This window comes from Equus quagga, chromosome 17, assembly GCF_021613505.1.
Source record: "Equus quagga isolate Etosha38 chromosome 17, UCLA_HA_Equagga_1.0, whole genome shotgun sequence".
Taxonomy (NCBI): domain Eukaryota; kingdom Metazoa; phylum Chordata; class Mammalia; order Perissodactyla; family Equidae; genus Equus; species Equus quagga.
The window spans coordinates 15625758-15690065 of NC_060283.1; the positions used below are offsets into that span (position 1 = coordinate 15625758).

A 64308-nucleotide genomic window follows, 5' to 3' on the forward strand; every position below is an offset into this window, starting at 1 on the left:
AAAAGGCTCAGAGAGGAGGAATGGCTCAGTGCTAACAAGAAAAAACTAACAGAACATCTGAGACTGGATGTTCATCTTCATGATCGTGAGATGAGGGATCTGTCCACTACATCATATTTTGCTCCATTGATACAATTGAAATTATCAGTCTTTCAGTCAAAAAAATGTGATTTTTCTGTGGAGAATATTCTGTCCTTGGTTATGGGTAAGAGGTGATAACTTCAAAATATTCACTCTCTATTCCTAGGTATACTTCATCAAAATGGCAGCACTGTTCTAAATATGAGTTAAAATAAGCAGGTAATTCTTCAATCACACTGAGTTCTTCAACATGTTAACAGAAAACAACTAACTCTCTAAAATGTTTCTGGCATTTCAATAGTGACCTCTAACATGTGTCTTTAGAATAATTAGCAAAAAAGTGATGCTTTTCTTTAACAACCTCTGTTCCTATATTCAGATGCCTAGCTTTGTGCCTCCAGTTCCCTATTTCCAGCCTCTCCATGTTCTGAATCTTGGACAAACATGTCGAGGAGAGTCACTGAAACAATTTTCAATTAATTCAGCTATGTTTTTCTATGTTTGAGAAACTTTATTATTATTTCAAGGTAAATTATTTAGTTTAGGATATGGATTGTTTGCGTGTGATTAAAACTTTGTACATAAATTCCATGTAGCATAGAGAAGAAGAGGAACTTGCTTATATTTATACAGGTAGTTAATAGCAAGGATAAATATATCTTTTATAGAGGTGGACAAGAGCTGGAATCTTATTTGGTCAGCAGATAATATTACATAGCTCCCAAGAGCGTGGAATCTGGCATCAGACAGTTTCCTCTTAGGTTGCTACTTGATATATTAATGAATTTGTGTAGTTAACTGAACCTTCCGATTTTTTGTTTCCCTATATCTGAAATAAGTATCAAATGTTATGAGTTAAATTCATTCAAAATGTTTACAAAAGTTCTACACATACTATGTATTTTCATTTAATATCATTTGATATATAATGATGCCCTTAATCTAAAAAATATTGAAAAGATTGTCTGTAGTAAATCCTGTATGACCTACATCTTTTTTAATGTATAAATCTCCCCCAAAACTTAAAAAGTCATACTAAAGATGTATTATATTCTGTCCATTTCAGATGAATTGAGTTTGTTCTGTGTCCTGTGAATTCAACTCCACCTCATGGAAAATCAGAACAATGTCACAGAATTTGTTTTCATGGGGTTGTGGGGAAATAAGCAAATAGAACTGCTGTTCTTTTTCTTGTTCCTGCTCTGTTACCTGACAGTCTTAATGGGGAACTTCATTATCTTACTCACAATCACCTGCAGCCATCTAATCCAACAACCAATGTACTACTTTCTCTGCCACCTTTCCCTCATGGACCTCTGCTACACCTCCACTGTGGTCCCCCGGCTAATCAGGGACTTAGCTGCAGCAAAAAAAAATATTTCCTATAACAACTGTATGACCCAGCTCTTCACTGCCCACTTACTGGCAGGTGTGGAAATATTTATCTTGGTATCCATGGCCTTTGACCGTTATGTTGCCATTGTCAAGCCTCTGCACTATATGGTCATAATGAACCGGCAGAGGTGTAACATGCTGATTGTTATGGCCTGGGTGGTGGGTTTTTGGCACTCTGTTGCTCTACTGCTCATGGTACTCAATTTACCTTTCTGTGGTCCTAATCAGATAGAGCACTACATATGTGATGTGAAGCCTCTTTTGAAACTTGTGTGCAAAGATATTCATGTTGTTAGTATCTTAGTGATTGCTAATTCAGGGATGGTGGTGGTTGCCATTTTTTTTGTCCTAGTAGCTTCTTATATACTCATATTATATAATCTTAGGACACACTCCTCTGCAGGACGACGCAAAGCTCTCTCAACCTGTAGCTCTCACATAACGGTTGTAGTTTTATTCTTTGTGCCCTGTATCTATACTTATGTTCTACCTGCAGGGAGTGAGAACAAGGATAAGGAAATCTCTGTGTTTTACACTGTGATTGCCCCCATGCTGAATCCTCTCATCTATACCCTGAGAAATGTGGAGATGAAAATCACCATGTGGAAGGTATGGTCTCAAATGGCACATTCAAATTTAAAGTTCCTAAGGTGATATTCATTGTAATTTCAGTCCTGTGTCCCAAGATAATTTATTCTTTGAGATGTTATAGAAAGCGTATAAACTTTCTTCGTGGAGTTGAACTAAATGACATCTGGCGTTATATGAACCAAATAAGCAAGCTACTGTGATTCAGAATGGAATCTGCACTTTAAAGGGTCTGACTAGTTCCAGGTGTGACTACTTCAATTTAAGGAATGCAAGACATGTCCTTCAAAAGCACATCTCTGGTAATATCACCAGCTTCTCCAAAAATTGATATTGAACCCTGGTTTCCTTGATATAAAATCCAACTTTCTCAGTTGTCTATCAGAATTTTTCAAAATTGGTCTGAGTATAACTAGTTAGTCTCAGAAATCACTAAACTGGAAGAAAGTATGGTGTTATGATGATAGGCTTTGGGGTCAGGGACAAATTGGTGAACTGACTCTGTAAGTTTGTATCTCTGTACCTTTGCAATTTGCTTTAATTATTTGAAATTTTTTTAACAATTTTTTAAATTTTTTAAAAATTTTTTAAAATTTTTAAATTTTTAAAAATATTTTTAAAATATCTATTATATAGGGTAAAAGTATACTTCATAAAGTTGTAATATTACTTTGGCTAATGCGTGTGAAGTTTTAGCATGGTACATGGCATACAGGAAACTCATCTTGGTCATTTTCCTCTTTCCTTACCCTTCATCCTATGTTTCCCTTTTCTTGGGTGCTTTCACTGGACCCCTCTACATTCTCCACATGTTCTCTAAAATATCTCACCGCTATGGTTTTATTTCTGCTATCCCTTCTGCTTACGACACCTCCACCTTTATGCTTTAGGGTCCATGTCTTACATACAATTTGTACTCCTGATGTTTTCTTCTTTGGGAAGATTTTACAGATCCATCAACAGACCCAAAATATTTCTGATACCTACCCTGTTTTTTCATTGGCATTCAACTGTACATTTACTTTATTTCAAATAATCCTTTGCTCTATAGTAGTGTTTATTCTTATGAACTGCGTTTTACCAGTTTGACTGAGCCAGGTGATTATGTGCTGCAGCTTTACTTTTCTTTGTATCTTTTTTCCAGCAATAAAGCTGGTACAAATTAAGATGTAAATAAACAGTTAATGAATTACATTGAAAAATATTATCTTCTCTTATTTGACTGTATACATTGTTCTCACGCATGTAGAACTTTTCCTTTTGTCTTTGACAATCATGCACTAATAATAAAATATGAAATGTTAGATAGGCTAAAAATTTAACATAAAGCTCATCTGTCTATCAGGGAGAGAATGAAATTCAGCAGACTCCTACCACCTGTAATGTCTTTTAACTTATTTATTTTCTGAACTAAGGAGGTACTAGTCTTCTAATTTTTGTTTATTCCCTTGTCCATTGAGAGACATAACCCAATCTCAGCACTGTGCTTTGGTTCCCATTTGTCTCAGCATTTCTCTCTGCCCAGGCACTTGTCTTATCAGCAGAATGATTTCATTGCTTCTACATCACTTGTTAATAAAGACAGTTTATGTCTCCTTTTCCAATCTTGATGACTCTTTTTTTTGTTAACATGTGTTCAGCAAAATTTCAGTATAATATCAATGTATAAAAAATTGTTTCTATTAGAACCAAACAATCAGAAGATACTGTTTATAATGTCATATGTAGTAGCATCAAAAATATGACACAAGAATAAATATCACAAAATATGTGTAAAAAATGTACATGAAAATTATCGAACTTAGTGGAGAGAAATTAAAGTAGACAATGATAGAGAATGATAGACAGCAATCCATGCTCATAGATCAGATGACATGACCACATTGAGGTCTATTCTATACCCCTTAAATTAATCTCAAATAAACCCACCACAAAAATTAAAGCAGGCATTGTTTTGCAATATAAACAATTACTTTAGTGTTGAAAATGAAAGGATATACATTAGCCCACACAACTTTGTAAAAGAAGAAAACTTGTAGAACTTACACTACCTGATTTAAAAGTATATTATAAAGTTATGGTAATCAAAGTAGTTTCTTATTTTCAAAAGGTAGACAAGTAGATCAGTGGAACAGCCTAGAGAGTCCAGATGTATACTTGCACATTTATGGTCAACTAATTGTCAACAGAGATCTGTAGGCAATTCAGTGAAGAAAAGAGTCTTTCCAACAAATACTGATGGAATAATTGGACATCTATAGGCAGAAAAAGTAAACCTCTACCTATATATCACAACTTGTATAAAATTTAGTTCAGAATAGATCCAGATCTAAATGTAAAATACAAGTGTATAAATTTGTTACAATGAAATATGGGAGGGAATCATCATGATTTTGAATTAGACAGAGTTCTTAGACAGGATGCTAAAAGTATGTCCTATGAAGGAAAAGAGTGATAAACTGGACTTCATCTAAATGAAAACTTTTGCCATAAGAATGAGACAGCTAATAGGGTGAGCAAGCAAGTTACATGCTGGAAAAAATATTTTAAAATTATATAATTACTAAAGAACTACTATTCAGAATATATAGAAGTCTTTCAAAACTCAGTAAGATGAAAATGAACAACCCAATAAAAGTATGGGTTAAAATGTTGAACAGATATTTCATCAAGGAAAACATACCCATTGCATAAGTACAAGAAAATACACTAAACATCATTAATCATTTGGTAAATGTAAATTAAAAAACTAAATGATATGGCTACATACCCATTTGAACGGCTAATTACTGAGTGTTTGCAAGTATGTGGAACAAGCAGGACTTACAACCCCCACAACTGGGCATATAAAATTGTACAACTACACTGGGAAACAGTTTGGAAATTTCTTTACAAATTACATACAAACTTCCTATATGACCAGACTTTCTAGTCCTTCACATTTTCCCAAGAGAAAAAAAATCTTTTGTACATAAAAAAAATTGTACATGAATTACTATAGCAGCTAATTAATGGTAGCCCAAATTTGGATGCAACTAAGATGCCTAAAATTGAGGAAAGAGATAAACAAATTGTGGAATTTTCATACAGTGGAATGACCTTAGAAGTAAAAAGGAATGTACATTGATATATAAAAAAACACAAGTGAATCTCAGAATATATAAGTTGAGTGAAATAAACCAGATACTCCCCTCCAAAAAGCAACCCATACAATATGCTTCCATTTTTATAAAATTCTAGAAAATGCAAATTAATCTACTGTTGCAGAAACAGATCAGTGTTTTGTTGGGCATGAGAATGGAGTGGGAGGATAGAATTACAAAGGGGCATGAGAAAACTTTGGGGAACTATTGATATGTTCATTATCTTGGTTTAAGCAATGGTTTTATAGGTATACACATAGGTCAACATTTTCATATCATATATGTTAATTCTGTATTGTATTTCAATTACACTTCAATATATACTTGAAAAATATATATTCTTGTAATTGATCCTGTTACTTCTCCTCTGGCCATTCTGGGACTTCTAGATTTAGAAGGGAATTCAATGACACTTCTCAAATTATCTGTTCAAAAATGCATGTAAACCTTGTAGATCCTTCATGTGCTTAATACTTAGGTGCAATTTTACCACTTTTCATTATTTGGAAAATTATAAAGAAATATAAATTTTGGAAATAAGTCAATATAACCCTTGAAACCAAAGGTATTGACAGGGGATTCTAAAAAAGAAGGGTGAAAAGAACAAAATCAACTCTTAGCAGAGAAAGTTAAGATCATCTGAAATGCATTCAGGAATTGGGATCGTAAATGAGGTATTTCTACACATCTCTAAGGAGTATCGTGGTATGTTTGTGTGTGTTATTGGTAGAGATATGACCAGTTATCTTCTCCTTCATATTGACACAGGCCAAGTTGAAGAAATTTTGCCAACATCAGACATTCTGTTGAAAGAGAAAACCAGTAAAACACAAGATTCTGATATCTTTCATTCAGAAGTTCTAGAATCTCTCATTTCCTCAGGGTTGCTACACTTTCAAAGCCTAGAGGTAGGTCATAAACATAGAAAAACCTGTTTCTTTCACTCACAGAAAGAAGTGTCTTTTTTTTGTTTTCTTTAGTAGCTGTTTGAGCTAGTCATTTAACCTCTAGAGGCTTGTGTTGTTATCTGCACAGTAGAGGTAACACTACTTATGTCAAAATATGCATTATTGTGAAGAAGAAATGATGTAATGAACTTAAAGCAAGAAATAACTTCTCAATACATTATTGTTATTATTAATGTTTTGTATCAGATAAGATACTATAAAAATTGATTTCCTGAAGTTTTAGTGTCTGAAGGAAACTTTTAATATATGGATTTGTGTCTGAGAGAGGGGAATTGGTTAACTGAACTTGAGTGTGTGCGACCTGCAGAAATGACATGGCATAGGAGAGAGGAGACAAATGGTAAATAGAATATATATTTTGTGTGTGTGTGTGTGAAGGGAGATCGGCCTTGACCTAACATCTGTTCCCAACTTCCTCTTTTTGCTTCAGGAAGATTGCCCCTAAGCTAACATCTGTGCAAATCTTCCCCTATTTTGTATGTGGGATGCCGCCACAGCATGGCTTGATGAGGTGTGTAGGTTTGTACCCAGGATCCCAACCCATAAACCCTGGGCTGCTGAAACAAAGCACATGAACTTAACCAATACGTCACTCGGCTGGCCCCAGAATAAAAGTTTTGCTGTATATTGAGTGCTGACTTCCTCTGATATTTTCATTATATCCTCACTTAATGATACACCATTTGTATCCTGATATGTGTATGGGGAGTAGAATGTCTATTCTTTTATCTTTTCTTTCCTCCCGTCTTCCATTCTCTAGCCAACTATTCCATCCGTGTTAGGCCCTGGAAACAAATAACCTGGTTCCAGTCCTGATCTTTCAGGTCACTGATTTTATTGATCTATCTAATCTGTGCATGTAGGTTACTCTTGATAATGATCCACATTTGAATGACAGCTGTCTGTCTTTGGTTTTCTTTGTCCTTTCTTAATTCATACTTTCTGGAAGCTAACTTAATACTATTCTATGCTACATTATTTGTCCTCTTTTTCATCAGAAAGTGAGATCCGCAAAAGCCAGGCAGAGTTTCTCTGACTAGAATATTTTAGTGTCTCCAGAGAAACAGTGCCTGAGCCAGGCTAACACAAATAATTAAAGTTATTCCAGAAAATGCCAGAGACACCAGGGTCATTATCATGGACAGTGGCTCAGAGGCATTTGGTGAAGATCTGTTTAGAAATGCCTCTGGGATTATAATTTCTTAGAGGTTTCAAAGGCCTATTAATTTTGTGTTGTCATATCACTTTATATTCTGCATTCTGAACCAAACTTATTTTAAGCATAAACATAAAATAAATTACTCCTAGGACGTAAAATAGATGTTTGGTTTTGTAAGAATTTTGAAATACTTGTTTTTAAGTCTGACGATCCATTCTTGCATTCCTGATGGTTAGTGTATATTTAACTTCCACTTCTCTTACAAATGTATACAATATTCCAAGACACGTTGAGATTTTAAAAATAATTTTACACAATTCACCTAAATCTGTTTAAATAATTGTTTGTAAATCTCTGCATTCAGATTTAGATACTGGAAAAAAAAACTAGAGTGAATATCTTAAGAGGAAGTTCTTTACTCAATCTAAAACTCATTTTACAGATCAGATAAGTCAATGAATTAATTATGCCACTCTTCTTGGAGAATGTTCCACTGTGCTTTAGGATGATTATACACTAGTTAAATGTATTCTATTTAATTTCATTCTTAAGACCATACTTTCTCTGTAGCATAAGATAATTTTCTTACTATAAAGATATTTTAAGTGTTCACCAACCTGCTTATCTAACAGTTAACTTTAAAAAAATTTGTTTTAGGTAAATAAATTTATCTGTGAAATAAAGAATAGTCTATCTCCTAAACAAAGAATCAGCATTAACTATAATAAAGATAAAATTGATCAAAGACCCAAAAATTTATTACACTCTATTTAAGTACTGTTAACTGTTGAAAACTATGAGTATTTTTGCTTTGTTAAAAAATATATATATAGTTAGGAACCCTTAAAGCAATATTAAATTCATAGTAGGGACAAATTGAGTTTTTCTCCTTGATAACATTAGAATTTAATAATAATTTAAAGTAGAATCGGTTTCTCATAGTATGGATCATTTTTTAATGCTATATCAGTTACCTATTCACCATTTAAAATGATCTTAAAGACACAGGTTTTATATTTGTGAATCACTGTGTTTGATGGCTTCTAAATTAGGTGTGAGTTAATTCATCAACACTGGATAAAACAGTTCCCATAGAGCATTCTTTGCATTCCACCCACTCTATTTCCATTTGTATAAATAATATCACATTATAAGTAACTGTACAAAATATGCAAATGTGTTAATCTTTCATCCATTGATTAATGAAACAAGTAGTCACTGAGTGCTGACAACAAATCTCTCTTAGAGCTACATCCTGTATCATCTTCTTTTATTGACTCTAATTGCCTAGATTACATGTAAAAACATGAAATTTCTAGTAAAAGTCATAAGAAATAAACAATTCAAAATGGGCAATTACATTTTTTGACTCTATGGACAAGGCAAGTATATTTTAAAATGTGCAAAAATTTTTATTTTGTTAATTATGTAAATTAAACTTTTATTGTTATCTAAATAATGTAATTAACAGTAATAACATGGTTTCTTTAAAATCAATCTAACATTTAAAATAATCTTTAATTACATTGATGGTAATGTTGAAAAATGATATCATTATACTCTTTTCACATTAGATTTCACAACTGATTTATAAAATAAGACACAGGGGCCGGCCCCAGGGCCTAGTGGTTAAGTTTGCGCACTCAGCTTCCATGGCCTAGGATTTTAGTAGTTGGGATCCGGGGTGTGGACATGGCACTGCTCATCAAGCCATGTTGAGGCTGCGTCCCACCATAGCACTCACAACTGGAATATACTACTATGTACTGGGGGGCTTTGAGGAGAAGAGAAAAAAAGAAAAATATTGGCAACAGATTTTAGCCCAAGTGCCAATCTTAAAAAAAAAAAAAAGACAGAGCCGGCCCGGTGGCACAGCGGTTAAGTGCACACCTTCTGCTTCTCGGCAGCCCAGAATTCGCTGGTTCGGGTCCCGGGTGCGGACGTGGCACTGCTTGGCAAAAGCCATGCTGTGGTAGGCGTCCCATGTATAAAGTAGAGGAGATGGGCGTGGAATTAGCTCAGGGCCGGTCTTCCTCAGCAAAAAGAGGGTTGGCAGTAGTTAGCTCAGGGATAATCTTCCTAAAATAAACCCCCCAAAAGACAAAAAATATACTGAATTCTATACATCAGGAATAACTAATATTAACATTCGATGCATGTCAATCCATTTGTGGCAAATCCTATATTGTTATTATCATGCTACTAATTTTTATACAGATTAATGTTTTCTTTCTTTTCAGATATTCACAAACTAAAATATATAGAGAGACAGAGAAATGTTTCAGAATTCATCCTTTTGGGATTTTCTTAAAATAAGAACATACAAATATTTTTCTTTGTGCTCCTTTTTTTTTGTGTGAGGAAAATTAGCTCTGAGCCAACACCCATAACAATCTTCCTCTACTTTTTGTGTGGGACACCTCCACAGCATGGCTGATGGGCAGAGTGGAGCTGGCCACATCTGGGACCCAAACCATGAACCCTGGGCCACCAAAGCAGCATACAGAACCTTACGCACTCGGCCACAGGACTGGCCCCTTGCTTTGTACTCTTCTTATTCTGTTATGTTGCCCTGTTTATAGGAAACCTCCTGATCGTTTTCTCCATTTGATGCAGCCCACTTTTTAATCAACCAGGTTATTTCCTCAACCAGGTATCCCTTATGAACATCTGCTGTACCTCCTGTGTGACACCCAAACTCATTGGTGACCTACTACTGAGAAGAAATACCATTTCTTATAGTAATTTCATATTACAGGTCTAAGTGTTAATGTCTTCATCATTATAGTCATGGCCTTTGATCGTTGCTTTGCCATCTGCAAACCTCTCCATTCCATGACTATCATGAACAAGACAAGATACAGTCTCCTAGTCTTGGCTGCTTGGGCTAGTGGGGCTGTCCATTCCTTTCCTCAATTTTCAATGGCAATCAAGTCGCCCTTCTGTGATCCTAATGAAATTGATCACTAATTTTGTGATATATTTTCCTTTGCTGAAAGTTGCCTGTACTGATAGCTACATCACTGGTACCCTTGTAGCTGCCAATTCAGGAATGGTCACCTCAGTGATGTGGGGGACTGGAATTGGCCTCTCCAAGATATGTCTCTTTGTTATGAGGAAGCCTTTTGCTCTAAGAAAAGGATTAATTGGAGAAAGGGTTTCCTACATCTGGGAATAGAGTAGATGATTGGCTGGCAAGGGAATAAACTAGTTTTAAAGGAGAAAAAGAAGAAGAGAAGGTTATAAGAAGATAAAATTTTTGTGATAATGAAGCAAGCTATCCATTAAAGCCAGTACCAAGTATAGAGGGAAGATTTCCAAGAAGAGAAACTCCATGTTTCTCAGTGACCAATCCCTGCAAAAATGTATAGAGTTAAGCTGTTGTAAAATATATAGTGCAAAAAAGCAATTGCTTTGGCTGGCGAAAAGTGAATGAAAGTTATGATCATCAGTGTTGAGGAAAGTTGATAAATATGTCACTGTAAACATCCCCTTTGTAAAAGAATACTTTTATTTTTTGAGGAAGATTAGCCCTGAGCTAACATGCCTGCCACAGCTGGATTGATAAGCCTGCGGATCTGCTCCTGGGATCTGAACCTGTGAACCCTAGGCCACCAAAGAGGAGTGCGTGATCTTAACTGCTATGGCCCCAGGCCAGGCCCAAGAATACCTTTTTAATAATTAAGCCTCAATTTCCTCTCTGTTGAAGGATATTGGCAAATATTATTTTAAAACTTGAATTTAAAAAGTCAAAAAACCATTTATTTTGAGAGATTTATATTTTCTTCCTTTTTTTTAGCAAAACCAGTTGTGGTTTACTCCTTGATCATGTATAGGTAATGTCAAACCAGTTAAACTATAATGAATCCAGCCTCCATGACTTATCAAGCAGGACGATATAGTCATCTCAGAGGCATACTGAACTTTGAGGCATCAAATATATATCTTCTGAAAAATAGTGGATAAAGTAGATAAAGGGGAAAATAATTTAAAGAGTAAGGGAGGTTCTGCTCTGCCCAATATTGCAACCAACGTTAGAGTGTGCATAGGATGTGAGATGCTATTCTGATCCTTTTTTTGGTGGGTTTCAGCTGTTACGTACCTCTAATAGTAAATGTATCTTGCAGAGATGAATGATTGGATCCCACTTTTACCATTTACTAGCTGTGTGACATTGGATAATTGTAACCACACTCAATATACACCTCATATCTTGACTTTTCAACCCAATGTGTATAAGATGAGACGTTATACTTTTATTACTATTAATAATGGCAATATATGAAAGATGCGCACACACATATAAAAATAAATATCTGAAAATTACTGGATTTTCTGTATACTAACTGTAACTAGTGAGAATGAGAAGATCTAATGGAAAAATATATTGCCTTCTCAATAACAACAAAAGAGATGAAATATCTAGGAATAACTTAATAAGAAATATGAGATTTATTTGAGTAAATGGCAAGATTTTATTGCAAGTTATAAAAGAAGATTTCAATAAATAGAGCTATAACATGCTTTTGGATGAGAGAACTGAATATTATAAAGATATCAATTCCTATCAAATTAATTTATAGTTATTACTCTAACCCAAATCCCAATAGTGTCATTTTTGGAATATGACAAACCATTCTAAAGTGCATTTGGAAGACAAACAAGCAATCATAACTAATATATCTTGAGGGGGATAAAAGGAGTGATTAGCTTTCCCAGAAAGTAAAACACAACAGAAAATAACAATAATATTATCAATTTGTTTCTACTGCTAGTGTAGTTTAGTAGAAAAAAATAGATATGCCAGAAATAACCTAGGGAATATATAATATGATGCTGATAAAGATGGCATGACAAAGAAGGAAGGAAGGGGAGAATTTTTCCATAAATTGTGCTAGATATTAGTGTGGGGTAGGAGAGGGTTGAAAGAGAGAATGGAGAGAAATTGTTTTCCTGAGTGTTTTTTTCTATGTACAGGGGTTTCAGCTTGAGTCACATTACAGACTTCTCTCTCAAGCCCTCACTTTCTCCCTCCCAGAGTAGGAGGAAGGAAATTTCTAATAAATGAGTTTAGAAGAAAGTGCATGTGGCTCAGGACCCGCCTCTCCCTTTTGGATGTGCCTGCCTGTGGAGAGGCTGGGTGCTGTTCTGCTCTATGCTCTGTGATCCTGTAAAGAGGCAGTTCTTGCCCCCACCCCTCCCCTTAGGGGATTCAGTAAGGATCTAGCATGCCTTGCAATTGGGGGTGTGAGACAGCTAAATCTAGGGGTGAAGTGTTACCAAAAAACTTAGCAAAAAACTTAGCTGTTTATCTAAAATTACGTGTTCTAATTGGCTTTAATTAGTAATAAAGAAGACAATGCTCTCCCCTCAGAATAGAGTGACTTTACTATATATATATAAAACAATGTAGAGATTTATGTTATGGAATCATTATAAAATGGTTGACATAGGAGGTTTTAAAATAAAAATTTAAAAGTACAAAGGCATATGCACTGTCAGTGTCTTTTGCCTCCATACAACCTTTTTCAGCACTACCAAAAGACTAATGGAAAAAAGAGAATTTTGGTAAGAAGTGTTAATTTACAGTGCATGTTTGTGTGTGTGATTTGAGTATTTTTATACAAATCAGCTATTTTTGTTATAAGAACAGACTTTATGAGTAAGAAATTTATCACATACTCAAACTTTGTTGGAAAATTGGAAAATAGATATGAATAAGCCTAAAATAATTGACCCAATACTGTACTATGTTTCCTAATTTCTAGGTGTCTCAGCTGGCTAACTGGACCCAGAGTGGAATCTTTCCTTGTCTACAGATATAGCAATATGAAGACAAAATATATTAAAGTAGAGAAATAACTGAAGGGAGTATATATTAGCAAAACTGTGGCATTTAATGTTTAAATGGGTCACTCAACCAAGAAAATGCCTCCTATAAGGGATAAGAAGCAAAGCTGTATGACAAGATATTCGTATATTCCTTCATTAAATATTTATTGGGCTCCTAATATGTGCTATACACTTTGCCTATTACTAGGAAATTTGCAGTGAAATAAATATGACAAAACACCTACTTTCATGGAACTTAGAGTTTACTGAAGAATGAAAACAAGGGAAGCACATCAGGGAAGGAATATGAAAGAGAACCACTGATGGAAGCTGTTAAGACTTGGCTTTTACACGTTCAGACTGATTTTCCCATCAACAGGAGGGAATTAAAGAAAGGGAGTGTAATGTAAAGATGTCAATTCACATCAAAAGATGAATAGCCTTCAACTCATTGGCTTTCCTTTCACTGCACCAAACTTTCCTTATGGCATTTTTCATCTCCACATTTCTAGGTGTGTAGATAAGAGGGTTGAGCATGGGGACAATAATTGTGTAGAAGAGTGTAAACACTTTATCTTCTGGTAAAGTTGTAGCAGGTCTAATATAAACAAAGATGACAGGTGCAAAAAACAGGATTACAACTGTGATGTGGGAACTGCAAGTAGAAAGTGCTTTGTGGCGGCTTTCTGCAGAATATGCTTTCACATTATATAAGATCATAAAGTAGGAGGCCATCAAAACCAAGAAGATCACCAGTCCCATCAGACCAGAATTGGCAATGACTAAGAAACCAATTTTGTGTGTATCAGTGCAGGCCAGTTTCAACAAAGGATATATGTCACAGAAATAGTGATCTATTTCATTGTGGCCACAGAAAGATAAAAAAATTGTAAGCAGAAACAGTCCAAGGGAATGCAGAAGCCCCCCAACACATGATGCTATGAGAATTGAGTTACACCTTTGCCTATTCATGATGATGGCATAGTGAAGGGGTTTGCAGATGGCCACAAAGCGGTCATAGGCCATTCCTGTGATGATGAAGACCTCAATCCCCCCAAAGAAGTGTGTGGTAAAAAGCTGAGTCATGCAATTTTTATAGGAAATGACATTCCTTTCTGTCAGTAAGTTAGTCATAAGTTTGGGTGTCACAGCGGAGGTGTAGAAGAGGTCTGAGACTGCAAGATAATTAAGAAAGAAGTACATGGGCTGGTTAATTAGCTGACTGCATGTGATAGAAATCATGATGATCAAATTCCCCAACCAAATTGCTAGATAACAGAGTAAGAAAAATAAAAAGCAGAGGATTTGTACTTTCTTGTTCTTAGAAAGTCCCAAGAGAATAAATTCAGTAAGATTATTGCTATTTTCCATGGTCTGATGCTCAAGAAAGTTATCTGAAATAACAAAAGTAAAAAAAAAAATCACTCATGAGAAAATGAAGATGTAATATGTAATTAAAGAGGCACTAATGCATTTTTCAAAACCTCAGCCATTTTGAGATCCATTGAATCACTGATTCATTTAAAAAAAGACTTTTGAATATCTAGAGCCAATATCCTTCTAAGAACTGAGGATACAATGGTGAATTAAAGTTCCAGCTTTTGTGTAATTTAAATTCTTTTGTGAGAAATCAAGAAGGTATACTCATCAAGAATAAAAAAAGAGGTAATCCGAAGAGTGTTAAGTAGGGTGAACACATTAATGTATCACTGTAGGATATAAAATGGAGGCTACCATAGAACTTACCTGATTAGACAGCTTCTAATGAGAGCACAAAAGTGGTGGAGGGTGTGTGGATGATTTATACAGTGCTTGGCATATAGTCAATGATAAATAAATATTAACTAAAGAAAAATTTGGGAAGTAAACAATGTTCTATAATCTTTAAGGAATAATATGTCATTAGAAATAAGCTATCATCCATTAGTCAGGTAGTTCATGATGAAACTGAAGAACAAATTATTTTTCTGAATTGACTTGTAGTCCATTTTGGACTTATAAGAGGAAATAACGTAGAAATTACTGCATGAAACTTTTATATTTCTTAAAAGTTATTTGTAGCTTCTATGGGATAATGGAGCCACAACTCTGCTTTTCCTGTTTATTTCTCTTGCAGGATTATAGTAAAAACAAAATTAGTTTTAAAAAGTCATTCTTGGTTCAACCATTTTTAAACGAATTACAACACATGTTTGGGGGTTGGCTCAGTGGCAGAGTGGTTAAGTTTGTGTGCTCCACTTCAGTGGCCCGGGGTTCAAGGCTTTGGATCCTGGGTGCGGACCTACACACTACTCATCAATCCTTGCTGGAGTCACATCCTACATAAAAAATAGAGGAATATTGGCACAGATGTTAGCTTGGGCCAATATTCCTCATCAAAAACAAACAAACAAAAACACATATGTTTACGCATCATTGATGCCTTCTGCTTTTTATATCAAATTGAATGCATTCTACTCTAAGCAAGTTAAACTTAATGCTAATGAAGAGATAAGTAGTTGAAAAATATTTTTTTAACTTTAGAATTACTTAAGAATGAGTGATGATTCTTTATGAGAAATATATATCCAAATTTCAAAAATTTTTCTGTTTATGTTTAGTTACATTATATCCAAGAGAAATCAATTTAAGTAAATTGTTAACAATGGCTATCTGATGATGGTTAGACTATAGAGATTTTAATTTCCCAATTTATCTTTTCTTTATTTTCCAAAATTTTTACCATAAATGTATTTACTTTTAGAAAAAAATGAATATTTTATAAACAAAAGTGTATTTTACATCACTAATGATTATGACCTCAATTAATTTGAAAATATCTTTATAAATATGATTGTACATTTATGGTTCAAATGTAGTTTAAAATATTTAAGAAATGTGTTCACTGCAGTCTGGAAGTCCACTTAGATTTTTACATAAAACTAGGACCAGGAATTCACACTGATAGCCATTTATCCCTAAGTGATAATTTCATGAGAAACAAAAATGCCTGGATTTTTGTCATGTTTCTTTTATTTGAATGATTGATGAGACATGCGACTTCTGTTCAAATTTGCCAAATAAATAGGAATATTTCAATTCTCTGTGTCAATAATACCAAAGGTTTTGAAATGTCAGACAAATGAATTAGGACTCACAAAATTCCAAATCATAAACTAATTTTGAATACTGTTGTCACAAGACTGTGACTCTGGGTGTGGAGTGAAGAAATTATTTGAAGATCAACATGCATTTATTTTTTAAACTTTTTTCCTTTTTAGCTCGTCATCTACTCTTTCAAAATAAGTAAATTTTCAGAACTTACTTGATGACATCATATAAGGTAACCAATTATGGTTGCCTAGGTTTGAAATATAATACAGAGAAGTAGATTTCTTTAATTTCAAAATAGTTCCCTCAAACACAATACAATAAAAATGATGCAGCCTGCTTTTCTCGATCATGTTCTCCCTTTGCTTCTTAGAGAATACACCCACACAAGCAGCACAATTCCATAAAATAATCTCTTCATAGTCTCTCAAATAGAAGCAGTTATATTTGCATTCCAAGTAATCATCTGGTAAATGTACTCTATCATTAGACAAAATTCCTAGTTTCTCTCCCATCCTTCTGTTTAATTGTTCGTTCCCTAGGATTTCAGGCTCTCATCCATACAATAAAGGAGTTGGATTAGATAATCTCTGAAGATCTCCCCAGATTCTGATAGTGTGTGACTGCTGATTCTCCATTAGTCTGGGGAAAACACCTGTCTGCTTCCTTCTTGCCTCCCTTACTCCCCTGGATGTATTGAGACTATGGAAAATATAATATCAATGAGTGACAATTTTATTACCATTTCTGTGCCTCAGTTTCCTTCTCTGTAAACTGAGATAATGATAATAACTCCACGCGGGGTGATTTTTTTTTTTTTAGTTAAAAAAGTTAAATGAGAAATTTCTTAGAACAGCGCTTGGAAATTATTACACATTCAATAATTATTAGCCACCTTCTACAATTACAAAATGTAAGATCAAGGCACTAGGGAATTGTAAGCATACCAGGTTGAGTTATATCTTGTAGTATCCCTCTCTTCACAATATTGGAAATATCAGAAACTTTGGAGATAGACACTAGTTTGGAACACAGCTCTGAAATTTAAATGTAAGATTCTTCAACTCCTTGAGTATTTTTTCCCTTCATCCATAAAATGAGCATCACAGTGCCTAACTTACAGGATTGCTGTGGAAATCAAATTAAACTATACATATGAAGCTCAATGCTGCAAAACATACTAATGCCCCCTATTTCCTCTTTGGAGCCCCCATACTGTCACAAATTTAGGAGGTACTCAAGATATTCAAGTAGCAGCAGATGCTAGCAATTATGAAGATACATTCTTGAGCTATATAAAATCAGGTGGAGTCCTGGCTTTAAAATTCACCTGGAGCATGATCTTAGGCAAAATACATAACCTCAACTTCCTCATTTATAAAATGAGTAGTCCTATAATTGACTTTGAGTCTGTTGTAAGGACTTGATGAATTAATTTATGTAAAAGCTTAGGACAGAATCTGGTATATATTAAGATTAAAGATTTAATAAATATTTTATCATTGATATTACACACTTTTGTCATATTGGAGAGCATAAGCTTAAATTTAGAATAGTATGTCATCTTGTTATTATTCTTGCACATTTTGAAGAGCTTATTAAGAATATATTATATTTCAACATGGATAAATGAAGGTAGGTAGAGAAGACATAGCATAGTTCCCCCGCCATGAGCAATCTATTATTTCTCATCTGAAGGCTGGGGTTCTCACACTGGTTGAATGTTCTCTCATTAAACCAAATTTTTACCTTCTGTTCACAGTTGAGCTAACCTTACCCCCACAAACCCGAAGTTAAACTTCTTGCTTGTTCTAACCATTTAATGCTTTTTTTCCCCTTTCCTTTGGATTCATTAACCTTACCCAAATTAGGTGGATGTTTATAAGCCTCTTTGACAATTTTTCTTCATCTCAAAAAAAAGTCTCTGTTAAACTTTGAAAAAAGAAACATACCCTATAGATATTATGCATTGAAGTAGGTGACTGAAAAATTTGCCATACATTTTTGCTTCTGCATAGTCTTAGAATTGTACCGGTATTTTGCCTTTTAATCATTTTTTATTGATTTCCTTCACTGACATTCTGTCCACTGACCAGCTGGGCTGGTACATCTTTCTTTATATTCAACTTTCTCCCATTATGGAATATGGAGGGCTAATGATGTGATTAAATTTTAAAATAAAACAAGTAAATCTAGTAATATTTTGACAGCTGCTGTGGGATGTGGCACCAATACCTCAAAGAGCTGACGCACTAATCTAAATTCATTACAGCTTGGTTTGTTACAGTTGGAAAGTAAAGCAGAACTTTTCCAAAAATAGTAAAAATAGCATTTTTTAACGATTATGGCTTTTTTCCATCCAAAGGTTTATTAGAGGGATTAAATACTAAATACAATCAGAATGATTCAAATATTCTTTTAAGGAAAATTACCAGTACATATATGCACTGAATTTAACTTACCAGCTGCTCAATTCACCAGACAGATTTCATGTAAGCTGAGGTTTCCACCTAAGCTAAATTCAGAGTTAAAAAAAAAATTGCTGTACAATAAATAATAAATCTAAATTATATAAAGTCTTATTAGAGAACTCTTGTGAATTCCATCAAAAGAGACACATTTGGGAAATTGAACCAAATTTGAGATTTTTTTCAGCAAACTATTTTTCCATTTCTAAAAAAAGAAAGTAGTGTCTCTCTGATATTTACCTTTGCCTCTGTGGAAAATTTATATATACAAAATTCTTCCTATATATATAAAATTGAATATATATGTTCATTTTGATATCAAGTTGGCATCTAAATTGAATTCTGAGAAAACACACTATGTAAAACAGCTCTCAATATCTCTGAGGGTTTAGAAATTTCCTATTAGTATACTTTGCCAAAGTTTAAACTGTAGCTTAAATTTCTCCCTAGTAAGTAGTTATGCCAAAGTCAATAATTATATTTGCCTATTGCATCAAGATCCAAAGCACCAAGATTAGACATGAGACACGGGAATTATAAGAATATGTTACACAGTGCTCATATGTCAGGACAGGTGGACCACCAGGTGGCTAAAAGAGGCTGAGGGGAGCTGAAATGGGAAATACCAGAGAACTATACAGTCATGATTAAAAATACAAAGCAAACCAAGAATTTAAGATTTAACTTTTCCTAGAAAAGCAAGATTGCTAGAATGCTGGAATTTCTAATTGATGCCTGGAAAACACTCCTTTTCTTTACAACTGTTCTTTCCGGAAGCCCATCTGCTCCCATGGCTTCTCCTGCCAGCTCTTCAGATAGCTTACAAATTTCTCTCTCTCTGGCAAACTCCTTTCCAAAAATATATTATTTGTTCTGATTAAAATCACACAGGCGTATATTTTAGAAAATATAGAAAACTATAACAAAATAAAAGGGTCTCATTAATGTATTCATTGAAAAGTATTTACTGTTACCTAAATCTAAAAAAAGTCTGAGTTGGATAAAACTCAGTGTAGAGCATGCATATACTGGTGGATAAAACAGACATAATCTTTGCCCTCAATGAGGATAGACAATAAACAAGAAAACAAAGAAATGTACAACTACAAATAGTATATTCAAAAGAAAAGAGCACAGTGCTGTTAATCTTTTTCTTTTTAATTTATTGAAGTTTTATTAAATAGAAAATCTTTGACTCTTTTATGTCATACAAATATTTGTTACTTGATTGTCTCTTGAATTTGTCTTTAAGTAATCCTACAAGATAATTGTATTTTCTCATCCTTTTTTATACCTAAAAAAATATTGTCTTTATATTTGATCTAAAGTTGGATCATGTGATTGAATTAACATTTTAAAAATTTACTTTGTCTTTGTTGTCGGCCTGACAGTTTGTCTGATCTTTTCATTTATCATGGAAATTGTTTTAAACAGCTGTTGTCTATGAATAGATCTATTTTTATGTTTATTTTTAATTCAGCAATGTTTTAAGGCTAATATCTGCATGCTTAAATTTTTAATTTTTAAGTTTTAGTTCCTATTTCAAGAAAGTTACCTTTAATGGGAATTTCTTTTGATCAATCTGTTTTCAGAATGTAATGATAGGAAGACTTACAATTCTTATAGTATATCAATTTATTTCTCTGAAATATCAACTGTAATGTCCTTTACTGATTTTATCTATTTTTTTATGTTCTTCACCATATCAAGAAATCTTCTCAAGTCTTCACTATTTGATTGTAGCACTTTATATTTTGTTTCTTAATACCTTCAGATTTGATTTTAGTTTTTCTGTTTAGCTTTATTTTCCCCTGTAATTCTTCCTAGTCTAAATATTTCTCTTTTCACATCCATTTCCTTTTTAATATCAATTTTTTCTCCTTAAAACATTTTACTTTAGTTTTTTAGACATCCTCTTGCAACCTATTGAAGATAGCAAAATTTTTTTCTTTCTTGTTCTCACAGGAAATAATTTTAAGAGTTATGTTCTTTCTCTAAGCTTTCTGGTAATATTTCCCTTTTCGTTTTTTCTGCAATATTCTTTCACTATCTTTTATGGGGTTTTTTTTCTATTCTTGGTGAGATAAAATATCTTCAGAACAAGTGTTTGCCAACTGACATGTTATTTGCATTATCCTCCATTAATTCTGTATCCTCCTGGGTAAAGCTGAAGTCTATCCTTTGATCTACAGCAGTAACAAGTGGATATGCCTAACTCCTTGACCATGTTACTTTATCAACCTGGTTTTGATGATGAAATTTTGGTCCAGATGTTTGTCTGCCTCTGTACTCTTAAGTCCAAGCATGCTTGGTATAGTCTAATTGTTCACATCTTTTTATTCCATGTAATTTAGATTAAAAAAACTCACTCAGGTTCTTCGTTGCATCAAAAGAATCCACAAGATGTGTCTGGAAATGCATTAATAGCTAACATCCAACGTCAATCATAATTGAATGATTACTGTGCCAAGTAGTGTTCTAATTTGTTGCTCATTTCATACTTGCTAATCCTATGGTTAGCTACCATTATTATTCCCCCTTTACAGCTGAGAAGACTGAGATACAAAGTTGAGAAGCTCTCCCTAGGCAATAGATGTGTGTGTGATTGAGGGGGCTCTAAACCCAGACAGCTTGGTTTCAGAGTCCGCATGGTCTACTGGTTCCAGGAGACTCTACTATAGGCTTAAAGCAATAACAGGGTTTTACATCATAGTAAAATATTTTTAAACTCTATAGTATTTAGGTGTTTCTTACAAGTACCTAATCTTTACCATTTTGCTGTATTTTCCTCAGTATCTACTTCCTTCAATTAACATTTTGCCCTCTACTCTTCCCTGAGTCTACCTTTAATCACTAAATTAAGTTTCATCAATTCTAGCCTCTCTATTCTGAATATAAAGCAATTTGGAAAGCTTTGAATTTCAATCGCCTAACTCTTGGAAGAGAGAATTGAATATCATTTATTCATTTTAAATAACATTTTTTTTTCATTTTTTGTCTATGTTTTTGAAATAGTGGATATTTAGGAGACCTGATTCAGAGACTGCTAAACATAGACTATATTTATATTATCTCAGACCCTATTTTCTAAGTTTCTTGACTATAGCATTAAATTCTCAGTTTCTTCAAGTTTAGCTCAATACTCTAACACTACCACTTACTACATTGTTAAAACTCCTTCCCTATTTCCCAATTTAGCATGTGCTCTTTTCTTTTAAGCTAAAATTCCCCTTCCTATATTAGATGGATCATTTATTTATGAAGCGTGAAAGCATATGTAAAATGTTCTATGCTTCATAAATAAATAATGCAGGCAATATAATCAGAATATTATGCTTTTAGCCTAGAAACAGCTTGTCTCAGATGTCTCTCTCTTTAAATCAACCATTGGCTGCAATGGTTTAGTGGAGCATGCCCTGAGCTAGGAGTTAGAGACACATTTTTTGGTATCAATTACATGAGAAAGACACTAAAATTCTGTGATATTTTATTCATCTGTAAAATGGGCTAGATTCTAAACATATGAAAACAAAAAACAATAGGCAAAATATCTAGAATTAATAAGAAAGTTGGTAAGGTAGCTTGATCTAAGATATATATCAACAAAATTAATAGTTTGCATCTAATCTAGGAATAAAACTTAGAAAAGGAGAAAAGAAGTTCTACTTACAATAGTAAGAAACCAATCAGTTATTTGCAAATAAATTTTAATAACAGAAAATCTGGATCAATAGGAAGAAAACCATATGAGCTTATTTAAAGCCATAAAATCACTGACAGAATTATAAATTAAAGTTTAGGTGAGGAGATAATATCATAAAGACAATAATTTCCAGAATTAATATATAAATTAAATTTCTTTAAAAATCGGGATACTTTTTGTTTTTCTTTTTAATAAAATGATCCTAAAGTTTATGCAGAAGAATGTGCTCAAGAAGAAGCAAAAGAAAAAAATGTATCTATTAGTTGGGTTTGCTGTTAGTTACATTTATTTGAAAACAATTTAGGAACGTCAACAAGTAATTTTTTTAATATCACAATAAATCTGTAAGAACACAGTCGATATGCACATAGGGTTTATTTACAACCATGACATTGTTAACTGAATCACATAGTTGCTGATGTGGTTGCTTGAATAATTCATCCAGAACAAAATCCTTCTAGATTCTTGCTCCATCACATTTATCATGAAGTATTTTCCCTTATGGCTGCAAAATGCTATTCTACCTAAAGTCTTATGTTCATGTCTCAGGAAGGAATAAAGAACAGCAAAAGGAAAGAAAAAACATTTATCAGGAAACAAAACTGTCCCAGAATTCCAGAGTAAACTCCCAGCTAAGTTTCATTGGTGTCAGCTGTGTAAATAACTAACCTAGTTACAAAAGAGGACTGAAGAATTGCTAGCAAAAGCCATCTCAGAGGTTTGATAGTAATAAAAAAGAAGGAGAAATTTGGGTAGGCTTCTGGCAACATCTGAAATAGTATGCAAATAAGATTTCTGAAGGAGGAATTGCCTTCTCAGATACCAGGTCAATAAGGAACTGATTTTGGAATGGACGCATAATTTTTTGGAAGAGAATTTGGACCCCAGAAAGATTTCTAAATATATGTAAAGAATGTAACATATGATAAATATATGGTTCTATCAATATGCCCCCCATGTTTAAGACTATATTCTCTGTCATTAGGAAATTTTCTCATATATTTATTTAGCAGGTATTCAATCAACAAATATTTATTCACTATTTATTAATGCCATCCATTATTCTAAGAACACAGTGAAATAACCACAGATACCCCTGCTTTAATTTTAATTGAGATATTCAGCAAATAGAGCAATTACATAATGCATAAATGCATACCTAGGACTTAGACTTAGAGTTTGAATGATATTGCTGAGTTGAGAATAAAAGTTGGGGTCAAGTGCAGCAGAAATGAGACAAGAATGGGGGCTGTTACAATTATTCAGCCAGGAATGATGGGTATGTGAGTTCAAGGGAAAGGTCTGAGTAGGAAGATTAAAAATTTGGACTCATCTGCACATAGAGAGTATTTAAAACCATTAAATTATATGAAATAACCAAGATTGGGGGGAAAAAAAAGATCAAGGCCTGAGCTCCATGACTGTCCAATATAGAGAGGTGAGTAAGAAAAGCAAGGGCCAGAAAAAAACCTGAGATATAATTTTTAGACATGAAAGGAAAACCAGCAGAGTATGGTGGCCCCAAATCCAAGTCAAAATGTCATGAAGTAAAAAGACCAATCAACTCTGTGAAATCCTGGAGATATTGATAGGGGAGTGATTGACAACCTTGATATAAGCAGCTTCAGTGAAGTAGTCGAGGTGAAAATATGATTTGAGAGCTTACAATAAACCTGGGGAGAGGGAATCAGATACAGAGAGCATAGGAAGAAGAGAAATCAGAACTGGGGAAATTGGGAAGGGAAAGCAGGGACAAAAGAGGTTTCTGTTTGGTTTTATTATAGATTAGAGAATTAACAGTTTAGTATGTTAAAGGATAAATTTTAAAAGAAGATATAATTGTGATTTTCATCCAGATAATGAATGAACATGTCAAAGATTTTATCTAACTTGGTATTTAATGCAGAAACAAATAAAGATATTACCGTTGGTTCAGTCAAGAACAAAGTGCACCACACGTTTATAGTCTGCTAAATCAATCTATAAGTGAATGCAAAAGTAGCAAAATATCCACAAGGCTACGATCAATTGTATTTCACTGTACACAATTTGTATTTCTATTGGCAGGCATTATTGGTGTTGCTATCATTTCCTATGAGTCGACTTCGCTAGCTATAGAGTTGTAAAATATCCTAGTCAAAGACAATAAAATGTGGATAACCTGAATGGCAGAACTAGTAAGGTCACTCACTGCATTGCAAAGAATCTCGTCATGTTTCCCTGCAGTGGTATGCTGATACTGCTGATCCAACTGGAGAGAGAAAAATTGCTGATGTGGAGAAAGACCTGAGAATTAGTCATTAATTACTTAAGTGATGATGAAATGATGCTCTTGAGAAGGTGAGAAGGGAGGAGATCCAGTGCAAGAGTGAAGGAGGCAAATGAGGAATTCCCTGCTTAGTGGTTGGTGTTACCGATGTCTTTTGCTCCATATTCTCCAATAATCCCTGTTCAAAACTTTTATTCCAAAAATAAAAATAAAAGAGAAACGTTTGTATTAATTTTTGAAGTTTTACTTTTCAATAATGCAAGTCTGGCTGGTTGGAAGATAGAGCTTATGAAACAGAGGCAGACTTTAAGGCCTTGCTGGTCTTCTTACCAGAAATCCTGCTAATTGTACACCAGAAAGTGATCTTTCACGTTTGTGCTGTGATGCTGTTCTCTGACACGTACACTGTTCAAGCCCACTCAGGAGCTTTGGAATAACCGTCGAGAACTAGAGAAAGGACAACCAGGAAATTATATTAGGATATTTTTCAAGACTGTGTAGCAGGTGATATTTGAAGTTTTATTTCTGGTCATTTTAAACTGTGTCACAGCATTATGCTATTTTTCTCCTTATATTCTTCACCCATTTTGGGAACCCTCAGCAACAATAACTCATTTTAGTTAGTATGCCTTCTATACTAACCTGAAAACAGTTTCTTATGCAAGTGTGTCATGTCATTGCAGTTTCTAAATACCTTTGAGATCCTCCTCTGTCCTAATGAATTATCCAGTGGCTTGATTTTGCTCCTAGCCATTTCTGACATTGAGCAAATTTCCTCCAATTCCTACTGAAAAAACTGCCTTTAGCTTTTTTTTTAAAAAAAAGATTGGCACCTGAGCTAACAACTGTTGCCAATCTTCTCTTTATTTTTTTCTGTTTTTTCTCCACAAATCCCCCCAGTCCATAGTTGCATATTTTAGTTGTGGGTCCTTCTAGTTGTGGCATGTGGACTGCAGCCTCAGCATGGCCTGAGGAGTAGTGCCATGTCCGTAGCCAGGATTCGAACCGGGGAAACCCTGGGTCACCTAAGCGGAGCATGTTAACTTAACCACTTGGCCATGGGGCCGGCCCCCCTGCCTTTAACTTTTAGAATGAAAAAAAAAACTTATCCATTGAGTTTAAACGATATTCTCCACTTACCCACTATGAGAATAATTTGATTTCACCAGTAAGAGGAGCATGACTGTAATGTAAGCATTCCTTAACCTTTTTCCATCCTCATACCCGCACTGCTCCAGAGGAAAGTCATCATCAGCATGAGTACTTTTCTGAGGCATAACAGGGGATTGGGCCATAAAAACAGCTCATGCTTATTGAGCACTTGCTGTGTGACAAGCAGTGTTTTAACCCTTCACACATAATCTTCACTAGACTCTGAGTGTGTATTACTATTGCTTCCATTTATAGATGCTTTCTTGGGCATACGTCCTCAGAGTAAGTAATTCTGGGTCTGGAACTCATGCACATAACTGATACACTGTAAGGTGCTAAAATTAGCCAGAGAGAAGGGGTTGATTTATATATGCAGAGAGTTGGGAAAGAAAGTAAGTTAGAACAAAAGAAAAACATGCTAATGTGGGTCTTGGGAAAGAGTACTGGTGTTGGGCACGTGAGAAACTCCAGAACGCCACTGGGTACAAAATTATCAGAGTAGAAGGTGAAATTTTTGAGAAATATTGTTGCGGAAAATAAATTAGATCTTTTAGAATATTCTCTAAGTGATGCAAGTGAAAAGTAGGAATCATTTTTTTATCACTGTTTGGTGGCTGGAATTGGTTCACTGAATAGACTCATACACGAGAATGAGCTGTATGGGCTCACAGTGTTGACTTGTACTGCACACTACCTTTGATGGTCTGCTGCTAAATATCTAAATTAGTTACACAGCCAAAGGATCGATAGGGCAAGGAAATATAAATCAGAAAACTAGGAAAGAAAGCACAACAGATAGGAGGCCTGGGTAAATCAAGGAAATCGTATACTTTTGCACATATTTGTGCCTATGCCTGTTGCTAGATACAAGAAACATAAGCATGCATCATATATTTTAAACATTTCAAGGTAGGAAAGTTATATATTCAACCAGCTCTGTAGTGAAAGTCAGGGAGCCTTTCCATTTATTTCCTTACTTCCTGTGATATGGCACCATAGTTTCTTTATAGTTTTTTCATCGTTTCTTAGGGTATATATCAGAGGGTTGAGCATGGAGGCAATGATAGTGTAAAAGAGAGCAAACACTTTGTCTTCTGGTAAAGTAGTTGCCAGTTGAATATAAATAAAGACTCGAAGGGCAAAAAAAAGGACCACTGCAGTGATGAGAGAACTGCGTATGGAAAGAGCTTTGTGACAAGTAGCACCTGACAGAATACAAGATCACAGTATAAGACATCAACAAGACCACAAAAGTCACCAGACCCAGCCGGCCCAAATTGGCAATACCCAGGAAACTGATTCTGCTTGCGTCAGTGCAGGCCAGTTTCAGTAAAGAATACACATTGTATTGTGTTTTGTAGTGATCTATTTCATTGGGACCACAGTAGGATAGAAAGATGATAGGGAGAAACTGATCAACGCAATGTAGAAATCCCCCAGCACAAGAAGCAATGGTCATGGCATCACACTTCTGCCTGCTCATGATGACAGTGCAGTACAGGGGCTTGCAAATGGCCATGTCGCGGTCATAGCCCATCCCTGTGAGGAGGATGACCCAAATTCCCCCAAAGAAGTGCATCATAAAAAGCTGTGTCATGCAGCCATTGTAGGAAATGGTCTTCCTCTTTTTTTTTTTTTAAGGTATGCTGGTTTTTTTCTGAGGAAAATTGGCCCTGAGCTAACATCTGTTGCCAATCTTCCTTTCATGTTGGGTTTTTCCTCTCCAAAATCCCAGTACATAGCTGTATATCCTAGTTGTAAGTCCTTGTAGTTCGTCCACGTGGGATGCCACCACAGCATGGCTTGATGAGCAGTGTGTAAGTCTGTGCCTAGCATCCGAACTGGCAAACCCCAGGCCATGGAGGCAGAGCAAGCGAATTTAACCACTATGCCACTGGGCCGGCCCCAGGAAATGGTCTTCTTTTCTGCCAGTAAGTCAGTGATTAAGTTGACTGTCATGGGGGTAGGTGAAGCAAAGATCGGAGAGGGAGAGGTGACTCAGGATGAAATACGTAAGCTGGTTAATAAGTTGACTGCAGGTGATAGAAATCAAGGCAACCAAGTTTCCAATCAAAATTGCAATGTAACAAAGTAAGAACAGTAAAAAGCAGAGAACTTCTATTTCCTTTTTCTGAGAAAGTACTAAGAGAATAAATTCTGTGATGTTAATCTTATTTTCCGTGATCCCAAGCAGTTTGTAGTCACCTGAAATAGATAGATTATGAATTCTTATGATATCTATTTAAATATAGTGATGCGTATTCTTTGGCATGGGACAAATTATAATGGAGAGAGTCCAAAGTTTGAAGAAAATAGAAATTTAATTTCTATTTAGAAAGGCTTTCCTGCAGGTCTTTTTTGTTCTTTCCTTGAAAATATTAATTACTGGTAAACGTCTTAGGTACCTGAGATAAGGACTAGCAGTGTAAAATGCAGTGTATTTACGTAACAATTCTGTAAACATGTATTATCAAACATAACTGGATATTATGCCCAGATGGAACTACAGAAATGGTACTTTTGGAGAAACAAAGAAAAAATCAGCTATCTCTTCGCTGTTCTCAGTTTTTATTATTGAGAAAATACACAGATAAATGAAACATGGAGTGAAGATACAAAAATGCAAATACATGAAGTATAATATGTGGATAAGGTTATATGGGAGAAATGTCCTGCCATATGTCCTATATAGAAAGGTGATAAATAGAAAAATAAACAAATGTATTTGGAATCATGAGGCATTCATCTACAGCCACAATTAGTTATATTTCTCTTGTGCTTAATTTACAAATATCCTTAATTCACAAAATAAGAGTTACATTTCATTCAACCAAATGGATAACAAGGGAAGTATGATTACTTCTATTTTTCAAAGTATTATCATCTCAAATGTATTTGACATTCATCAAGGCAGTTGAGGATAATAATAGTAGATGCAGCTTGGATTTTAGAGTCTCGTGCATTGCCTTATTCACTTGCATATATTGGCCTCTTTTGAACTGATGTACACAAATTATTCAACACTTCCTAATCAGCCATTCTGAAAACACAAACACGTCCTCCTTTCAGTTTCCATATTACAAGTCTTAGTACCTCAGGCTGACTTTCGTTTCTTTCAGTCTCATTATTTTTACTTCCTCCTCCTTGTGACTGTTGTAATGTAGAACCAACTGTAATAACGTCTTTATGAAAAACTGTTAAACCTTAGGAGAAATAAATAGCTTCCTACTGGTAGAATTTCAAGCATCATAGATGGACTAAGGAAGAACTTTTGAGAAACGTTCCACTAAATCTTTCAACCATTCCACTAAATCACACCGTCTCTTCTCTACTTCAGTTGTATAAAACTTTGAACCACAGTATTTAAAATATGTTACGTCAATTAATTGCAACTTTGGCACCAATATATTTAGAACTTATTGTCAAAACCATAATACTTTCCTCCTCCTTTTTCCTTTCATTGGAATTACCATTCAAATTTGTGTACATTAAGCAGAGTTTTGAGTAGAGTTAATTAACGTCAATTGCCACAAAATGACATTTTGATGTCCTCTATACTGAATAATGAAGAGAAGATTTTCATAGTGGTCAAATAAGCCAACTTATTCAATTAACAATTGCACTTTAGCATTTTAAAATTACTCATGATAATTTAAAAGAATTTATTGCTCTACTCTAATGTGGAGCAAAAGTTACCTTCTTGTGATTTAATGAAAAGAGGTATGACAAATTTTAATTACAGTTGAGTCTTTACTTCACATTTAACTTGTTGCATGAGCTGATCAGTCAGGTTTTCTTGCATTTTTTCCTCACAATTAGCCTGAAACTCCTACTTGATCTAACCCATAGTGCCTCTGTGAGATTCTTTATCAAATACCAGATCAAATCATGTTTGAAAAAAGACAATGTAAATGCCATTCTGTCGAGTGTGTTTTCAGACTGAAAGTCAAAAATAAATGGAATGATTAGAAATTATCAGGAAAATAGGAACATTTTTAATGCAGATTACTTTGTTTTACAAATACTTAGCTATTTTAGACAAAAATACAAGATTTTTAAAAGAATTGTAATCACATAAATTTACCCAATCTAGTTTATCAGAAAAGAGGAATGGAAGATGTGAAAAGACCTTTCATTTATAGTTTTGGGTTTTTTTAGGAAGATTGGCCCTGAGCTAACATCGATGCCCATATTCCTTTATTTTTTATGTGAGTCATCTGCTGCAGCATGACTTGACAAGCAGTGCATAGGTCCACACCCAGGATTCAAACCAGTGAGTCCTGGACTGCCAAAGCAGAATGTGTGAACTTAACCACTGCACCACTGGACCAACCACTAATTTACTTTTTAAAACACAAAATCTATATAGTACATGACTCGAAAACTATAATCTACATTCTTGAATCACTTGAAAGTATTATTTCCCCTACTTTCAAGTATTTCTTTAGAAAGCTAAGAAGATACAAGTATATGTGTACAAGAACCATTTCATACTTTATTTTTAAAACATAGATAACATCAACTTATCAATAGCTACCCTTTAAAATACTGCACTACTTATGATGCGGAGTCGAAAGAAAGATTTCTTGGACTCTCAAGGTCTGGCAGTGGTGCTCTTTTATTTAGAGAATACTGTGGAGTAGCATGGGGACAGGACCCATGGGCAGTAAAGAGCTGCTGCATGGGGACAAGACCCATGGTCAGTGAAGAGCTGTAGACATGGGGACAGGACCCAGGGGCAGTGAAGAGATGTAGGCATGAGGACAGGACCCATGGGCAGTGAAGAGCTGCTGCTGCTGCTGCATGGGGACAGGACAGGGGCTTCTCTCCCTGGGGCAGCCCTAATTCATACCATAAAAAAAAATCACCGGGTCATATAGTTTGGCATGTAGGCCAGGTCACCTTGGGCTTCTCTAGCTGGGGCAGCCTTAATTCACATCACTTGGAAAACAAGAAAAAACGTTATCGCCTGTATCTGGCTCTAGTACTTCTTAACTCAATTAGTTTTAGTATGCCGCATCTCTTTTATGTATTCCAGTTTAACCATAAGCAAACTGTGCGAGTTGAACTAGATCTTTAAGAACCTCTTCTGTGCCTGACCTATCCCTGATATTGGCATAACTTAAGAAGAATCAGCAGCTGAGTATTAATAATTGTTTACCTTTTTTCCAAACACATCAGAATAAATCCACAACTACTGCTTCCGGTTGTTGTCTTTCTTCTCTCCTTTAAGGTCAACTGATCTAACCACACAGTCACAACAAAGTGGTCTTTTTCCCAGAAAGAAGCAGACCCTCCAGGCTCTCTCCATTTCTTTGGATCCTTCATAGCCTGCTAATTTAAACTCCTTAAACATTGTTTCCTTTATGCAATCCAGGCAGAAATCTCCAGTGTCCATAGTTAAATGTAAGTGTTCTTCTCCAGGATTCCTAATTACTCTTAGCAGCAGCGGAGCTGGACATTTTGCCATTCCCAATCAGGCCTGTTCACTCCTATTAGAGTCAGTTCAGTTCCAGATAGATTTCCCTGACCACTGCAACCCACCGTGCAACCTTTACTCAAACATCTTTTCTTTTGGCACTTGGAACTACTTTGCTTCATGTTGTTTATTTACTGTTGCCAGGATGTTAAATATTTTAGCTTAAGTCTCTAAAGGAATCTTATCTTGGTGAGAGTTAAGGCCAGGCCCTCATCTTCTCCCTACCCTGAACAGAATGGAAATACAAAATTAAACAAAATTTTATGCCTTTCAGATCTGCGTTGAATGGTGGGCGTCTGATTTTTGGACAAGTTGTGTGAACTGTCTGAACTTCACTTTTTATCTGTCAAGTATGGAAAATAGAATTCATCTGTTGATTTAGGAAAAGTTGAGTTGTAATTAATGCCAACTCTGTACTAGGTGATGCGGGGTCGGTGAGCCGAGGAGTCAAAACAAAGATTTCTTAGACTCTCAAGATCTGGCAGTAGTGCTCTTTTATTTAGAGAATAGTGTGGAATAGCCTGGGGACAGGGCCCATGGGCAGGCAGAGCAGCTGCTGCTGCCCCCACTGGCATGGGGACAGGACCCATGGGCAGGCAGAGCTGGTGTGTGGGGACAAGACCCACGGGCAGTCAGAGCTCCTGCTGCTGCCCTGAGTTGAGGGTTAGGGCTAATTATATGAGACATGGGTACGTGACTTATTTTTACTGGAAAAAAAGAAAAGATGATGTAAAAAGTCATTAAATGATTTCAGTGCAGATGGGGTCTGGTTATTGTGCGGTCATATAACTTTAGATACGAATCTGGCCATATAGATCGGCATGCAGGTGAGGATGCCCCGGGCTTCTCTCCCTGGGGCAGTCCTAATTCATACCATAAAAAACGTCCACTGGGTCATATAGTTTGGCATGTTGGCCAGGTCACCTTGGGCTTCTCTAGCTGGGGCAGCCTTAATCCACATCATAACCCCCCCGAACCCATTTGGCCCCGAAATCTTTTGGGGATATGGACGACGGTCAGTCTTCTGTACTACTTCCGGCTGTACAAGGTAGAGCTGTCCCTAAATGGGGCCATAGGTATAGGTAGGAGGTTCAGCGGACCGGAAGACTGCACCCGTGGAGTCCAAGGCTGACAAGGCATCCATAGCCTCTGGGGACGAGAGAATCATTTGACGAGAGGTGGTCCAGCAGGTGAAACTTTGTTGACATGCGGAAGACAAACAACGAAACAGACAACAAATTATGATAAGAAATACAATCAGTATGATTAACCGAATGAATAAGGTTTTGATAGCAGTCCAGAAACCTGGACCTGACCAAGAGTTCAACCAGTCATTTAGAGATAGGGGAGGGTCAGACATGGACTTAATTTGGTGGCTCATATCAGACAGGAAGCCGGAGATATTTTGATGGTAGTCAGGAATATAGACACAACATTCAGTTTTTATAATGGCACAGGTGCCCCCCTTTGCTGCTGTCAAGACATCCAGTGCCATTTGGTTTTGGAGGACTGCCTTACGCATTTGGGACACTTCTAAATCGAGCAGCGAAAGGCTATGTTGTGTATCATTTAATGCCTTCATAGTAAATTTGTTTAGGACTTCCATGTGCAAGATGACACTTTCAATTCCTAATTGGGGAAGGAAAATTGAGGAAAGATGGTCATACCAGTGGAAGACAGAGCGGGTCCAGCGCTGTTGCAGGTTGGGTAGGTTATCAGGGGGAGATATACTAAATGTAGTTCTACCTTGCATCCAGACGAAACTTAGGGTGCATCGTCCAATCCATCCAGGTGGCAGCCATGGACATAAGTTGGAGCCACATAGCCACTGAGTGCCATTAGGGGCTAACCAACGTGTGCTTGGTCGTCTATCCCAGTCAGTCCCAAACCAATCAGTATTTTTTAAGCTTATGCTATGAGAACACATATGATGGGGAATTTGTCCCATAGGTCGGGTGCCATTAGGCCACGTATCACAGGTGTGATTGGTTTGTTCCCAACATATAGTGGCCTTTTGACTGAGTTGACCACTAGTAGGAGTGAGCCAAATATATTCGTCCCAAATTTGATATAATCCATCCTGTGTGTATCAATAAATTGGGGACTTTACCTTTGGAACTTGTCGTTTATGATCCACCTGTGACAAGGCAAATCTAGTTAGTGTTTGGGCAGTAGTATTGAAGGAAAAGGTTTGATTGTGGCCTGGGAACTCCCAGGGATCAGAGATAGATGGCCACAAGGAAACATTATGATTAGTAACAGATGAATCTTGCAGAAGAGAAGAGCTAGAATCTAATATCCATGAATGTGTACTATACCTTCTACTGAAACATAATTTTTTCTCTCTAAAATCACCCTCATTTTTATAAAAGATAGCCAAATTAAGATTAACTGGTCTGCCAATTATTTACATAAGTGCAGCAAGAATAGCAATTGATTATACAGGCTTTTTTAAATCTGCTTTGCTGGAATTTTTTTTTTTATGAGGAATCTCAGATTGAACTGTAAAGGCCTCTTGAGGCCAGAAAAGCCAAGCCAAGGACTTGCCATCAGATTTTGCCTGCAGTACCTCCAGATTTGGGTGGACTTCTCTCTTCTCGAGGTCCCCCAAAACATTTTGAGGTTCCTTGCACCTGCCAGACAAGCAAGCTTCCTTACTTACCGGGTAAGATTGCCAGAATCTCTGTAAACAAGGTACCAGGCCCATGTTTCCAAGTCGCTGTATTCCAGAAATCCAATCTTTATTCCTGAAAAGCTGTCTTGTCATATCTGAGCCTGTAGATTTCTCTCAAATATGACATTCCAGTCAAAGCCTTAGTAAGATAACCAATGTGTCCTGTTATAAGGAGACCAAATTCTTATTGAACTTATGCAAATAACTATATTGCCACGAAATAACCATACTCACAAAGAGTCTCCAAATTCTGGAGGGATCAGGTAGGGAGAAAAAGACAAATGTTTCAGTTTGCTCACAAAGGTATAATTTCACCAAATTGCTGTAAGTCATAGTTAGCATAACAGAAAAGAGAGAAAGATTTCCTTAAATATGAGAAAACAAAACAAACATCAAAACTCAGCAATATTTCAAACAGAAGTCATAAAAAATTATAATCATCCTCATCAGTTCACACAGTCCTGTATAATTGATTATTGAGTTTAACCTTCTATTAGCAGATCTATGAGCTCAGTTTCTGTTAGAATTTTGTAATTTCTTACCCAGTTCAGTTTTACACTCTGAAAGTTTATCAGAAACCTGTAGTTTAGAATCTTGTGTCATAATCCTTTCCAGGAATTTCTCTGAAGATGAAACGTATTTGCAAAAGCAAAAAGCATCAGTAAAACAGCAACTATCTGTGAATGGACAAAAGACTCAAAGGGGCAATTGGCAAAGAAACTTTACTTCTGTGACATACAACACTTCTAGATAACAATTGGAATTACAACCGATAACCAGGACAGATCAAAATTTTAGGAATGCTATATAATTTTAAGACGCCTATATTAATAGCATTTACCCACATAATAACACCTGAGAAAGTTTATCATCACTTATTTGACAGTGCTTCCCATGTAATTTAATATTTTCAAAAGAAACCCTTTTATTCAGGACTTGAATATTTTTGACGAGAAGCTGGTCAAAAATACCAAAAGACTTTAAAACACTTGTTCAAACAACGCTCACTGTGAAACAATGCTCAGGTATCTATTCAAAGTGATAGCAGAAAGAGTCAAAAATCTTAAGAGTGACCTCAGTCATTATTTTAACAAAACAGATTTGTCTTTAAGGTAGAGTTAGAGCAGGCCAAAAGTTCAAGAAAATTATCGTTTGAGAGAAAACCAAATTTTAATTTCTGTACCAGCTTATTTTTAACATTAAAACTCATTCACTTAATTGAATTTACTTTAATCTTAGTCTACTTGACCAGGGATAAAACTCCTTTCAAAATTTCTCCTTCACAAACCTTCTACAACTTTCTTTTTGCCTTCAGAATTTGTCCCAAAGTATTTCTTATTCCTTTCTAGTACTTTAGGACAAATTTATCTTTCTTAACCCATCAAACAAAATATTTCCATTCTTTGTACCTTCTTTACTGAAAACATACATTTTACTTTCCTTGAATACAGAACTGTTTTCCTTATTAATTTCCAGGAGCTTTAATTATATAGGTTAATAAGAACTTTTAACCCTTAACAGACCCTAGTAAACGCTAAAAGGTAAGCAATTACGAATTGTCTTTTATACCAGCATTCTAAACACTTCATAATTTCTAGAAACATGCCACTTCACAATAAAACAGCTGAAGACTTTTAGCCTCTCTGCAATAAGAAGCCAAAAGTAGATAGATACGTTTAGCAATAAGGTTTGTGTTTTATCCAATCCAAAAATGACCCAGATGCTCAGATTTTTATCATTTAACTTAACTTGGCAAAACTCAAGATTGTTATCAAAACAATTTGGAAGCTGTTTTTTTTTTTCCAAGTATACAGACCATAAAACAGTTATTGTACCCACAAAAACTTCATGAGACATTAGACAAAAGTGGTCATCATTTAAAGTTATTATTTTGCTGATGAATTTAACAGACAACATGAACTTATTTGACTAGGAAACCCAGGCTGCAAGCCTGCATCGTATGCAAATACCGACAACTCTGGCAACAAGAATATTTTCAATCAAACCAACAAACTTAAACAAGCTTTCATTTACCAAAGGTTAATTCACATCACGTTAACTTGAAAGACATTGGATTAATTTCTACTACATTTAGAATTTATGTAAGCGCTTACTTTAAGCCAATTAAACCGAGCTCTTAATTTGGCCATACCATCAGGAGGTAAAAATGTCACACATATAACATACATAAGACATATGTACACAGAGACTGCACAGCTATTGTTTTTTTTACCAATATTTGTGGAGGAGACACTCAAGATGCTAGATTTTTGGCAAGGGCACGCTTATGGCTGTTTTTCCTCTCCCCTCCTCTTTCTTTCTTTCTTTCGGTTTTTTTTCCATCAGTCTTAGGAATTAGTGATGGGCTAGATAGTAGTTCCTGGAGAGGGGAGATGAAAATCCTTTCCGTGATAAAGGAACTAGGTGGAATCTGAACTGCCTCTAGAGCTGTATTTCCAGTCTTGCAAGGATTTTCTAAGGACAGTTGCTCTTGATTTCCCAGAAACTGGATTGTAACTCAAATTACATTCCAGGTTGATCTACCTGTCCAACTGCATCACAAAGGCACAGAGAAACCCCTCAAATTTTCTCCCAGATGGAGTTAGAACGCATCCACAGGGTGGGTCTCTGGGGATGCTTAGGAGCCTTCCCCATGGCGGTAAAGCCAGTGTCTGACTGACAGCAGCTGGAGAAAGGGTGCAGAGGCCGATTGCGGGTGTGCAGAGGCCGATTGCGGGTGTTGACATAGTTATAAGATTTAGTCAAGTCCCGCTCAGCCTGGGCACTTTGTCTCTGAGCCAGCAAAGTTGAGGTAGGGAAGCAGGAGGCAAAGGCCTGGAACTGGCTGGAGGCTGGGGCTCCCAGAACCAGGTTGGAGAGTTAAATCCCTGGCAAAAGGCTTATTTTTCCAATTTTACAGAAGGTCAAGGTTCTGCTCAGGTCTAGCCTGAACTTAACCTCGACTTGGTGACAACAGAAGAGATGATGAGCAAAACAGACAAAGAAAGGAAAAGAAGAGATCAGACCTCACCCTCATGACCTCTTCCAGAGGGTTATCAAGATAAGAGTCACACAACAGTTCCCGTACTGGGGCACACTACGCTAGCACGACAGTTCACAGAATAAATCACAGGTCTCCTACCCTCATAACCGACTCAGTAGGTGACTAAAATACTCAATGAGTCAACTGTCAAGAGAGGGCACCCCCACTTAGGGTTGCTGGGGTGATCAGGCCCAGAAACCCAAAGTTGGGGCTCCCAGAGGTGGAGCCTTTTACGCTTTAAAGATTTCTTTGTTTCCCAGTCGCAAAGCTCAAAAGGAGATGAAAATGGCCATTGTAACTCCAAGAGAGACAAAAGAAACGGGTCCATTACCTTGAAAAATCCCCCCTGAACCTAGGGCAGCGTCCTACCCATTGTTCGTACTGTGGGGTTCCTATAGCAAGGGGTGATGGGGGCGTCCCCCGGCATTGCATCCCTTGTATACCTTCCCTGTTATGCCTGGCAGTAACAGGTGCCTGGTGGACATCTTTCCTATTCTGCCTGGCAGCATAGGCCTGGTGAATGGTCCCCGAGAGAAAAGGAGAAAGAAAAGGAGCCATTACCTTGAAAATCCCCCCATTGAGGTTCCTGTAACAAGGGATGATGGGGGCATCCCTTGAATAGCTTCCCTATTCTTCCTGGCAGGAATAGGTGCCTGGTGAATGGTCCCAGAGAAAGGGAGCCATTACCTCGAAAATCCCCCCAATGGAGTTCCTGTAGCAAGGGATAATGGGGGCATCCCTTGAACATCTTCCCTATTCTGCCTGGCAGTAATAGGTGCCTGGTGAATGGTCCCCAGGATAAAAGGACAAAGACAGTGAGAAAGAGAAAGACAGTGAGGAATTTTCCGCCAGTCTGGGGGACATTCTACCCAATTGCATCCTGGAGCCATTCTCCCAAGAAGGGGTTCCCATACTCCACCAAAGGTTAGAGTTTGGTACTTTCCTTGAACTGGAGCCCCGAGTGGGAATTTCCTCGCAGTTCAGAGCGTGGCCAGGTGCCAGAGGGAGGGATCCCAATCCAGCCTTAGGAAAAGAAACCTTCCACGGGAGTCTTGGAGATTGGCGGCCGTCCTAATGACTTAAGTGGCCGACCCGCGCCCACGTAAAATTTGTCTATTAGAGATAGAGTCAGGAAGGAATGGATTAATTCATTTTCCATCACCCTCAGGCTTATGGTACTGATTCTCTTCAGGCTGAATGCCACAATTTGCCCCATAGAGTAGCCATGGGCAGCAAACGTGGATTCATACAGCCATCCAAGAAAGTTCCCGATGAGAAGTGAATTTAGATCCATCCTTGAAAAAGAGAAAGGCACAAGGAAGAAAAGGGCACTTACCAGAACTCGAGCTCACAAGACGATGAAACAATTCCCCGTACGGGTCACCAGAAATGATGCGGGATCAGTGAGCCGAGGAGTCGAAAGAAAGATTTCTTAGACTCTCAAGATCTGGCAGTAGTGCTCTTTTATTTAGAGAATAGTGTGGAATAGCATGGGGACAGGGCCCATGGGCAGGCAGAGCAGCTGCTGCTGCCCCCACTGGCATGGGGACAGGACCCACGGGCAGTCAGAGCTCCTGCTGCTGCCCCCGCTGGCATGGGGACAGGACCCATGAGCAGGCAGAGCTGGTGAGTGGGGACAAGACCCACGGGCAGTCAGAGCTCCTGCTGCTGCCCCCGCTGGCATGGGGACAGGACCCATGGGCAGGCAGAGCTGGTGTGTGGGGACAAGACCCACGGGCAGTCAGAGCTCCTGCTGCTGCCCTGAGTTGAGGGTTAGGGCTAATTTTATGAGACATGGGTACGTGACTTATTTTTACTGGAAAAAAAGAAAAGATGATGTAAAAAGTCATTAAATGATTTCAGTGCAGATGGGGTCTGGTTATTGTGCGGTCATATAACTTTAGATACGAATCTGGCCATATAGATCAGCATGCAGGTGAGGATGCCCCGGGCTTCTCTCCCTGGGGCAGTCCTAATTCATACCATAAAAAACGTCCACTGGGTCATATAGTTTGGCATGTTGGCCAGGTCACCTTGGGCTTTTCTAGCTGGTGCAGCCTTAATCCACATCACTAGGTATTTTGCTAGATGGGCAAAAGCCTGAGATGACCAAAGCTTCACGGAAATTCTCATTTAGTTGGATGGTTACCTGGTTCTCCCACAGCAAGATTGTGACTAGATGATTAAATCTCAAACAGTGAATGATTAGATGAATCAGATAATACATTCATAATTTAATCAATCAGATGACATCTGATATCAAGCATTAAAACATTAATTCCATTTTCTTCTCTATAGGCCACACCAAATTTTGATCATTTTAAGTAATCAGTATGTATTTGCCAAATTAATCACTAAATTTACTTTCAATGTTTGAAAGAATGAAATGGAAGATCATTTTAATTAAATATCATTATCATTATAATTGCTTTTCCAGGTATTGAAAAGATATAAAAATTTTTATAGTCAGATTTACTTCAGAATTATAGAGATACAGAGAGAGTCATTTAGAATGGTCCTGATTTCTCCCAGTGCCCTGTTTGTTAGCAAAAATCATTCAGGGGTTGTCACATAAACCCCAACCCTTAACCTTCCCCCATTTCTTCATCCATTGGTTTAACCGTGGAGATGTAACCCAAAGTTCGGTCTCTGAACCCGATGCCAATCCAAACAACGAGAACAGAGTCTTGAGTGGAAGAGGAAAGATTTTCACTATGCCAGGCACAGGGAGGAAAGCAAGGGCTCATGCCTCAAAAATTGCTAGCTTCCTGATGAGGAATGGGTAGGGATTTTTATTTGGGGTTTTGGGTAGGGGAGAGGGAACATGTAGCTTGTGCAGCTGGGTGCTTTTCCACCAGCCTGCATTTGGCCTTGAGAGGCTGCTTGCAGCTGGGCGGGGGGATGGTGAGATAGGAGGATGGCAGGTGGGCGCCCTTCACCTTTGTCTCCTCTTCCTCTTTGAGGCGGGTGCCAGCGCCAGGAGTGGAGGAGTTGAGGTCTGGGAAGCCCCAGCTCCTTGATATTCTTGAGACAGAGTCTTTCCTGGCAAACTTCAAGGACACATGGTTAGCTAAACTTTAGAGTGCCTCCAACTCCAGGCCACCTGGGCTTTTAACAATTTGTAACTCCCATTTAGTTGTAAAGCTCAAGGAGTCCAAGTTTAAAGAAACAGGTATTTACATATGAGTGGAGCTAGAGAAGCAGGAAAGGGGGTGGAGGGTTTTAGTTTTAACCCCATATATGCTGGGTTCAATGTAGGGGAACTGATATCAGAGCTGATGTTAAGAGCCTGTAACAGAGACAACAATTTTGAGTATGATCTTGTTAAAATTCAGGTCACTTTCCTCAACACCCTGGTAGTCTCTTCCCTTGGTGGCCCCCAAAATGTGCAGAAATAAACCCGACTGTACTTTATTCTCTATCTTTTCACCCATCCTGGAAGGATATTTAGATAATTGTCATTAATTTCCTATTTTAACAGAGAGCCAAGGTTTAAATGAACTGTAATAGAAAGGTAATGTTTAAATACAGAAATAAGAAACATAAATTATGACACATTCAGACAATTAACATGACGTAAGAACAGAGTAATTTGACACACTCTGTATTTCCTGTTTTCCTCATCAGATTTTCTCTAAATCTTTCAATGAAATAAAAATCATTAACTTTCTGCTTTATTTATTTCCCCTAAACCTTCCTCAAGTCATGAAAAAACAATTGTCAGTCTCATGCTTTGAATTCCTTTATGCAATTGACACACAAAGGGTAAATTATCGTATACGGATTTTACAGAAAATGTGTAACCACAAGAGATACTCTACATTACCAGGTAGATGGAACAATAGTTTCAACAGGTTACTGTATGCAGCTTATGGCTAAAGTTTTCCAATAAGCAGGAGTCAAGGCAAGAATAATCATTAAATTGACATTTTAATCATATATTCTAACATGATATTTTTGTTGACCTATAAACAGTGATTAATTGTGGGTTGCTTAAATAAAACAATATGTGTCCAACTCACCAGATAGTTGGCTTTTGCATCTAAGGTACATGCAGTGATGCATGACTGCCATACTCAGAATCAACCTAATATATTCAACAAATATATATTAGTAAATCACTGTGCAAATAGTTGTGAGAAATCCTGAAGATAGAAGTTACCTTCTCTGAAAGGTAAGGTGTCCAGCTATTTTTTACAGCAAGTTCATAACTCTTTTACCACTTTTATTGCAATATTCAAAAGAAGAAACTGGTATCTTCACCATTTCTGTTGGCAACTCTTATTCCTCTGTCCTCAAATGGCACATTTATCACATTCTCAGGGAACAATGAAAACAGAGACAATATGTGGTTCCTGTCGATTTCCAAACGGCTTTACCTGGGAGATAGTTAACTTGCAGAAATTTATTGTAGTATCTCTGTGAGTTTGGGAATTCCCATTGGGATAATTTGACCAAGGTGAAGCTGACCTTTTTTTTCTTAAACTTTATTTAAAGACCTGAAAATGATTTTATAGATCAAGTCATATTTTTCTTGTGTGTATATGGAAAGTAAGATCAGATCAGCTTCCATTTTAATATGGAAATAGTTGTGGGGAAACTCTGGTGACCTAGAAAGAAAGGTCACAATACTCACACCTCAGAAAGAAGTAGAAAGAGAAGAAATTTTAGTTGCAGGTAAAAGAAAAGCATTCATGTTGTCTCAATTTACAGTTTGTGGAGGATGCTGAATATTCCATCGTGCATCTCCTATTATCTACTAAAAACTTTTTAAAAAGTGAACACAATCTGTCGTCCTTTCCTTCTCAGTGTCCTTTACTTTGATTTTTCTATCAATAATTCATCTCATCATAAGCAATCTCCTGATACACTTTGTCCCTGTGATGGAAGATATTCCTACACCTTTTTTGAGATTACTTCTTTTTATATTGTAACCAATTTCTTAGTAACATAATCTTCTCTGATAGCATTTTCTTCAAGCTCCATAGACCACATTCTTCAAAATTGCTCATATACAAAACTTGGAATTTTATCAACTTTGAGTGCATAATTCAGTGGCATTAATTACCTGTACAATATTGTGCAACCATCACCACTATAAATTTCCGAAATCTTTTCATCACCCCAACCATAAATTCTGTACCTATTAAGGAATAACTTTCCATCCCCACTTCCCTCTGCCACCGATATCCTATAATCTACTCTGTCTCTATAATTTTGCCTATTCTAGATTTTGAATAGAAGTGGGATCACAATATTTATTCTTTTGTGTATGGCTAATTTCACTTAACATAATATTTTTAAGTTTGATCCATGTGTCAGAGTTTCACTTATTTTTATTGATGAAAAGTATTCCATTGTATGTATATATGACATTTTGTTTATCCATTGTCTTTTGATGGACACTAGGGTTGTTTGCATCTTTTGGCTATTGGGAATGAAGCTGCCAAGAACATTGGTGTTCAAATATCTATTTGAATCCATGATTTCAATCATCTTATGTCTATAACTAGTAGGGGTACATGATAATTGTATGCATATATTTTTGAGAAACTGCCAAATTCTATTCTATGGTGGCTGACCAGTTTATATTCCCACCAGCACTGTACACATTTCCAAACTCTAGACATCCCGGCTAATATTTGTTATTTTCCATTATTGATATTATTATTATTAGCATCCTAGTGAGTGTGAAGTGGTTTCTCATTGTGGTTTTCATCTGCATTTCCCTAATGAATAATGATGGTGATCATTGTTACACGTGCTTATTGACCATTTATATATCTTCTTTGGAGAAATGTTGAGTAAAATTTTTTACCCATTTTTCAATTGGGTTGTTTGTCTTTCTATTGTTGAGTTATAGGAGTTCTTTACATATTCTAGATATCAATCACCTATCAGACCTATCAGATACGCAATTACAAATATTTTTAACAATTCTGTAGATTGTCTTTTTACTGTCTCTTGACAGAGAGAAGTTTTTAATTTTTATGGAATCCAACTGGTTTTCTTTTTTTCTTTTGCTGCTCATGCTTTTTTTTATCCAAGAATCCATTGCCAAACACAAGACCATGAAGATTTACCCTTCTGTTTTCTTCTAAGATTTTTACAGTTTTAGCTTTTGTATTTAGGCCATTGATCCATGTCTTTTGCATTACTGTACATAGTGTGATATAAAGATACAACCTCATTCTTTTTCGTGTGGAAATACAGTTGTCCCAGTATTGGTTTTGAAGAGACTCGTCTTTCCTTATTGAATTCATCTGCTACCCTTGTTATTAATAGATCATAGATTTATGGAATTATTTCAGGTCTCAAATTTCTACTCCACTGGTCCATATATCTAACCTTATGTCATATCACACTGTTTTGATTACTATAGATTTATAGTAAGTTTTTAACTTAAGGAATGTGAGTCCTCAAGCTTTGATTCTTTTTCAAGATTGCTTTAGTTATTTGAGGCCCCTTGGAATTTACCACAAAATTGAAGATCAGTTTGACTATTTCTGAAAAAAAAAAAGCTGTTGGAATTTTGATAGAGATTGCTTTATAATTGTAGATCCATGGGTAGCATTGCCATTCTATAACTATCAAGTCTTCCAATTCTTGAACAGTGGAATAAGTGGATACCTTTCCACTTATTTAAAGATTTCCTAATTTTTTTTCAGCAATGTTTTGTAGTTTTCAGTGTACAAGTCTTTCACCTCCTTGGTGAAATTTATCCCTAGGAATTTTATTTTTTTAGATACTATTGTATATCACTTTGTTACATTTTTTGGATTGCTTGCTCCTGGTGTAGACAAACACAAATGATTTTTCTGCTGATCTTGTACTTTGCAGAATGTGTTTATTAGCTCTGGTAACTTTCTTTCAGATACTTTGGGATTTTCTATGTATAGGAGCATGCTATCATTGAATGACTAAGTTTTAATTCTTCATTTTTAATTTGAATGCTTTTTTTCTTCCTTTTTCTTATCTAATTGTTCTGGGGAGAACCTCCAGCACAATGTGGAATAGCAGTTGTGAATGTGGGCATCCTTATCTTCTTCCTGATTTTAGGTGGAACACTTTCAGTCATTCACGGTTTAGTATGATGTTAGCATTGGGCTTTCTATAAATGCCTTGTACCATGTTGCTTAACTTCCCTTCTGTATCCGGTTTTCTAATTTTTTTTTAATGATAGACGTTATGATTCTGGACTTTCCTTTGTTGAGAGGTTTTGATTACTAATTCAATCTTTTCACTTGTCATGGTATACTTAAATTTTCTAAGTCGTCTTGAGTCAGTTGACTTCTTTCCTTCTAGTAGCTTTGAATTTAGCTTGCTGTATTTCTTTGTTTTTTTTAGTTCCTCAAGGCTTAAACTTAGATTATTGACTTGAGATCATTTTTTATTCTATTTATTTACTTATTTTTTTTGCTGAGGAAGATTCGTCCTGAACTATCATTGGCTGCCAATCTTCCACTTTTTTTTTGTATGTGAGCTACTGCCACAGCATGGTCATTGACAGATGATTGATGCAGGTTTGCATTCAGGAAACAAACCCAGGGTGCTGATGCAGAGCACACTAAGCTTAAACACTAGGCCACTGCGGCTGGACTGAAACTCTTTTTATTCTTCAACGTGAACTTTTACTGCTATGCATTTCCCTCTGAGCACTCCCTTTACTATGTCCTACAAGTTTTGATGTGTCATGTTGTTTTCATCTGTCTCTAAGAATTTTCTGATTTCTCTTGTGATTTCTTTTTGGCCCTTTGGTTGATTAAGAATGTACTGTTTAATTTCAACTTATGAGTAAATTTTCTAGTTTTCCTTCTGTTAGTGATTTCTAGCTTCATTTTGTTGTGGTTGGATAAGATATTTCATATGGTTTTAACCTTTTTAAGTATTTTGAGACTTGTTCTGTGGTCTAACACATGGTCTATCCTGGATAATGTTCCTTGTGTACTGGGTAAGAATGTGTATTCTGCTTCTGTTGGGTGGAATGTTGTGTGTATATATATATATATTAGCTCTAATTATTTTAAGTATTGTTTAAGGCCTCTATTTCATTACTGATCTTCTCTCTAGATGTTTAACTCATTACTGAAAGTGGCATACTGAATTCTCCAGATATTATTGTATAACTATCTGTGTCTCTCTTCAATTCTGTCAAGTTTTCCTTCATATACTTTGAGGCTGTCAAAAACAAGAGAACATGCCAAAAATGGGGTCACTTGGGCTAAGCCCCATGTCAACAAACCAAGACTTAACTTAATTATATTTTATGCTCACCCAAAAATGGAATCTTAAACCAGCTAATCAGGAATCATCTGATCAGCACTAGTTAGGTAGTTTGCATGATAGATCCCTGCCATTTTCTAAAGGAAAGTAACCTTGCAGGAACCAATCTGCTTTTATGTCTACTATAACTTCTTTGTTTCTGATCCCTTCTGTCAATAAAAGTCTTTCATTTTGTATAGCTCCTCAGAGCTCCTTTGTACTGCTAGATTGGATGCTGCCTGATTAATGAATCATTGAATAGAGTCACTAAGATCTTAAAAATTTGCACAGTTGAATTTTTTAACAGGGCTTTGTTATTTGATGTGTGTTTGTATATATTATATAATATAATATCAATATATTATATATTATATATATTATTGTTATAGCTTCTTGACAAACTGACCCTTTTATCAATGTGTAATTTCCTTCTTTGTCTCTTGTAGCCATTTTGGGCTTGAAGTCTGTCTGATGGTACTACTTCCACACTTGCTGTCTTTTGCTTACAATCTGCAGTGTATAACTTTTTCCATCATTTCACTTTCAACCTATTTGTTTCTGGGGATCTAAAGTGAGTCTCTTGTAGACAGTATAAACTTATCTTCCAGTCATTGCAGATTGGCTAAATGCTGGGACACTCTTTCAACAGTCAGCCAGGCTTATACTGAACCTAGGGATCTGCCCAAGATGAAAGCTTAGGATCTTCTCAAGTTCTTTCTGAGCACCTATCTTGCCCTGAACATAACTGTATCTTCCAAATTCCCTCATATGCAGGGGTGCTTTTGAATGTCCTAATTGCCCAAATAAACTGTACTCTGCTTTCTGCTCTGGAGCTGAGACATCAGTGGATTGTTATTCATCCTGCAGTGTTTTCAAGCAGTGCCGATGTTCTTCCCACATGAGATTTCTATGTTAGATGAAACAGAGATGTGCACTTTGCATCAGTCTTTCATGTAGTTTCCAGATAGATTAGTATGCACATACAAAATAATTTGCAAATATGATTGTTTCTGCTCCCTCCAGAACTAGAGTTCAGAATCTCACATTGGGGATACAGGCTAAAATTTCAATACTGCAACCACACCAGGGAAGGAGCAGCCAAGGGCAAGTAAAAATGCCACAAAACTTCCCTATTACTTTTAAGTTACTTTTTATTTTTTGTTTTGTTTTAGCATCACCTTGGTTGCTGTATATCTTTGGTGTTTTCCAGTTTTCTGAGAAAGTTTGTTCTGATAGTATTTGCTTTTTTTGGTGATTCTATGGGTGGGAGACAGCTTGGGGTGCTGAATTTGCCATTTTAATATATCAAGATACTCACTATAAGAAATAGAAAACTTGATTTGAGGTATTTATTTATTCCATTTTCATGAACAGAATGATAATTAGCTTCTCTTCCTACTTTACCCTACAACAAGGATGGAGAGTGGGATTTTATTAAATATTGGGGCCTGAGTGATCTAAAATGAATTCTATAAAAGTGTTATTTTTCCAGAATATAGGAAAATATTGAAATATTCAGATCTCATTCTGAGTTTCAAATTTTAAAGAAAATGATTTAAAAATTTTGATTAATTTCTCTCATGAGCAGATATGCAAAAATATGAAATAAAATATTGTCAATTGAAATCACTAAGACTTTAAAAGTAGTATATTTGAAAATAAATGTATGAGACAGTATCAGAAATGTTTTCATTTTATTTCACATATTTGTTACATTGGTCTGGCATAATAAGAAATGTCCCAGCAAATCTAAAGACACAAAGATAAATTTGAGATATAGGACAAAAATGACAAATTTATTTATAATATTTGTTTATTATCTTTCTAATATCTATAAGCTATCCTTTTAAAATGTTGGTATTGGTAGTGTTTTCTTCGTGATTTTTCTTTTGATACATCAAGCTAGGCATTTACCAATTGTAGTGCTCTATCCAAAGAACCAAATTTAATTTCATTGATTTTATTCTATTATTTTTTCTTCAATTTCTTTATTGATATCAATCAACTTTTTTTTGGTATAATCTTTTTTCTGTTTATGTTGTTTAAAAATTTTTATTCAAGACATATTTTTAATATTTCTAAATTATTGTTTAAAGATATTTAGTTCAATTAAAATGTTATGGTAGAGTTTCCTCCTGCTTATTTTGTGTCATACTATTTTGGGGACATTTTTATTATTTGGACTCATTTTATGTCCCTCACCCCCATGCTTATAGTAGCATTCTATGGATATAGACATTTTATTAACTTTGTGGACTAAGTTGAGGGTTTTTTTTTGGTTTACAAGATTTCTGGTTTAAGATTGCTTTATTGTTTTCTTTTGACAGTATAGTGAAATGAAGTGTGTGTGTGTGTGTATGTGTGGTTTATAAACAACATATATACATAAATATATATATACTTCCTCTTTCTCATATCCATTGCAACTCTAAAGGATACTGTCCTCTTTATCCTTCCCTCTTTTCCATTAGAAATATTTTTCCCTGATTTTTTCACCTCAAATCCTATATGGTTACTAACCTTTTTCCTATAGCCAATGCTGTTTTCTCTCAGGCTTTGTACATGTTTTCAATTATTGGTTACGTAAGAGGAATTTTGTCATTGATTTTATCTGTTTTATTTCACTAATAGGATCTCCACCTCCCTTTGCTATTTTCTAAACTATTTCTTCAGATTTCCTCACTGGTCACACAGAGAATTATGGTAATTTGAGGGCCAGAGATAATTTTTTTCACCTTTGTTAAATATTTCTCTACTTACAGGCATCTTCCACTTGATAGGATTAACGTCCTCATAGTGATGCAAAAAGTGTGTGAGATTTATTTGCCCTCTCTGGTCTGATTGGTTTTGGGGAGAATAAGTGAGAGGATTAAATTTTAGGTGGTGTTATTATCTTAAGGTCTTTTTCTAGGACTTTGGAATGTTTATTTATTTTCATTTTATGTTATCAGTACATATTTCCATAAAATTTCTTCTGATAATTACCTTAAATATATCTCATATAGTAATTTTGGAGTTCTGGTCTATATTATTCCTTTGTTATTTTATAATGTCATGCTTTTACATTTTCAAATGACATGGCTTGTTGCTTGATAAACATTGTCATTAATTTATACTTGTACTTATTAGTATTCAGGGCATACTATTTATATTTTTATCTTTTTTGTTGGATTTATTGTGGTTTTACTCATGGGTTAAAATATAGTCAGCTTTTATGACTGCTTATTTGTAGTTGAAAAAATATTGTATTTTCTATTACTGGAGTTCCATGATATATATGTGATTGTATTATTTGGGGTTATAGCCTTAGCACTAAATGTCTTTTTTATTTTTCTTTTGTCTTGAATTGAGTCTCTGTTATTTCTCCTCTCATTTCTTATAGTTTCTGGTTTATGGAATTATTGCTTTGTCATTGGGTATATAAATATTAATAATTGCTATCTCTTCATTATGGATTCTAGCTTTTGTAACATGCTGTTTGTTTCTTTAAATACATTTTAAGTTTTATGGTTTGCATTTTCCTTTGTCACATGTCATGATTTTGGAATCATTTTATTTGCTTTCGTCTAATATCTTTACCAAATTTTTATTTTTTTCTTTGGTTTTAATGTGTATACAAAGATGTGCATGAACTGCACCATAAGTTTCTACAAAACAAGCCCATCTCTGTAACCAGCATGAAGATCAAGAAGCAGGACTTTAACCAAACTCAGAAGCACACTTGATCATGTTCATTTACCAACTTTGTCTCATTCAAATAAAACAAATATTTAAATTTATAACACAAATATTTTATCTATTTTTAAATTTACATAAATACAACTATCCAGAATATCACTTTTTTGTGTCTAGTTTCTTTTGATTGGCGCTATATTTATAATGTTTATTCACCTTGTTTACAAATTTCTTTGAATATACCCCAAATTTTAAAAGCAAAAATATTGATAGCTTTTTAAGTTTTTTACCTCTCAGGTATTACAAATTGTGGCATTATGAAGAATCTTGTTATATTGTTTGGTGAACATAAATATTTCTGTGAGGTATAGACCTGGGTATATTTCTGGGTAGTAAGTTGTGCATGTGTTTACTTTAAATATTATAAAACTAGACACAAAGCTAAGTCTATTTGAGGAAAGCCCATGCAGCTATAATAATATAAGACACAGTACATTTTAAGTAAAATAAAATTACTAAACATAAAGAAGATCATTTCATAATGATATAGAGCTCTACCTACTAAGAAGAGCTTACACTTCAAATATCCATACACTTGATAATAGACCTTCAAAATAGGTAAAGAAAAAATCCAGAGCTATAAGATGAAATAGATAAGTCTTTCATCACCATGGGAGAATTCAGCATACTTTCTCCAACTGATTAACAAACAAGCAATACAATGTCTAAGGATATAGAAGTTCTAAATGATCTAATTGGCATATTTGACCTAGTTAATTTTCATAGAATGACTACCAACAAAAACAGCATACACGCTTGTCAGTGCACATAGAAAATTTACCACAATTGATCATTTTCTGGATCATAAAGCAAGCCACAGCAAGGGTCTAAGGACTCAACCATTGAGAATATTTTCTGTGACAATGAAATTAATTCAGGAATCACTAGCATTCTTTAATTTTAATGTTACTGAATTTCCTCGTGTATTAATTTCTCATATAGTACAGTGTTGAATTTAAATTTGTCATTAAATCTATCAAGATAATCAATATGTTGTTTCAGTTCTGTACTATTTGGTTGTGCATATGGTATTTTACATCATACCGTGCATGCATATGTATATGGATATGTGACACTCATATGTGTATATATAACTAGATAAATGACTTTTTGACATTTAGTGTGTTTTGTTGCTCTTTGCTTTTAGGAAGGTTTGTATTTTTGTAAGGATGTTTATCTGTAAACTAATATCTGTATATATTATTGATCCCCTTTTTATTTGTATATTTACTTATTATAAATGAATTGAGTTGAAGTGTTAATGTTCTTTATTACTCAAACTGTGTGATCGTGTAAGTGACCAATAACCAACATAATACTCCACTTTTAAAATTAATAAATGGGAAAACAAGATAAAAATAAAAGCTGAATTGATGCTTGAACTGGGTCAAGTAATTTGTCACCTTTGCACATGTATTTCCTTATCCCTGAAGGGAAAAGGGAAGGAATAAATTATGTTTAACGTATAGTCATACTATGACCATACTGTTTTCTATTTCTTTAGCAATTACTCTCTTTATAGCAATTAATACACTGAGATTTTAGTGTCTTGATTTAAACTATGATGTCACTCTGCCATCTAGTGGTTTTTCTACTTGTGTCACTGGTAAGGGAAAGACATATTCATACCCTCTCCTGATATTTTGCAGAAGGATTCTGTACTACCAGACCTACCTTATGAAAAAAATTCTACCAGTTCTTATATAGTTTGGTTGAGAATGGAACCACAAATAGATGAGAACTGAACTTGCAGTGCTGGGGGCAAGGAAAACCAATATTTTTTTCTCATTGTGTCAAATTAGAATAAACTTAAGAAAAATATAGTCCCTTGTGTAATAAGAAATAATACTAAATTGAGATTTAAGAGATTTATTATCAGGTTTACCTTAACTCTTTTATATTTGCTGAAATATGTGCTCGATTTGAGGCTCAGCTTATATCAGAGAAAGATGAAAACAATTGCCAGCAATCACATTAATTGAGAGTTATCTTACACACAGAGCACTAGTCATGGGCATACACTTCATGCTTTCCATTCTCAAAGGTATATCTATCTATATATCTGTCTAAATCTATACTTATATCTGTATATCTTGTCGGGGACTGGAATTGGCCAGACCAAGATATGTCTCTTTGGCAGGAGGGTTATTTTGGGATGGTTACTTTTAATAACTGCAGACATGAGAGACATTCTGAAAAGTAGAAATTACCCTTTGTTAAGAGATATTTACATTTGTAAAGGAAATTTCCATCTGTAAAGGTGTTTCCCTCTCTATACCAGGAAGAGAGGGAGATGACCTTATCTCTAGAAACTCTTATCAATGCAGAAGGCAAAGACTTAAATCTGCTTAATAACCTTACTCTTCTTTACTGTGCTTTTCTGGTAATGTCTCATAACTGACTCCCCCCACCCCATACGTGAGGATGGTATTTAAGGTGAGAGCTTCCACCATTTTGGTGAGTTACTCAGTTTTTCTGGGTCTCTCCCATGTATACATGTTATAAAGTTTTGTTTAAATTTCTCCTGTTATTCTGTCTCATGTGAATTTAATTAGTTGTCTGGCCAGAAGGACCTAGAGTGGGTAGAGGAAATGTCTTCCTCCCCTGCAATCTCTATCTCTAGCTATATATGTATATATCATACTGGATTTGGGAGGCTATTCTAAATTGAATTTCTTATTTCCTATTGTATGCTATATTTACATACTTATATATGCTTGCCTGAAGGGTCTCATTTGCAGGAAAGAATTAGTAAATCTTACATTGAACCAAATCCTTATTGGTTAGGAAGGTTAGAGTATGCCACTTAATTACTATAATAGTTACTTTTATTGGAAGGGTGGTTAAACCAATCCATTAGATATGTATAAGTTCTCAGATTTGAGAAAGATAAAAATAATTTAAAAACAATAGGATAGGGGCCAGCCCAATGACGCAGTGGTTAAGTTCATACATTCTGGTTCTCGGTGGCCCAGGGTTTGCCAGTTCAGATTCTGGATGTGGACATGGCACCGCTTGGCACGCCAGGCTGTGGTAGGCGTCCCACATATAAAGTAGAGGAAGATGGGCACGGATGTTAGCTTAGGGCCAGGCATCCTCAGCCAAAAGAGGAGGACTGGTAGTAGTTACCTCAGGACTAATCTTCCTCAAAAAAAAAAAAAAAAGGATATTTTGGGAACAACAAAGTGATCTTAGAGCTCTCTACCAATATGAGGATTAGTCACAGAATATGGCAAATGAATAGAGACATCATGAAGTTTTCTTGTTTTGTCTACATTCTTCCTCAGGAGTCACCCACTTCCTTTTACTTACATTAAAGTTTATCTTTATAGCCCCTTCTTATATCCTATTAGTGAAATTGAGCAACCCAGGGATGCTAAGAGTCCTTCATACTATTCTATTTTTGGACACTAGGGAGAGAAATTGATTTTACTGTGGTTATTAATTTAATGGCATTAAGTCTCTCTCTTGAAAACACAGAAAACAAGGTCAGTTATTTTTTCACATTTTAGCTTTGAAACATTTGAAGACATTGGTCCGAATCTCCTTTTGTTTTTCTTCCATATTCCAGACATCTTCAGGACCTTGACTGAGTAATCAGATGCTCCAGTTACATATATACTTCTCACTGTTAGTTACTTGACATTGCAAGTTACCTGTACAACTATTAATAGTTATTGGAAACCATTGGCTTACACAATGAGATGCTATCCGTAACATAATGCTCCCTTCCAAACTAAAATGAAAATGCTTCCAAAAGTTTGCCTCTTTCTGTCTACAGAACCTATTTGTGCAGTCAAATGGAATGCCTTGACGTAATATTAGAACTGAATCAATTTCATTCACAATACCTATGTCTTTTTACAACCACAACCTCTTCATTATTCCATCCTTGTCCTGTTGGCATAGAACCCTATTACAGTGTTCAACAGCACACACTGATGCCAATTGTATTTTGTACACAATTTGGCTCATCTGATCCTCCAACCTTATCTTGCACCACTACCTGCATAAACTCTACCTGTAATTGATAGGAATATGAACATCCTAATTTCTACATTGGCTCAGATTATCTTCTGCTTAAAAAGTCTTTTGTTTTCCTTTCTTGTCCTTACAATTCTATCTTAACATTATAGTTCAGCCCAAAGTTCAAAATCTTATTGTGATTCTCCCAGTCAGGAAAAATATTGGATGTTATTCATTTATCTCAACTCCTGAAGAGTACCATTAATGTTCTTGGCAAAAGTTTAAAGCAAAAAAAAAAAAAATTAGTAAAACAAAAACTTTGTGCATAAGGACTGTGCAAAAATTGCAGTATCTTTTTAAAACAAATTATTGTTTTTCACGCTATATTATAAGTACCTTAAAATAATCACAGCAGTATGAATCACAAGTTGAAAGCTAGGCTAGGTCCATGTATCACTACTCAGAGGACATCTGCTTACTGATCTGGAAATAATTTTGGACATTGCACAATCAATAAATAAATTTCTATTGCATGGGATGAGAAATTATGACCCACAAACCAAATCTGGCCCACTTCCTTTTCATAAATAAAATTTTATTGGGACAGAGCCAGGCCTATTGATTTGTGTATTGCCTATGGCTGCATCCATGCTACAACATGTAAGACTGAACAGCTGGGATTGAGACTATACAACCCACAAAGGCTGAAATACTATATGGTTCTTTACAGAAAAAGTTTTCTGACGTCTGTTCTAGTAAACAAGCCAGTGAGATTGAGATGTTTAAATATTAAGATATGGCAGCTTCTTAAATAATCAATGTATTATCCTTCCTATAAACACAGATTATAACCTGAAAAATAAAGTATGATCTTTTTTTCAATTTCAACAATAAATGTAAGAATTAAATGGCATTGTGCTCATATTTGGAAGAGTAACGCAAATTGTATTATCTTAAGAAAATTAATGGTTTTCTCAGAAAATGAAGCTTATAATACACTTTTAAATTAAAAAAGGATAATAATTTATCTATAATATTATACTTAGAATATAAGTTTGATATTCAGATACACACAGATAAATATCTATCCATATATAGAGAGAAAATCAGAAATAAGACAAAGATTAAGAATACTTGTCTCTGGATTATTGTCCAATAGCTGATTTTTCTTTTGTACATTTCTGTACTTCATTGGTATTTAAAGACAAAATATAGTGTATGGTTCAACATTTTTAAAAGATCGATGGATTAAAGTTCATGATGAAATTATTCCCCAAGATTTAGAAGTAATTATTTACAAACAAAATATCACATGGATCATTATCTCATCTAATTGCTCTATCTCTGGTCTCCAAGGCAACACTTCAGTGATGTTCTCCAGGGTTAACATTCCTAAGGTCCTGGGGGCATATATGTGTGACACAATTTAGTTTGGTGTTAGGATTCAGATTTTAGCTCTCCTTTTCTCTCTGAGATCTCTGAGTTTATTTTTGATAGTTTAGAGGAAAAAGTCATTTCCCTGAACTATTCACTGTGATATAATGTAGACTTCCATTACTATTTTTTCAGGTTTGTTACTCTATCAAAGAAACTTGAATTCTCAACCAGATCTTTCCAGAAGTCCACTAATCTTAGCAAAGAAGCTCCACTAACTGAATAAGTCAGATTCTTCAGCATTCAGGCGAGTTGATTCAATGCATATTTTATTTATGTTTAAAAGGAAAATAATGTGTCCTAATAATATTTGGAAGAGGCAAACACCTGTGTAAATTTAGTTGCCATGATACCCGCTTAGTCCAGCCAACTAGAAGTATCTGATTCCTTACCTTTCACTACGCTTATTATTTGCTGACTTACATTACAAGGAAATATTTTGTTTTTCTCAATCACAATATTCTTATCCTTCTGTTTATGCACGCAAAATTTAATTTAATACCAAGGAAAAATTATATGTTGTAATGTATCATTTGTAATAATATGCATTATTCCTCAGAATAATTCTCATAAGAAAAGAATTTTGAGGATGAAGTTCATATTTAATAATTTTGTGTTTTCTAAAGTGCTGAGTACATAGTGGATATGCAATGGGAAAGTCATTCCAGGATGGATGTCACTGGAAAGGAAGGAAGGAGTGTACACAGCACAGGCACTCTCAGTCATCTGAACAGGATTGAAATTTCTGAGGCTAACTGAGAGATAGTGAACTTTTCCCCAAATCTGTCAATATAGATACAGAGTGCAGGAGGTGGAGTGAAAAGCTACGTATGTCGAAAAGATGTGTGCGTAAGAATGAGCTGAATATATATCAGGAATTATATTTCTCTTTGATAGTCATGCTTTCCCTTTCAATCCTGGGCTGTTCAGACTTTGTTACAACAGCCATAGAAAATGTATACAGATTTTAGAAAAAGTATGATCCGTTATGGAATTTGCACCCAATGAGTTTTATATTAATTTGAAAAGTACTTTCAGGAAATAATAATAAATGTAGTGGAAGATTAAAACACAAATATAAAATCAAAGAATCTAAACAAGAAATTGACAAAGAAAAAGATCAGGGATACGTGAATGCTATCTTTATATATATGCAGGAAACCTTTGAGTGCTGTATAAGACTACATCTTGAAGGATAAAGTCATAATCACAGAGGGAAAACTATAGCATATTTAATTTGAGCTCCTAATAAGAGATCAAATTTGTACAGAATTCCATGTGAAATGGCTTTCCCTTTGTATCTCATTCCATTTTAGGTTTCATTAAGCAGTTAAATAGTGGCTTTGAGAATAATCGATTATAATGGCAGAAAAAGGCAGTTGAGGCATTTTGGAGGAACACAGGACATTTTTAAAAAAGAATTCAATGCATTCCCCCTGCCAGTATCCTTATTTTGTGCTAATTCAGGAAGCTTAGTTTCCATGGGATTTCACTACAGCTACTTGTTTTGCAGGGCTCAAGACGTGTCTCGATGCATTGTGAGTTTACAGTGTGCTGCTGATTTTACAGGAAAGTTTAACTTCCTTAGAATTATTGTAAACTTTTACCACTATGCATGTATATTGTATGCCTAGAGTTCAATCATTCATATATTCAATTATTTCATAAATGCTATTGAGTGCTTACTCTGTTCTAGTACCCATCTTTGCTTTGATGAATTTTATTTTACTGTAGAACATACAATGTTAAAATGGTAAATGATAAAAAATAAGTACAATACGTATGATGCTACAGATGTGGATGAAATTGGTATTTTTGAGGTTTTATAATTATTGATAAAGGCATAGTTAAGACTATGACCATGGTAAATGAGGAATTAGTCAACTAGAGGTAAAATGATTGGAAGATCAACAAACTAAGAAAACAGGGCATTGGAAGGATTATCTTTATGTCTACTGAAACCAACTCAATGAGAAAAAACCCCTAACCAAATAAAAAAAATGAAACATAACACCTCAGAAGCAGTGGCCATCTTTGGAGATGTTGAGGTACACTAAACTGACTTTCCAATGATGATATTATAGAATGATCTCCAAGATAATAAAAACAGTCTGGACATATTATGATTAAGTTTATTTCTACCACAAATCTCTCTAAATACCTGATATTACAATACAGCAAGAAAAGGTAACAGAGTTTTACAATTTTCAGTAATTACATAAATGTGGTTGATCAACTGCTTTAGTCTTCTGCAGGAAATATTTAAATTATAAGGGGAGAAATGTATGACTGAGTGTAGGAAGTTTACTGGAGAGGGAAACTCAGAAATACTTATAGCAACAATAGTAAACAAAATCTGTAACTTGACCATTTTGCTGGGTCATTATTTACTTATTTTTGAGTTCTAAAGTTCTCATAGTGAAACAAGTTAGGCAGGGAAGAAATTGTAGAAACTTATGCTATGTATTTCTCCCAAGACAAGTATTTTAACTAAACTCAGGTTCATGCAAAAACTAGACTGGTATTCTCATGAAGTCAACTGCCTGTGAACATACTGAGTCTGATCACTTGAAACATAAAAGCGCCAATTCTATTTTCGCTCTTTCTCTGTCAATTGCATTCTTTTATTTTTGCATTTGCACAGATATGTGACATTAGTAAATTCTAGCCTTTCAAATAATGTAAAGGTTGAAACTAAGTATTTTCAACAACACTATTTATAGATAATCACTAAGTCTCTCAACATTTCCTCATTTTAACCTGTCATATCCAAATTTTGCACTTCATTTCTCAGAATCAACTCTCCTATTTTGCCCACGGGAACCAAGAAAATGAGAGTGCAGAAGTCACTTTCGTTCTCTTGGTCTCTTCAGAATATCCAGAACTCCAGTTGCCCCTGTTCCTGTTATTCTTAACCATCCACAGTCACTGTGCTGGGGAACCTGGGCATGATCATGGTTATCAAGATCAATCCCAAACTCCACAACCTCATGTACTTCTTTCTAAGTCACTTATTCTTTGTTGATTTCTGTTATTCTACCATAGTTATACCCAAACTATTAGAAAACTTGGTTGTGGTAGACAGAACCATCTCCTTCACAGGATGTATCATGCAATTCTTTGCGTGCATATTTGTGGTAACAGAAAAGTTCATGTTGGCAGTGATGGCATATGACTGATTTGTGGCAGTTTGTAATTCTCCACTTTACACAGTTGTAATATCCCAGAAGCTTCGTTCCTTGTTGGTGGCTGCATCATCCTCTTGTGGTGCAGTCTGTTCTCCGACCCTTACCTACTTTCTATGGGCATTATCCTTCACAGGAAATAATATCATAAATAACTTTGTGTGTGAGTGTGCTGCCATTGTCTCTATGTCTTGCTCTGACCCCTATGTTAGCCAGAAGATTATTTAGTCTCTGACACATTCAATGAAATAAGGAACCTGATGATCATTCTCACTTACTATGTTTTTATTTTTACCACTGTCACAAAAATGCCTTCAAGTGAGGGGCACCACAAAGCCTTCTCCATATGTGCCTCCCACCTGACTGCCATTACCTTTTTCCATGGGACCATCTTATTTCTCTACTTTGTTCCTAATTCTGAAAGTTCATGGCTCATGGTCAAGGTGGCCTGTGTCTTTTACACAGTGGTCATCCCCATGCTGAACCCACTGATCTACAGCCTCAGGAACAAATACACGAAGGAGATTGTTAGGAAGTTAATCAAGACCAAATTATAATGTCATGAATGTAAGATGGTAAGATTTACTTATTCATTTTCAACAGTATTCTTGAGAATCGTCCAAATGGTGTCACATTTTAATACTTCAAGTGCCTTTTTTCAAAAAGTAAAGCAGAACATATGTTTAATGCAACTCCTCAGTAGACAGATCATTCAACATCTGTTCAATTGAAATTTTAGTAAATGAGCTATAAAATAATAAAAACACAGTAATTAAAGTTCAGACCACTTAAATGAAGTCTCTACACACGGAGTTTGTCATGTAAAGATTTCTGAGTTAGCACACATTACCATATGGCTGCCCTGTAAATCTTTGATTCTTTTTCTTAAGTCATCACAGAAGGGGTTTATAGATTTTCTCTAAAAATTATAGCTTCCCATCAGGGAGGATACATCAAATGCAGCCTAGTAAACTAAGAGTTATTCAGCACTCAGACTTTAAACTTAAAAGAAAGTTTTTTAAATCCACACAGGAAGCATTGGTACATTGTAAGTGCAAAGAAGGCATATCTCTGCCCTGACACAGTTCAGAATATTGTTTGGTTAAATTGTATTTCTTAATATAAATTTTATTTGCTCTTTGTATACAAACCATCAAAAAGTAAAAGTTAAAAACTGCGTACTTCAGAAGTAGTTATTGCTAAATCTAAAATTGTCATTCACGCCAATCTTGAATTGTATAATATAACTATTGGTGCTTAATAATGAACATAAAATTCAGTGATAGATAACACTAGGCAATTTTTATATTTTATTGGGGGATTTATTGGAGCAGCCCTGCTAATATCAGCTGCAGCATCTTGGTTAATGTGATATAATTTTGCCTAATTAGCAAAATCACTTCAAGGCTGTAGATCTGCATGGTGATTGGATAGCTATGCTCTGTGTACAAATGAGCTGGTTCTAGTATTTTCTTGCATTGTCTACAACTGAGTCACAAGACAGAATGCGCTATAACAAAAGCTAGTTGAAGCTCCCATTTGTGTCATGTCAGTTAACATTCTATTAGCCAACGTAAATTGTACAGCTGAGCATAAAGCCAATCCTTGAGAAAGTATATCTACCTTTTGTAAAACTGAAAAGTTACATGACAATGAGCATGGATACAGAGAGGAATGGAGAATTAGGCCCAATATTTCAAAATATCTGATGTCTACATTCAACTTTACATAATGGAAAATATTCTTCTTGTATATTTCAGATAAAATTAAGTGTTGTAGTTTGACAGACTTTTCCATAACTTGATGGGTCATTTGATTACCTTCACTAGGTGTCTATCTTTGCTGATTGTTGCTGATCATGTTTGATGTCTCTCAGGACAGACAAAGTTTTAGTAACTTTCCAAGTATCATGGTTTCAGTCTGACTGCAGACTATGAATTATGTTACTGGCTTCACTGAAATCATGAGATTTTTATCTCCAAATAAAAAATTCTAGGGGCTGGCCTGGTGGCGGAGTGGTTAAGTTTGCAAGCTCCATTTCAGTTGCCTGAGGTTCAAGGGTTCAGATTCCAGGTGTGGACCTACACACTGCTTATCAAGCCATTCTGTAGCAATGGCCCACATACAAAATAGAGGAAGATTGGCACAGATATTAGCTCAGGGCCAATATTCCTCACATACATACAAAAAATCTAGTTTCCATTACACTGAATATTGCTATCAAACTTTGTAACCTAACCTATTTATTTGATTGTTTATCAATATATAACAATTTAAATTATCTAGGATATATAATTATAGAACTACATGATTTATTTAACTTTTAACTCTCTGTCAATCAGATGTCATACACACTCAACTAAGTGTTCCAGTCAGCAATACTTTAATAGGGGTTATGCGTGTTATAAAATACTTTAATGACAGAAAAAATGTATGTATATGATTTTGAACAGAGTATCGAGTGAACTATATTTGACATATGCTATGGCACTTGTATTTAAGAAGCTAATCTTAAAAAAAATAGATAAATAAAATAAGTAAATTATAATTTTGAAACTATAATTAGCTTTCTGTTTTACAGGAAAAAACAAAGCAGATCACAAATTAAAAAAAACTTCTGAATAGTTGCAAACTTCTTTAGACAGATTGTTAGTTATACTGGAAAATGTTTTTGCATGGGCATTTATTTACACAAATATAACACAAATATTCCCCCAGAATTTCAAAATTATAACTTTAATCTGAATGTACACGTTTTAAATGATGAAATGAGTGTATGTTTGTTAATATAAGTGATTTCATTAAGGGTTCTACAAAGTGCTAGCAATGGGCTCTTCATTTCCATGTATGAATTATACTCTTCTTTAAATTCTTATTAGTGGTTTGGATAGATGTAGTGGTTTTGTTTCATTTCTGTGGAACTGTGTCAAGATTTTTGGTGAAGGTATTCACAAGATTAAAGGAAGAATGTACAGAACTAATAGTCATTTAATGGAGAAAATTTTGTAAGTTGAATGTGAACTACAGTATATAAATATTAGTTTTCATATAATGTTTAGTAACAAATAAGCCAAGAAAATTTGCAGTACTGGACAATTTTCTTATGATATGAATATTCCAGGGGTGGTAATGTGGTATTTTTGCCACATTACTGATCTTCCCTACCATTCATCATCTTAGAAAAAGATTGACCCTGAAAAAGGAAAAGGAAATTTAGATGGACAGTTAGGGGAAGGATTGTGGAGCTCCTACATAAATGCTCTGTCTTTCCTGAATATTGCTGCATAGACAAATGGTTCATTCAAGCTCAACGACAGGCTTATTGATGAAAAAAGTTATATTCTGAGCAATTGGTACTTATTTCCCTACTGCTATCATCAAAATTCCAGGAAAGCCTTATAAAAACTTATAGCCTTATCTCCAATGTAGATGACACATTAGAAAAGATGTAATTCCAATCTTACATAAACTTACACCAACAACAGAATAAGTAGAGAACACTTTCCAGTTCATTTTACGAAGCCAGTGTTACTAGATAGATAAGTTACATAGCAATATATCATAAATATATATTGACAAGTACTTAAAATATCAAATCAATTTGTTGAAATATAAAATAGATAGCACATTACATTCAAGAGGGATTTAATCCAATAATGCAAATTTAGCATATCATTTCTAATCCATCAAGGTGATCCTTCACATTAACAAAATAAAACAGAAGAACACATAGTCACCTCAACAGATGTAAAGAATATTTAATAAAATTACTCAACTACTCATGATGAAAATACTCAGCAAACTAAGAATACAAGGGACGGTGTGTTAAAACAAAAAACTCATTTACTTCCTTCTTTCTAGATAATGAATTATCAACAATATGGAAGACTGAAGCAATAGAATTTTGGTTAGGAGAAGGACAAACTTTTTACCTTTGACAAATTTGAATCAATCACTGCAGAGACTGAGGCTGAGACAAAAAATAGGATCAAACCTCATTCCCTTTCCATAGCTGGTTTTTTGGTTGAAGTGAAATTCTCACAATATTAATCATTTTAAAGTAAAACATTCAATGGCATTAAAACTTTCACCATATTGTTCAAACACACCTCTACTTAGTTACAAAATACTTTCATCATCACAAAAAAAGTCATGCCCATTAAGCAGTTTGCCCAACTTTCCCCCCCTCCCAGGTCCTAATAAGGAGCAATCTGCTTTCTGCATCTATGTATTTACACATACTATTTATTTTATATAAACAGAATCATGCAATATGTGACCTTTGTCCCTGACTTCTTTCATTTGGCATACTGTTTTCAAGGTTCATCCACATTATCACATGTATCAGCACTTTGTTCCTTTTTAAGGTTAAATAATATTCCACCACATGCAAATACTGCATGTAGTGTATTAATTTATTGAAGGACATTTGGGTTAGTTGACCTTTTGTCTCTTGTGAATAGTGCTGCTAGGAATGTTCATGTGTGACTGTGTGAGTGCCTGTTATCAATTCTGTTTGGTATTGTAGGGATCTGAAATTGGCCACCCCAAGATATGTCTCTTTGGCATCAGGATGATTTGAGGCTGATTGCTTTTTGATAAAGTGAGACAGGGAAGGAGGCTCTGAGGAATGGAACTTGCCCTTTGTTAGGACACATTTACATTTGTAAGGTAAATCTCTATCTGTAAAATGTGCCTCCCTCTCTGTACCAGGAAGAAGAAAGGAGATGACCTTCTCTCTAGAAACTCTTAATCCATACCAAAAGCAAGGACTTAAATCTGCATTTTATTGTGCTTGTCTGGTAACCTCCTGTAAGTGACTTCCCTCCCCCTCCCAACGTTGGCATTTCTTTAAGGATTAAGCATCTTTCCTTAGGCTAGGAACTGATTGCTGTGCTCACCTGTGACCACCCAGCTCCAGACAATAGACTTGCCTCCGGCTACGCCCACCGAGATAGCACACCACTACCTGCTGTGTCCATCAAGCACTGTGCTGACAGAGCAGCCTCGTGACTATTGTAAAAGGGACATTTCAATCCTATGTGAAACACCCTGTTTGTGGGTATATAACCACTCTGTGTACCCCACTTCTTCGGTGCCCTTTCTTCCTTTGGGAAGAAAGGCCCTGGGCCATGTTTCCTCATAAAGCTTTAATTTTCTCTTGCTAGTCTGTCTCATATGAATTTAATTCATTCTCCTGCCAGATGAACCCACATTTGGGAAGAGGAAATGTCTTTTTCCCCTACAGTTTATACCTAAGAATGGAATTGCTGGGTACTTAGAGTTAGCCAAACTGTGAGGTTTGGGGGCAAAACGTCTAGTACTGCACTCACTTCTGGCATAAATTGCGAGTCTGAGGAATTCCCAAAACCACTCTTGGGTACACTAATTTCCTAGAAATTTCAAACAACTAACTGAAAACTTTACTCAGAGTTATGGTTTATCACAGGATAAAGATAAAGATCAATAACTCAAAGGAAGAGACGTGTTGGGCAGAGTCTAGGAGGGGTCCACAAGAGAAACTCCATTGTGCTCAGGATATGTTATTATCTCAGCATTATCATTATATAATACACGAGTTATTCCCAAACATGGAGGTTCACACAAGTCTGTGTTCAGTTTTTATTAGGACTCTATTGCATAGGCTTGATTGATCGATTGCCCTAATGGTTGATCTCAGCCTCCAGGTTGACTGATAATCCATATCTGAAAGCCTCTACCTTAAATCACAAGTTAATCTTTCTGGTATGGGCAATCTCTACCTTAAGGTTGTCTAATATGACCAGCCCCACCTTGATATCGGGGGTGGCCAGCTGCTCTCCCTAAACAGACACTACTATCAGGTAAGATATAGATTACCTCCCAGAAACTGAGGGCAAAGGCCAACTTCTCCTTGTTTGAGGCAAAATTTTTTACTATGCATTGGGTAAAGAAGAATTCTATGTTTATCTACATGAGGAACCACCAAACTGATTTCCATAGTGTCTGAGCCATTTTGGACTCCCAATAAGAATGCATGACAGTTCCAGTTCCTCTAAATCCTTGTCAACACTTGCTATTATGTTTTTTTTTAATTGGAGTTATCCCAGTGGGTGTGAAGTGATATCTCATTATGGTATTGATTTGCATTTTCCCCAAATCTAAAGATGTTGAGCATCTTTTCGTGTGCCTGTTAGACATTTGCAAACCTTCTTATATATCTTATTTGACTTTTTGTTGTTGAATTGTAAGAGTCCTATATAAATTCTGGATGCTAGACTAGTATCAGATATTTGATTTGTAAAGTTTTTCTCCTATTCTGTAGGACGCTTTATTCACCTTATTAATAATTTTTTTTGAGTAATATTAGCCCTGAGATAACATCCATGTCCACCTTCCTCTATTTTATATATGGCACACCTGCCACAGCATGGCTTAATAAGTGGTGCATAGGTCCATGCACAGGATCTGAACTGGTGAACCCAGGGCCGCCAAAGCAGAGCATGCAAACTTAACCAGTATGCCACTGGGCTGGCCATTTGATAATGTTTTTTGACGCACAAATATTTTAAATTTCATAGAGTCCAATTTATCTATTTTTTCTTTTGTTGCTTATACTTTTGTTCTCATATCTAGAAATCCATTGCCAAATCCCAGGCCATGAAAATTTACCCCTGTTTTTCTTCTAAGAGTTTTATAGTTT

At 35.4% G+C, this 64308-nt stretch overlaps 2 protein-coding genes and 2 pseudogenes across 2 annotated transcripts; 2 read left to right on the plus strand and 2 right to left on the minus strand.

The window, feature by feature from the left end:
- Positions 1-1191: 1191 nt before the first annotated feature.
- LOC124228432 (olfactory receptor 4P4-like) lies at positions 1192-2130 on the plus strand. Its single transcript, XM_046642929.1, has one exon. The coding sequence runs from the start codon at positions 1192-1194 to the stop codon at positions 2128-2130; it is 939 nt and encodes a 312-aa protein (XP_046498885.1).
- Positions 2131-13586: 11456 nt separating this feature from the next.
- LOC124228385 (olfactory receptor 4P4-like) lies at positions 13587-14537 on the minus strand. The gene has a single exon (XM_046642830.1). The coding sequence runs from the start codon at positions 14535-14537 to the stop codon at positions 13587-13589; it is 951 nt and encodes a 316-aa protein (XP_046498786.1).
- A 12259-nt stretch (positions 14538-26796) lies between these two features.
- Positions 26797-37417, minus strand: LOC124229089 (olfactory receptor 4P4-like; annotated as a pseudogene).
- Positions 37418-38402: 985 nt separating this feature from the next.
- Positions 38403-58183, plus strand: LOC124229090 (olfactory receptor 5D13-like; annotated as a pseudogene).
- Positions 58184-64308: the final 6125 nt, after the last annotated feature.

Coding starts and splice junctions, on each gene's coding strand:
- LOC124228385 (XM_046642830.1), bottom strand. CDS start 14,537: ATGGAAAATAGCAATAATCTTACTGAATTTATTCTCTTGGGACTTTCT.
- LOC124228432 (XM_046642929.1), top strand. CDS start 1,192: ATGGAAAATCAGAACAATGTCACAGAATTTGTTTTCATGGGGTTGTGG.